We start from the raw sequence: 72,089 nt of genomic DNA, 5'->3' as shown, positions 1-72,089 counted from the left end.
ATTGCTCTGTTTTTCACATATCTCTTTTGGTCTAAAATAAGATTAGACTAGTTTACAAGAAAATGAAGTTACGAGAAAAAGTGCTTTCTAGATTAATTTTGGGTCGCTGAATACGAAAATAATACACTAATTCTCTTTCAAAGAAGTTCGAGTTTAAAAAAAAAATCTTTTGTTTCCGCTTTTTTGTTTTTGCTCTATTTTTTATAACAGAAAAATAATTTTTCATATTTTCAGAATCTAATGTGACAGATTTTAACAATTTTAAGGTAATCGCGATAAACTAAGAAGAAAGGTGTTTCCTCAGTTAATTTTTGATCGCTGAATACGAAAACCAAGTCCATTTTTTTCAAAGAAGCATTTTCAAGATTTCTTTGAAAAAGGTGTTTTTGGGCACTACTTTAGGTATTTGTCAATATCTTGTTCAACTAGGATCCGATCGAAACAGTTCGAAAGGTATTGATGTGCCCTTTCCGAACATGTATAATATGCGTAGATCAAATCTCGACAAACATCTGATTACGGCTTAAAAGCCAACTGTCAAAATTCTCTTTATAGTAAACAAAAGAAAAACGTTTTCTCTTGCATTATAAGACTATCAGCACCGGGCGTGGGTATAAGCAATTTACTAACCGTCATCATAACACGACACCGCACCGGCGGTTGGTAAACAGGTTGGGAAATGGAAACTTATCGTTTCGGTTTACAGCGAGTGTCTATATTTGGTAACTTCTTCCAACCGACGCCAACGTTGCTATTCGCAGAAAGGAGGCACAACAAAGGAAAATGTAAAAAATAGGATCTCGCGATAAATGTTATGCAGAAGTGTTCTGCGTGAATTTTGATTCGACTCGTGAAAGATTTTTATTTTAAATAAAATTATGGATTGAGCCCAATAAATAAAACTATCGGTTGTGAGACAATAAATTATTTGATTGAATTCAATAACATTTTTTTAAAGTTTACAGAAATTAAAACAATTATTTAAATTAAAAGTTTATTGTAACTTTAATGATAATATACTTTCAAACCTCGATTCACACCGATTATTTTGTCGTTTGATACAATGAACAGTATTTGTTTGTATTCAATTACCCACAGTTTTGATTATGCTGTATGTTTTCTGCGTGGAAGCAAAAATGAGTGCATCTAAGCAGCTTGGATTGAACTGGAAGATGTAGCATTATGTCAAGCTGGGCATGATGTGTCCCAGGATCCGATTGATGGGATGCTAGCAAGAAGCGGAATTTCATTGGCTTTGAAGCTTGTAAAAGCCCGAAAATTTTTATATGTGGAGGCCAATACGAAAGCTAATGATAGTGTCCAACGAAAATCGAAAATCGCTGCGAACAAATGGTGATGATTGTGGGGACTGTGGAAACTAAGATTCGAGAAGAAAGAAAATGCGTGTATTTTTCTAGCGCAAAGTTTTTAATTCAGGACCAGTAGTAAAAAGAAGATCACGACGATAATGGTTTATCACACACTCTGCAGCGCTTAGTTCAAAAACGCTGGATTTAATTGCAAATAGGTACGCATGGCAGGACACAGATCACACCTGTTACATCATCACCATCTCATTTCATCCGGTGGTTCATCATATTTTCGAGTGATAATATTGTGTTGTGGTATACAGTCGTGATTCGCTGGTTGGACACTTTGTAACTGGACCGCTTTTTAGTTGGACCTCCGCTAGTTGGACAATTGTCCAACTAAAAAGCATCTGAACGTCAAAATCTCGTGCCAAATTTACTTTGACAATCAATCTGACAATATTTAGAGATAAGAACAGATGCATTTACACTGCCAACATCTCCTTTGGAGAGTTTTTGACATTTGTCAGTCGGTCCAACTAGCGAATCAAATTCGTTAGTTGGACAAGGCTGTGGCCGAATCAGCGAATCACGACTGTATACTACCCAAGATCGCTTATTTGCCCCGTTTTCTATGGGATTTCCTATCTTCATGGGACTGACTTGCGATCATAGGCAGTATAGTGAAATGCATGTGAATGCACTTGGAATTCAATAAGGATCTTTAATTTGGAAAAAATGTGCCAGTTTTTCCTATTTATTGATAGAAGGTGGTCTTACGAGTGCACTGATATCATTCTTAAATCTTAATTATTCTTTTCTGATTTTTTAATTTAAAAAAATCAAATTAAATTCAACCAACAAACTGACAGTTGTCCGATTAAATGACGTATCTGCAAATATCTCGTTCGCCTCATTGTTAACCGGGATAGCACCCCACACAGCATGATCTGGTACTTTGTCAATCCGCTAACAGCCTGCCATTGTAATCCCAACCCAGTTAAGCTCAACCGATTCTAGTTATAAACGGTTGTGTCACTGGAGCCAGTATACGAACTGGAACCAGCCGGAATTCCAGTTCATTTCCGGCTGAACTTTACTGGAAAGTTTCATCTGCAAACTATGGTAGATCTGATAAGGCAACCTATAGAGTCGTGCAAGTCGCATGGGTTTGGATGTGTTATTGTCCTAAAAGGAAACAAACTAAAAATGTTTTTTTTCCAATAGTTTCGGGCCTAAAAATTGGAAAAGGACTGAGATATTAACTCACGGTACTAATATGCATCAGAATATGGCTTAACCCGCACACCCCTAAAGATCCCTATTCACTTAGTCTGAAAATAAGGGGAGGGCGGGAGTAGACGGGGTTGGGTGGTTGTACTTAACTTACAAAAATGATATTTTTAATACATTTTAACATTTCTAATATTGTTCTTATAAACAGTAACACGAAATGTTAATTAACTTTATAATTTATTGTTGGACAATGAAATTGCTTGTTTCAAGACCTTTATTATAAATTTACTAGAAGTATTCCGCGTCGAACAATGTGGAAATGTCCTATAATTCTAGGATAGCCACTTTTGTTAATTCGTTGCAATAGTTTTTGACTTACTCCGACAATTTTATGCAAACTGTGGATACATGGATGTGGATTTGATGACCAATTTGGTAAGCAGCGAACGTCACGTTCAAAAATTTTCGAACGTTCCACTGTTTAACCTACCTATGATTAAGACCCGTGTCAGGCCATGGCAAACACCTGATGATGCTTTGGCTCGTTCTAAGCACAGACAAACAAATATAACAATTCGAAGACTGATTTGGGAAATACATCGATGATATTCAAAAGAGCACATCTGAACATTACATTACATTATTGTCGCTTCAGCTCATCGCATCGATGCTAATGCATTTGACAGGCGAAGATCTAATAGAATTTCAAATTGTTTGAGTTAAAAGTTGGAGACACAGTACGCTACTTCGAATTATGAAAAAATTCTTAGCGCTGACGCTAGGAATTTTGCACTACCCCGCAGGACCGTTGTTTGAAAGCAAGATTCCGTGTTATGTCATTTGCCATACTGATAAATTGGAATCAAATTTATAAGTTTTGAGCAATTCATCATTATTTGATTCCAGCTTTGGAATTATCGTATCGACGACAAAATGTTGAATTCAATTAATATATATCTGTATTAACTTGCCACAAATTCGTGTGTACCAATTTGCTCCAGGGTACGCACTTAATGTTTATTTCTTATAGTAGATGTAGTTGTAGTTAGTATTTCAGCTCCAGCGATACAACCGATTGTAATTAGAATTAGTTGTGTTATTGGCGCCGGAATACTACACAGTTAAGCTTTTTCGGGAAATCAGCCAGAATACGAATTACGAATACGAATTAGAACCAACCAGAATTTCCGATTGAACTTTACTTTACCCATAGGTGCACGCAAAGTTCATATATCGATTACCTATTGGCCGATAGTAGCGCCGGCTAGTGGCTACTTATTGCCAAAGGCTCGCACAGAGTGAACCCAAATCTACCTATCGAACAGTCAGATGGCTACCTATCGTGCAAAGTAAACAAATATTCTTCTTTCGGAGAACATGCAAGAAATGTATTAGTTAGTTAATATCATGGCGAAATATTTCAATCGTCGAAACAAGACACTGTATTCAGTTTATTATGCTTTTTTGTAACAATGTAAAATAAATTACATGGAATAGTATCAAGAATAAAGTGCTATAAGCCACGAAACAGCGGTTTTCAATTCACTCCATATTAATTTATTGTGTAACTCGGTTGAAATCACTCAAAGTTACAGCAAAAATTATGGGTGCCAGAAACAAAGAAAATGGCATCATTTTAGGCAGCGTTGCGCATTCCTCTGTACGGGACTCTATAATACCACAGACACTAATTGTTGTTTGCTTAAAAATGATAGTTATATGTTTTACCCATGCAATCTGAATTGGATGTCATTTATTAATAGCAAAAGTAAAATTACTTTTGGTATGGGTAATCCACATTGAGGGGAAATTCCGGAGAAACTATTGTTGGTTCAGCGCAATTCACAGCTGTCACGAGAGAGTTGACGATACTCCTTTTGTTCACGAGCACTAGATGTGTTTGGTGAATATTGGTTTGGAACTTCCTCTCAACGTGAATTTTGATAATTGTCTTTTAAGCACAAATCTCCGATCAACATGGGGAACGTGCTATTTGAACCAGTCGCTACTGATTCCTGATTCTAGTCCTAGGTTAGTTAGATGAGATATGATTACTATAACAACGTGCTCCGTGTATCAACCTAGGAAAACAACGCATTTTACGCAACTTAATATTATTGAAGCCACACATAAAGTACTATCACTTAATTATTTTTGTTTTACTGTATACTGTTCTGTCCAAGTTGTACAGTAATGTTTTCATTTCGAATGGTTACAGTCCAGCGTACCAAGTATTCATGAATAAGCCCACTATTCTGCGATTCAAAATTGCCTTTGAATATACTTAAAACCCAGATATGTTTACCCGGCTATGCTGTCTACAATATGACCACAGCTGATGGACATTTGGGCTATAAAATTTATGTAAAAATCAGTGTAAACGTCTATTACCTGGGGTATGGCAGTATTCTCACATACATTAACGCGCAATTTTTCTCCCATCTGAATATATTTAACTGCAACGTCTGAAGGACGTACATCAGATGGCTTCCGTATAATTTGGTAAAACCCAACTTTCTCTGGCTTTTCAATATAGTATTAGCTCCTCTTCAAAGGCTTCGAAATACATAAAAACGAAAGCGTATTCGAAACTGATCGTTCGCATAAACTGTTTCCGCAAAACAATCATTGAATGGTCGTAAAGGTTCCTTCTCCGCAAGTTTGTTTGTAATATCTAGCATGAGATCCTTTTCATTACACTCCTGATTCAGAGCGGCCGTAGTATGTGCTGCAGACAATAACTTCTGGGTAAACATTAGTTATTAGAATTCGTTGTCCGTTCCGAACCCATAACATTTCTTAGAATTTTTATTACATAGAGAATTTTAGCATATTTGAACAAAAAATGTCTTATTCAATTCAATAATACAATGTTTATTGCTTCAAACGGCAAAATTAATGTTATGAGCATTTTTTTTTCATTGAAACAATAATTAACTTTTAATCTCAATAAACATTTCCAGTTTGAATAATTTTACAATCATTGCAATAAAATATTTTTAGAAAAGAGAACGATGTTTGTTACTGAAATGGTTTTATTGAATTCAATAAATAAATGTATTTTCTTTCTAGCAATATGTTTTTCACTGAATAAAGTCCATATCATTAAAAAAACGATTATTTTATTGCATGATTGCAAAAAATGTAACGTAACTATAATAACAACTACCGGTGTAAAAACAGATTATTATTTTGGCAACCTATTTACCAACGACCGGTGCGAAAACGGGTGTCTAAATAAAATATTATCGTTTAGCGTAATCAAAATACACACGCATTTGCTTACGCACCGGTGCTGATAGTCTAACTGCTATGAACTGCGTTTAGCGAGTAACGGTTTGTCCGGAATTTCCTTTCAAAGAGACAGTTGACAGTTGGCTTTTAAGCCGTAATCGTATGTTTGTCGAGAAATGTACGTTTATTATGATTACAATAGACCAAAGTAAAAAATAGTCTAATGTTCGACCTTTTTTAAAAAAATGCACATTTCTAGTAAATTTTTAATAATAAATCAAGGACAGAAGAAAATTCTTTTAGAATCTAATGAGATAAATAAGCTTTTTGCATAAATTTTAATTCAATGGTAGATATGAAAGTATGTAGGTATGAAGCACTGAGTGAAAATTGTAACTTTTTATTTTTCGCACAATCATACTTTCAGCTGAAATAAACTTCTATACTTGATAGTTATTGTTTGTGTTTGGTACTGTCTTCTCGAGCTTGCATTCATCTATCCTGCGGCATTTGAATGTTTTTGGATATTTCATTGTACAACTAAGTGCTCTTTTGAAAATGTGGAAATATCGTTGGAAAAGTTTTATTTTGTCTGTGGTGAGTACGTATTTTACGAATTAAAGGAATTTTAGCCTTCTGCTTCAACAGACTTCACAGCAGATTCTCAGTTCACAGAAAATTACGTGGCTAGTGCTACGATCCCACTGAGACTCCTTCCCGATAGGGACTCGAATATTTGACGACTGGCTTATGAAACCAGTGCTACACCCTCTAAACCGCCGCACCAGGGCAGGTCCGCTAAAATCATAAAATTTCTATTTCGCTCAATGTGCCATAGCATCAACATTTTTCATCCGATGTTAGTTATATTAGGCTTAAAATTAACGTAATGATATTATTTGTTATCTTAGATTCTAAAAGGTCCGAAAAAAAAATTTGTTTTTCGGTAAAAAAATCATTTAAAAATGAGTAACTTTTAAAAATGGTCAAAAATGCACTTTTTTTAAACTTTGGTCGCTTGCAGCACTAAAAAATTTACATATGATCGACACATATTATATGTTTTTGGAAAGGGCATCTCGGCACCTTTCAACCTGCATATTAAGTAAATTAATTGAATGATTTTGACACGAAATATTGACTAAAAACTACAAAAAGTGCTCAAAAACGAGTTTTTTGAGAAAATCACAAAATCGCTTCTTTGAACAAAAAAATAAATATTGTTTTCGTGTTCAGCGACCCAAAATTAGTCTAAAAAATACTTTTTCTTGAAACTTCATTTTTCTTGTAAACTAGTGTAATCAAACAGGTAAAATGAGTACACACGTATACTGCGCACGGACTAAAGCGACTCACAGATTAAACAGCGTCACTGTGTGTGCAGATAGAAAATCGAACACACATCAATGAGGAATGATTGTATCAAATATAGCTTGGTGGGAAAAGGCTTAATCAACTAATACTTTTACAAGCAAGTGTAGCGTTTATTCTAACTCAAGTGGTGTTGATATAAGGCAGTAACCCCGAGTCCGGCACAGACCACGAATCCAGACCATAAATCCGAACTAATTCAGACTAGACCAATACCAGTTCCCGGATCTGGGCCATCCCAAGTAACTTTTCTAGTTTTATAGCATACTACAAGTGCATTCTAAGTTTTAAGAAGGGCTTCAAGAGTGCCATAAAACCTCAATTATTACTAGGGTTACCGGGTCTGGACCAGTTCGTGGATCCGCACTAGTTCCCGGATCCTGAGCGGGTCCCAGATCTAGTCCATCCCCTTGGTGCTTAAATCCAAAAAAGTGTCTGGATCCGAACCCTCGGTTGGAACACGTGTATCCAAACCATGGTTCTTGCTTCCCATACATGACGGGAAGGACAGTTCATGTTTTGTGCAGTTGATACCTTGCTGTAGACGTCCGGGACAGAAAGGAATTTAACACCGACTGAAGTACCCCACCACTACGTCGAGTCAGTGTTTTCTGACTGTGCTTTGAAGCTGACCGAATGTGAGCCGATCTTCAAATACGAACTGTATCGTTTAGAGAGAATCGAAGCCCATCTTTATCCACATTGTGTTCGCTTTGCTTGATGCGCAATACAATGACAACCGAAATGCTACACACTTATAAAAAATCCGACGCGGTTAAAAATAAATAAATCGTTCGCAGGAGCATCCGCATATCGTGATGTTCAAGATTAATAGTCGGCTACCAAAATCAACTTTGTAAGAGTCGGATATACTTTTCCGGTTTGTAATACTGAAGGTTTTTTTTATTCGACTCTTACAAAGGAAAGTGCAAATCCGATTTTTATGCTAGAAGTTTATATTCGGTTTTCATATTCTAATATATTTGAAGCGGGGTTTTACGAAGCATGTTCTGTCCTTGCGACTTTTATTTTCGGTCGCTCAATTGTTAGTACTATCAGTAGGACTGCAGTTATTGTAAACTAATTAATTGGATTCCGTTGAAGTACTGCTGCCCACGACTGTTTCGTTAAAGGTTATAAATACACATTTGATATAAATTCGACTATCTTTTACACGCAAATGTAAATATTCTAGGAGATTGTATTGAGCATTGGAATTGAACAACTTGTAGCACATGATCAAAACAGGTTTTTCGTATTTCATGACCCCAACAATTTTAAGAAAAAATAATTTTAAAGCACTATACACGGTAGAAACAAGTTTTCAAGAGAGTGTTAAAATGTTATCCAGAAATATATGCACCTGGATAAAAGAATGACGATTACCAACGTATTAGAGAATACATTACGCGATAAACGGAGGCCATATAGCATTCCGTAATAACAGATTTCGTTCGTGTTTTAAACGAATACAACTATTTTATTTACATCGAATGAGGTTTAAGAACCTCACGACTCCACAATATATGTGTAAGTAGTGAAAATATCGTTAAAAGCGCCAAAATTTATTTGTATTTTTACGGTCCACACTGTACTACTGTAGATGTTTCTCTCCCATAAGGAACATGTTTACTAGGAAATTCTTGTGAGTTCGTCAAAAGCAACGTTTTGAATTCATACTCCACGAAAATGTTATCGAGTTCTTATTTTCGGTTGACGGTCTATTGAGTATGTCTAATATGGCACTCCAGTTCCTACTACTGTATTCTACGCATCTCATGCTGTCCATGTTCATCTGATGATTGCTGGAAAGTTTTCTGGACATCAGATTAAGGCATTAATGAATTACTCTTGTGTTAAGCTATTTTCTCAGTCAAAAAACAGTTTTAACTCAGGCAACAAGCATATTTTAAAAAAATTTTCATAAATTTTGGAAGAGTAACACAGAAAAATCTTTTTTCAAGTTAATTTAAACACTCCGAATGAAAAATCAAATTTAAATAAAATATCATACAAAAATAAAAGTGTTTGCAACAGTCATTAAGATGTATTTCCAGCAACATCTTGAACGATGAATTCGCCTTCCTCGCAATCAATACCTCAAACCGACCTGTTCTCTTAATCTACTTGTTATTCCTACTTCCTAAAACCCAACAATTCTAACAGCCTAACGATTTCTAAGTACACAGAGAAATTCCACTAGAACTAACATTGAAACTAACAGCTGCACTAAACATATCGTTCAACATGTTATTCCGTATAACGTCCGACATCCGGGAGGGGCGGGTGGTTTTGGCATCGCGGAAATTATAACAGTTAATATAAGTTGCCTCTATTTTTTTTACTATATTCTACTTGGATAGAGCTTTCCAAGCCACGTGTCAGTTTCAGTTCGCTCTACAGTCTGTGATTATCACACTATAAATCGGTTAAAATAGTCTTACATCAAGTTTTTTTTTTCAACCATTTCCCTTCTTATCCTAAAAAATAGGCCTCCTCGTTTACTCTGTGGTGGGACCAGTTCGACACTCTCTATTCAACTTAATTCAACGATACGATAGCCATTTATGAAATGTACAGTCATTGAACATAATCTTTGGTATGTTGTCACAAAAGTTCCCTTCGTTCTTAATATGAAAATAGTATGCTTGATTGGAAGAGTTCGATTGCTGTTCGATACACGACAATTTCTATGCAAAAATCAACTTTGAGCTCGGTTTCCACTGTGTTGATGTTATAAAATGTGACGTTTGATTTTTGCAGAAGTATAGGCACTTTCAAAAATGAGACTCGTACGTTTGAACATATGGTTTATGGTTGGCAGGGGGCTACTCTCGAAGTATTAACCCTATGGGGAAGCCGCAACTTGCTTAAAATACTATGTAACACTTACATCACCAAACAGTCGTCGCATTCAGCCCCGGCATCATCCTCGCAGTTGCAATCACACAGTCCGCACTCACCGTCACCCTCGGTTCCCTCGAACTCACAGCAAGCACAGCACGGTTCCTCCACTTGATCGATCATCACTTCCGGTGTGGAAACCTACAAAACAGGATATTTAGCATTTATCAGGAACGAAAATGTCAACATCAAATAACTGACCGGTTCACTGGTTATTACTGTTTCTAAATTATCCGGAACTGAACTGGATGGCGCTCCGGGGAAGAGTATTTCCGGTGGAAACAGATAGGTATCGCAAAAGTATGCACTGTGTGTATTCTTGGTGTGCTGTTTCAGCTTCTCCAGCGATACCATTGGCATATCACAGAGCGGACATTTGAAGTCCATTGTTGTCGACTTCCTTCGCAACTGGCTGCTGCTTTTGTAATGTCGTCCGGCGGATGTCACTCTTTCTATGGTTGCAGTCTACTGATAGCGTTCCACACGAGATAACATCGTGCTTTGCAAACTTTTTCCTTCCCTTTCGCAATTAAACATCCATTGAATCAGCTGTGCGTGATAAAGGCGTACAGTTCGTACAATATTAAAGCGAAGGACATCCATTTGATTCCGGATGAAATTGAATTTAGTGAGATGTTACGCGTGTGAACTATTTACATATTAAACCAGGACAACATATTATGCTACTTACCAGGAACAGTGTTTAGATTAATTCCAACATTTTACGCCCAAAGCTATACTTCCGTCCGAGTACTGTGTGTGCAGCAAGATGGTATGCGAAAATATACGACCAGACGCAGCAGCCGTTCGAATGTTATTTACCACCCAACATGCCACCCACAACCAGGCACATGGTAGTAGCTTTTTCGAACAAAAGCTCTTTCCGATGTGTGCGATGTTTTCAGTTAGGAAAGCTTTTAGCAAGATACATGTTAGTTACGCAGTCATCTGGTGTCAAATAGATGCAACAAATCTGCAATTTTGTTCCCGATTCCCGATTAATATTTATTTAAAAAGTATGGTGTTTTTGCATCCTAGATTGCATGATTCGATGATCGAAACTCAATGCTTATTGTGCAAGAAACGACTCAGTTAAGATATAGACTTCAATATTATTCGCTTATTTCTTCACCCTAGCTAAACTTTAAAGAACACATCGGTAAACCTGGTTTCAAAATTAGCGAAGACGAAGAAATCGATAGTTCATACTAGCAAGCTTCTAAATTGGAAAGAAAAATTGATAACTGCCATTTTCAAACCCGATTTTTAAGATAAAAAGCTCGTTAGATACAGAACAGAATTTATCTCTATCTTTCTAATAAAACAAATGCACTTCCTTGTAAGAATGTTGAACAATTTTCATAAATTTAATGAAAAAATCGGAAAATGTTGGTTGTTTTTACATTGCTGTCCCAACACCGTATAGTATTTTTAACAAAAGAACACAGCATAACATACCGCTGAAAATGTGATTTTTTCTACTTCCGAGAACACTAAAAAAATTGAAAATCGACAGAGATAACAGTGTAGCTGAACTCCCGAAAAATAGTTTTTTACTGCACGGAAATTTTTCTTTTCCAAAATCGTGAATTAAGTTCCATGAATTCTTGAACAACCACGTTTCGTGAATTAAGTTCCATGAATTCTTGAACAACCACGTACGTTTCGAAAACAGAACCATGAACAAAACTGATGACATTTATAATTATGTTCAATTTCTCTTCAGTAACGCCCGCGTAACGCTTGGTGTACCTCGATTTAACATACTCACGATTTAACATACCCTCGATTTATCATACTTCGATTTAACATAATTTTTACCTCGATTTAACATACATGTATTTTTTTTAATTTTTTCTTTATAAATGTTACTAAAGCGAAATGTTGAGAACCAATACTAATTTATTGCATGATCCGCTTCAGTAAGGGAATATGTGCATCGTTTCTAATGCTTAAAGCAACATTATCTTCGTTTTTTAGCTAGATTATGTTCAAGATCCAAAAACTTTCTTATGTTTATTTTTGGTACGCACAACAAGGTGAATAAACGAATAATTTTCGTGGTACAAGTTAATTTCTAATAATAATTTAATAATGTAAGCTAAAAAAAGATAACTGGAAAGATATGACTAATCAAAGAAATAGGGCGGTGACGAGACATTGACGCTCGGTGAGTCCCACTAATAGGTATTGGGGCTATAGCGGTGATTACGAAACTATTGGAAATTTGTTATAAGATGATGATAGTTTCTCGATGGTGGAATGGTGAACGTATCCAACTCGAGCTTTGCAGAAAAAAAAAACTTCGTTGTGGATCGACACCTCCTGGAATCGCACAGAAAATCAAGACTATAACGATGAAAGACACAAGTCATCCTTCAATGCACGACTCCTAGTAAGCTCACGTTGTTTATTTATCAATATTGTTAAACAAACATTGCGGGCTTACCAGGAGCCGGATATGACTTAATATAAATAAAGGAAGGACACAGAAGCGATATTAGTCCGACACATGTTCTGATTAGATTTTTTATATATTAGTGCGTACTCAACAAATGGAGAAGAGATAGGGGTTTAAAAAATTGTACTGGCATTTGCGTGTGATTCAAGATGTTCAAAGACTCTGGGTACTAGTACCCCAGGAGTTATATTATTTACCATAATAAATCTTCGTGTTTACATAGAAAGCTAGGTGGTAAATCCCAAAAATGAATAAAAGACTACCATTTTTGCCACCGAAGGGCAGGGGATCAATTTTTGGCTTCAACCATCAAATGCTACGCGGTCTCTAGAGCGGTGTTGTCAGCAAATTTGCAAAATGATATTTAAGCAAAATGACATCAGTTTATAGATTTGCAGCAAAATATTTTCCGAGTGTCAGCTGTCAAATGTCACTTTCACTAAGATTTCAGCAAAAACCGATTTAATCCACCTATCAGTGAGATGAGACATTTCTTACACATATCACTGTTGTATTATTCATTAGCTTGCCGATCACACGCTAAATTTACAAGCAACTAGATGTGAGATGTGCATGAATAACGCTTCGAATAAACTGAATAAATTAAAGAAAAATAATAAAACAAAACAAAATTTAAAATAAAAAAGTTATTCATAAAATGGATAGAATGATTAACATAAATCAAATTAATAAAATAAATAAATCAAATTAGCTCAAATTAAAATTAGACGATTTTAAAACGTAATGAAATTAAGAGAGAAAATTAAATTGTTTCAGGATAACAAGCTATCATACAATAACATAAAGGACTGGCAAAACCGAATTGATAAAATTAAGAAACTGAATAAAATATGTGAACTGGGAAAAACTAACCATTTAATAAAATGATTGAAATAAATAATATGAATAAAACCATAAAAAATTGGAATAATAAAATAAATAGGGTAAGGTGGGGCAAATCCGACCTAGTAAATGGTTTTGGCTGTAAAATGCTCATTTTACATCGGATCAAGTCGTTTTATATACCAAATTAAAGGTTAGACTTCTGGACAACGTTCAATGTATAGTGTTTTATTCCTATCTTGGGAAAACTTTGAGATACCAGTGTTTTACGAAAACGTTCATTCTTGCAGTTTTCAAAAATGGTGGGGTAAACCCGACCGCCTATGTTTTTGGTTGATTTAGTATAGTAATGAATGTTATGTTATTGAATTGTAGCATGAAGGAAATAGAATTCAATGTCAATCTTGGAATGTCCAAATCACGAGCAGTAGTACGTAAAGATATTCCCATTTTTCTCGGAGCAATTACTAGACGAATACTATATTCATCACGTTTTTGTATCTTTCGTTTGTAATTATGAACCATTGTGAAAAAATAATAAAAAATAACAATAAAAATATATTCCAATTTTATAAATAATCATTTTCTTAGCAAAAAAGCAGTCGGATTTACCCTACTATTTAGAGATCGGATTTGCCCCACCGCGTCATTTTTCATTACGATGCAATTAAAAAAATGATGAAAAAGTTGAACTAAATTCATCTATGCACTTTGTAGGCCTTTAATCAAAGAATTTAAATCCACTTACACTTTTTATGCTTTCATTTTAACAATAAGAAATATCCTGTAGTCAATGATACACAAAAATCAAATCAAAAGTTGTAAAAGTTGGTTTGAGCATCTCAATGTAGACTAGTAAAATGCTGTCATACCACCATTATAATTATTTTCGATGCTCTACACGACAACATTGATATTAGTTCGCTTAGTGCTTTCGATTTTCGATAACAGAGGGGGTCGGGTTTACCCAACGGTCGGATTTGCCCCACCTTACCCTAATATGAATAATATGGATTACATTAACTCTTTCATACCTAATTATTTTGTCGCATATATAGGGTACCAAAGCCGTTTTTCTTAAAAGTGTTAGAGTAAAGAAACACGAAAAACCTGTTTTGATCAAGATAGATGCTTCTCTAGCAGTGTTAGAAGCTGCTGAATTTTTACATACTAATCCTTAATACACATCTCCTGCAAAGTTTTGAATAGTTTGGGCAGAAAAGGTAGCCGAAAGCAGTTCAAATTAATAGGATTTATCAGTTTTCAAAAATATTTGAAGAAAACGAAGATATATCAAAATATAATTTTTCACCGATAACTGAAAATGTCTCTGGCAGCACTGCTCTAGTGAAATCCAATCAAAACAATTGCAACAACTTGAGTTCTACGGATCTTTCTTGCAACTATTAGCGCTCAAATAAACGGTGAATGTCACAATTATTAGTTCTACTTTTTTGTGAAGAAACCTTGTCCAAGCCCAAAGTTATACTGCCCATGAACGCATATTTGTCCCGTTTTTTATCTTTATGGGACTGATTTGCGAACATGAGCAGGAAAGCTATTTGAAAATGTTGTTCATAAATAACAGGGTGAACAGAGAGTTAATAAAATCAATAAAATGAATGGAATGAATAATATAAACAAAATAAAGAATTTTTATCACAATAAAAATGTTTTCTATCTTTTTATCATTTTTTCATTTTGTTTGTTTTTAAGCAGTTAAATTATTAAAATAAAAAAATCAGCGATATTAAAAAGTAATAGAATTAATAGAAGAAATTATATTGTATCTAATTAATGTTCTAGATGAAATGAATAAAGTGAATGACTGAACAAAATTAGTCGGATTATTAAAATGAATAAAAGTGTGAACCGGAAAAATATCAGAAAAAAATATTAGAAAAAAGTGAATAAAATAAATTAAATGAATAATTCGAATAAGATACATAAGAAAATAAACTGATCGGAATGCATACAAAGAATTAAATGAATACAATAAATAAAATTAGGTCACATAAACAAAACAAATAAAAACAATGCAAAATGAAAAAAATCTTTAAAATGAAATGATCATATATTTATTATTAGTCAAATATTTAAAATGCAAAAAGTAAACCAATCGAATATAATACATTAAAGGAATGAGCTGGAAAAAATGAGAATATATAATAATATTTTAAGAAAGTTGTTGAAATGAAGTAAATGAATAAAACGAATTTCACGAATTCCAAAACCATTGTTTCAGAATATTCTGAAATGTTTGTGAAAATCCCATTGCAAAGAGCACGTTTTCGTTCTTCTTTTCTTGACGGAATTTTTAGGATTATCTGGTGTTTCTACTTTATTGATCGTCCTTAATTAGTCATCAGAAAATCTAGAAATCAAGAATTTGTTTTGGAATTAATCTGAAAAATGATTTTGTATAGAATGGAATTTTCAGGTCCAGTATTTTAACGCGTAATTAGAAATAGTAAACTGAGAAAAGGCCACCTGTAAATAGTATTCATTCGCATTGAAATATCTAGAAAAGAGTGTCAAGTGTCCAGGCTATGTTGGCAATTATATGATTGTCGATGGCATAAAACTCATACATGCAGTCGATTACAATGCAGTCTTTTTCCACCCATCCTTATTACATGCGAATTGTTTCGTTCGGAACTCTCGTTCTGGAGATATGGGTTAATGAGTCCTATACAAAGCAATACCATTGCAAAGAAATGGTTCAAACTACCAGAATAAGTACTTAAATTCATCGAAAAGCCAGTTAGTATTGAAAGTGCCCCTGGACTGCTTTGAGACACGAACATTCTTGAAATTACATGTCGTATTTTTTCGCAAATAAATATGCTTTTAGTCACATTAATCATGAAAAATGTATATTGGGGTTTTCAGTACAACTAAGTGTCAGTTGTGAGGAATGGTAAATGATGGTTAGAGCTGTGACATATTTTTGTTTATAGCGCGAAATTTTGATTCTTTAAATCTTTATTTTTAATAATGCAACTGATAAATTTTCACTACAATTTTGTTATTCAAAAATACAGTTGCTCTTGGTGATGCTACGAGTATAATATGAATATGAATTATATTAGAAATCTATTTTCTCACTACTAGGAGGATTACTTTATGTATTCATATACCATCCAACGTTTATCTCACGAGTGAACGCATTGCTCAATCCAACGGGTAAATTCATCAACTCTGTACAATGAGGGTGGATGTAGCGTAGTTGGTAAATCGATTGCCTTGTACGCAGCGAACCTGGGTTCGAGTCCCGACCCCGCACATAGGGTTAGAAATTTTTCATAAGAGATTTTTCTAACCCGAAGAGGCGAATGACCTTGAGGTTAAAACCTCTATAATCGAAATTAAAAAACTCTGGACAAATTTGCACATTGAAGTGAATTTACACATTATATTGTCTTTGAAATGAACTTGCTTATTAATTTTTGAGAAATAGGTAATTGATTATTAAGTAAATTCACAAAATGTTTTCGGAATCAAAATCCTTGAATCACGCAGATGTGTTTGCATACCCGGATATTCAAAATCGGTTTAGTTTTTACCCTAAAAACCAGCAAAGCAATACTCTGTATGGAACGGTCTTGGCTTTAGTTAGTGGAAATTGGTAAGCGAAGAATGAAAATACAAAATGTTTAATATCTCCGCCGCTCGTGAACGGATTTTGACAATCTATAGCTTGTTAGAAAGGTATTTTCATAAGATTTTTGTTTCTGTTTATTTCACGTGATATAATTGCCTTGTTCGAATGTTATTCGTCTCAAACCAGCCCTGTTTTGACAAAATTACCCATATCTCAGAAAGTAAACAACATATCGAAAAACAAAAATAATAGTGTCAAATGGGAGCGTAAGGCCTTTCATTTGAAACTAGTTTCATTAAGATCGGTTCAGCCATTGCTGAGATAATTACATGACATTTTGTACATACATACATACACACATACACACATACACACACACATACAGACATTGTCTCAATTTGTCGAGCTGAGTCGATTGGTATATGAAACTCGGCCCTCCGGGCCTCGGAAAAAGTTTTCAAAGTTTGAGCGAATCCTATACATTTCTTTTGTAAGAAATGTAAAAATGTATTGGCTGAGAATTAATTTATTTAGTTATGAATATATGGGTTCTATGTCACTGTTAGGTGGATTCAATCAGTAATATCAGTCTACTTTCTACTTCTGCCCAAGTCAGACGTACAATTGAACCAAGTGAACGACAAGCAATCTCTCGATATAGTGTGCATTGTTTCGAGAACAAAGGAAAGATTTAATTTATTCTTGCCATCATGAGCAAAGTTGACGAAAAAAGTCTACTTCGACCCAACACAGCGGTCGTTGACTTTAAATTCTGTTCAATACGATTGAGTTTTCGTGTAGTGGAATACCTGCTGAAGGTGAAGATGCAGCTTAAGCTTAAGGAGGTTATGTATCTTCAGTATCATCATCTTCGCAATGTAGTACTCGTATCATTCAATACGTTATCCCAAGCCGAACGTTTCGTTTTGCAGAACAACTTGAAGCACGTGGCTGAAAGTGATAAAGTTGGAATTAAGATTCCCGTGTATATAGACAAAGACTACGTTAATGTAAAGCTACATGACCTATCACCACGTACCCCTCCTGATCTAATTGCAAAATACATGTCGCAATACGGAGAAGTAGAATCCGTTACACGTGATACGTGGAGAAATTTATTCCCAGGTACACCTAACGGTGTTCTTGTGGTGAGGATGCGGATCGAAAGACCTATCCCCTCCCACTTGACTATAAAACTGAAAACCCGCGAAGCTACTATTAACCAAACTACGTTATGCACCCATGAGGGGTAAGCTCCTACATGCAAATATTGTAATCAGACAGTGCACCACGGACAACCTTGCGCGGAAGATACAGAAGAGAATGCATCTCTACCGATTGCCAATGCATCCACGGCAAACCAACCAAAAAAAGAGCCTTCAATACCAACCCCTGAAGCACAAACGGTTGCCAAATTTGTGGCAGCTGTTCAATCCATATTGACAACAGCAAAAGCAGCATTCAGCACATCAAAAACCACTGTAAGCAACATCGGTGAAGAAGATGATAAAAATGGCGACGGATTTACATTGGTCACCCGTAAGTGTAAGAAGCAGGAAAGAGCACCTGATCGCGAGCACCAAGACACTTTTAACGATAATGACCTTGATGTGAAGGACAGGAGAGAATTAAATGATCCCCATGACGCAGCAGGCGAGCCGCGAAAGAAGGGGTCGCAATAAAAAGTTGCGCGCACGAGATCCAACGAATAATCAATAATATTTGTTTTTATTTTTATTTTTACATATTGTAATCACATAAAAGATCCACGGCTCCGTTAAGCTACCGCTATGAGCCGTGTCAAATAAACGAAATATAAAAAAAATCAATAATATCATTGCAAATATTTCGAGCGATAAATAAAATAATAATTCTGTTCGAAAATGTATGTTAAATCGAGGTACACCTGTATTAATGAAAATATTTGTTTTTGTTTTGTAAACTTAAGTCATGTTATCCGCAATGTCATTACTACATCGATTTTCTGTACGTGAACTAGTACACAACTTTAAGAACATTATTCATAAAACCAAAGGTTGACTTATGATGTTATTCATAGATTTAGGAACATTAGTTACAAAATCAAGACTAGATTTTTCTAGATTTAACGAAACTCGGAATTTTATTCATGAATTCATACAATCCTCGTGAACTAACTTATGACTCATAATATATTAGTCATGATCCGTCATCGAATATCCGTGCTCGAGAAATAGTTCACAAAATCATCAAATGTTATTCATATATTCATGAACTGGTTCATGATGCCTAGTATAATAGTCCCGACTTACCATTCGCGGTCGTGAAATAGTTCAGGAAATCATGAAATATTATTCATGTATTCGTGGTCTCTAGAATACTAGTCACGATTTAACATTTCACGAAATCACACAATATTTATTTTTTGGGTAATATTTATTTGTTAATTTGTATTTTATAATAAGAATACATAACTTATTTACTTCCATTTTACACAGTTAATCTGACTCACAGTTTTTACATGTAAAACTTGTACGCAAGCTTGTACGCATGCGTTAGGGTATGGTGTCCAAACCTACACGACTCACTTGTCCCAACGCAAACGCAAAACCCTGCTCAGTAATAACATTTGAGTTACTTCTTAACAACTAATTTACGTTGCAACCTATTCGTGAACTGGTTCATGTACAATGGTCACGACTGACCATTCGCACACGTAAAATATTTCACAAAATCATGAAATATTATTCATGGATTCGTGAACTGGTTCATTATTCCTAGTACTTGACCCACGATCTATCTTGCGATATTTAGAAGATATCCCTAATAATTTTCAATTTCATGCAACATGATCATGAAATTTTCACGGGAACTATTTCACAAAATCTAGAGTATTATTCGGAGAATCATTTTTGTTCCATGCACTATTCCATGATATGTCATGTATGTCCAGCTGCTAGCGAGCAGCAAGAGGCATGAGCAGTAAGTATAAGAACTATTAGAACATCATTTGATAAGGTTCAGTGCGATGTCTCAATAGAAAAAAACTGCGCTGAGCATCAAAAATACATTATAGAGCTACAAATCGTGTTCGTGATATAGTTCATGAAACAAGATCCCGCTTATTAGTCACACATGTGTCATGAACATCAGTCACATCACTCCACGTATCAAATTTGAAAGTAAGCTCTAGAATGAAATATCATCATAACGTGCAAATAAATAACGAAAATCGTGACTAAGATCCTAAAATCAAGAACATAAATCATACTATTAGGACAAAAATATGATATCATGAACATAAATCACTCTAAAATATCAAGATAACGTGAACAAAAATTACGAAAATTAAATAACCCCGATGATGACCCGGACATGTGCGAAGACGACAAAGATACAAATGACCCCTTGATATAGTTGACGTGAATGCAAGGATTTCCCCGACACGAAAACGGATCTCCGCGCGCAATGGCAAGTCGCGCGTACTGGATCGATCTTAGCATTAATTGTTTATGCTATATTTATAGTGAGAAATTTTGGTTTTTACCAAATTTTCTTCCTTAGGGTGAAATATAGCATAATGCTTTCGCATAGGCCTGCTAAGCCAAGACAAGTTTCGGCTTCACTGTGTCTGATCGGCATAAACAGAACTTCTGCTCGAACGGGACATCACGTTTGATCAGACGTTCGATTGAAACACATAGTGTGTTTTAGTTTTAAGGGATTTGCGTCAAGCCGGCGCTATTCTATTCATACAATAAATTAGTGTCGGTTTCTGATGAGGCGAAGCCGAAACGCAACATAGTATGATTAATTGTTTGTTATTTTTATTGTTTACATCATGTAAATATATAAAAGACCCACGGCTCCGTGAAGCTAACGCCTTGAGCCGTGCCAAATAAACGAATTAAAAAAAAAATACGAAAATAGTGACTAAGATACTGAAATTCAAGAATATAAATCACATTACTCGCGATTAAAAAATCAAGAATAATCGTAACTAAGATCCTGAATTCATGAACATAAAACACTCTACTCGTGACTAAAATATCATGATAACGTGAAAATAAATTATAAAAATCGTGAAAAAGACGCTAAAATCATGAATATAAATCACATTACTCACATAAAAATCGTGACTAGTATCCTGAAATCATGACTATGAGTCACTCCACTCACGACTAAAATACTACGAAATAGAAAATACGAAAACCGTGAGTAAGATTCGGCAATCAAGAACATCAACCACGCTACTCTGACAGAAAAATTCGATAGCCAACTCATGAACAAAATATTACGGTAACTTGATGAGAAATCACAAAAATCGCGAAAAAGGTTCTGCAATCATGAACATCGTTTAACTGTCGGCTGTGTATTTCCAAAATGTGAACAAGGATCACAACAAAAACTAAACATGCTCAGGACACAACCACAGTAACCCTACCAAACATTCGAATGTACCGCCATGTACATATTCGACGCGAACTAGTTTTTTGGAAACACAAATAGTTCCATGAATACGAGATTAATTATACATAATTTCAGGAACTTGGTCGCGGTTTTCGTAAATCTTTCAAAATACTGCTTTCTTTATTTGTTTATTTGCTGGATAAACACCCATTGGCCACAATGGTGGTTCTTAGCCTAGTTACGCTTAAGAGTAGACAAAACGCATGTTAATCGTATTTCTAGTCAAGTGGAAGTAGAAACCTTTGGCAACTCTATTGAAAACTCACTGGAGTCCGGTAACAGTGCTGTGGCAACCGTAGTTGGTTCTCGTAAAAGTTAGAACATGGGTTCAAAGATTCTGACGTTCTAAAATTGTAGAGCAAATCCACTCTGACAGAGGGTAAGTCAGAAACGAATAGGGCTCGAGAGCAGTCCCTCCGGATGCTGAGTGTATCGAGGTGTATTAACTAGCAACGGTTTTCGTAGCTCGGCAGTTGGAATCAGTTTTGTCATGGGACATGTCGTAAAGCAAAGCGTGTGAGCCGGCGATGAACAGCCTTGATTCTAGCAATCCCGTTCTGGTAGTAAGGATTCCAAACAGCAGAATAATATTCTAAGGTTGAGCGGATCAAAGCACAATAAAGCGATTTAAGATAATATAGCCCCCTGAAGTTTTGTGCTATTCGGGAGATGAACCCTGATGCCTTGTCCACAATGTATGAAGTATGTTGTTTGACGTTACCCAAGGTGCACTGGATCGGATGACGTTTCCGCGCGCAAATGTGACAGTTGGGCATTTGCTTGGGTTTAGAACCATTCTGTTCAGATCGCACCAGGTACTGAAGCTGGCAAGTTCACCTTCAAGAAATTCGATATCGTATCTGTTCGAAAAGCTTTATATCGTCGATATTGACGTTATTGGAATAGAGGAGAAATAGTACTTGACCGAAGTGACTTCCGTGCGGGATGCCGAATGTAACGAGATATGGTGAAGATAGATAGTCCTTAATGCTGATTTGGACTTGCCTTCCATCAAGATAAGAACGAACCAACGAATAAATTGACCGTCAATACTGAGTTTATCCAACTGGGCTATTGCTAAGTAAATAGAATCGGTTTGTAGTCCGTCTGTAAATCCATCGACTACATGCGTTGTGAATTAGAACAGGTTAGTCGTTGTTGACCGTTTAAGCATAAAATCATGTTGGTCATCTGCGATGCTGTGTTTCCAATGAAAGAAAATAGGGTCCAATCAACTCTCGAATAGTTTGAATACCACAAACACGAAATTCCTCGATAATTATCGATGTTCAATTTGTTTCCCTCTTCATGGAAAATTTTGGTAGCGAGAGATAGCACTCATCGAAGGGATTCAAGAAGCCCGCTGATGCACTTTTTGACAAAAATCGAAGGTACACCATCTGGACCCAGAGAGCTGGACACCTTTAGCTTAGGAATCCCTGTAAGAATAGCAGCATTATCGATTTGAAAAAAAATCAAATGATGCTTAAAGTTGAAAGAATGATCTAGAAACGATATGAAACGGAATATCGAGATTTTTAAAAAAGTGCAATTATTTGGATGAGTGAAAGTTGAAAAATCGGGTTTTGGAAAATTCCACGAAATGGGGTGAAAATTGAAATGAAAAAAATATTTCTAACCTGTAATACATTGATAACACGCAACGCCACTGTTACAGTAGTTACTGTGCGAAAATTATACTCGCGAGCCATTGTTTCGAAAAACTATAAAATATAAACAATAAGACAATAAAAATTAGCAAAAATGAGAACGTTTCTACTTCACAATTAAATTAAAATAATTGAATAAATGATAAAAAACGATTATATAATACTAATTGTTACTTAAGTAGTAAATCAACGAGTATTTAAACTGGTATTGTCACGAGTCACAATTTCACTGACAGCACAAAACCTGACGAAACGCTAACGGCACCCGTACACTGGGGTACAAATGTACCCCACGCCAACTTCGACACCTACTTCCTACTCTTATTAGATTTGAATTATGGTTAGGGTCCCAGGTCGGTAAATGCCGAATTCTCGTCTTCACGCGGCTCCAGAAGCGTGGGGTACATTTGTACCCCAGTGCAACGTTCTAGGGTTAAACTCGATGGCTGGTATATACAAGAAACCGAAAATATAAAGGTTCCACCTCTGAAAAATAATTGACTCCGGAAAGATCCCAGATCCTGAATCCAGCATATTTATGATCCTTAAAAAAATAACAGATCAACGATATGTGCGGCAGATCCCAGCTGGACACGAATATGAACACTTGATGGTCCACCTCGGACTCCTAAGCAATCTTTCGACCGGGACCTGGCACCATGACATTCTGAAGACGCCAAGTAAAGTTCAGCTGGAAATGAGCCGGAATTCTGGCAGGTTCTTGTTACTGGACCCGGAATACGAGTTAGAACCAGCCAGCATTCTGGCTCATTTTCCGAAATTAAACTGGACGCGCTTCATCAACTCGATATGAATGAGACATCGGATAGTGAAGACGAGACATCGGATATCGTAGAGTTTATAAGTGATAATGATGAATGGATATTCAATGTGGTAAACAGTCCCAAGTCGTTCGCCACGGTTTTGGGAAGTTCCGGAGGATTTTCCTAATGTTACTGGTTATGGTTTCTTATCGTTTTTATCTTTCGTGTTTGTGTGTTTGTTTGAGGAATCACTATTGTTGTTTTGAGCCGAATAGAAATAGCAATGACTTCTCAGTCGATTTTTAGTATGGGTTTGGCCTATTGTGAAATATACGGTACAGTTATTTGTGTTTTCAAGATCCTATACTGCCTATTAGGACATAGAAGTCCTGTATGGATTTTTGTCGAAGGTGAGTTGTCTGTTGGTATGTATTTTTTATGCGTTTTTCGTTTATATTATTACTAATTAACCGATTTCGCCAATTTTCTCTATTGTTTCAGAGAGCAGGTAAGGGCGCTATAACCCTAGCTCATTAGCCAGGGCAGGGCTAAATACCTCTGTCCCATCCCAGAAACCTAGGACCAAAGGAGTGACATTAACCCTCTTAGCAAAGTCACTCCCAACGATTTATCAAACCCCCATCAAATTGAAACGGTTGTGTACGGTTGTCCACGTTTTTTCTTTATTCAAGGTTCAAAATAATCCGTTGATTAAATTATTCATTGAATGAATAATTTGATTGCCATATAATTTTGAATCATCTTTATTTTGTACGCTGCACAGTTGGCCTGGCCGCTTTAATGCTTGTGTCATATTCAATATGTGCCACAAACATTAATAATAACAAGAAAAATTGTGGACAAACGTCTGCAATTTTCCAGAATCCCTACATGTATTGGCTGTGTATGTGTAGACTAGGCTAGACAAGATTAAGCTGGACGCGCTTCATCAAAAATCAGCTCGATTTCCTTCGTGGAGAATCCGATAGCCAAATTTACAACCAGAGAGACATTATATTCAAAGATGCCTTGCGAACGTTTTTGGAAATCCGTAGCTCTGTGACAGAAACCTCAGCATAATTTCCCATTTGTATCGGCGTTCATGAGTTGGCAAGATATTGATGAATGTCATTCGAGTAGAAATGGTAAAGAAGGGGGCACAAGAGCCTGGTGGGAAACCCATGTAGCCGCTCCAAGAAGTTGCCGTATCGCTATGAGAAAGGGTTATGTGTTTTTCTGCCATTAAATTGTGCGAATAAATGCTTAAAATTAACGGTGAATTTTATCCGTGACATTAATTGTTGCAGAAGCCATTTGCTTTTTCGATCGTATGCTAGTTTAACTTGAGTTAAAAGCAACGCAAAAGAACCGTTCATACCCTTTTCTTTGCAAAAAAAAACTAATTTAGTTTTGATAATAAGCCGTTTGCCTAGGAATAGTAGGATAGCAGTTGTATAAATTTAATTAGCAGTTGTATAAATTTAATTATCGACTCTTTACTGAATCTGGCAGATTCTTTAAAAAAATGAGCTTGGCTGTCTACCACAAGATCAGTATTTTTGCATGACAGTAGTGAATTGTAATTAATTGATACATGAGAATCAATTGTATAGTTCCTCGGCGGCACGTCTTGCTCAGTTTTCTGCTTAAGAACGAAGTACGGACACACCGTTCTTGAAAATTCTAAAACTCACGAATTCCTCGTTTGATCGAAAAAATCCAATCATCGTTTCGGTTGCATGACGATTTTCGCCTAAGGTTTTGCTCCAATTTTAATGAAAAAATCGCACGCGCCTGTTCCTCGAGTACGGGGTCAGCACCAAGGTCAACAACTTCATCCAGGTCCACAGCTTTAGTTGTTCTCCAAGATATATGAACTCTTCGACAACCTCGTACGTACTACATCCATTTCTACTTCGAGATCATCACCGTGCGGACGACCTGGTTCTCGATCTACTACCATATTCTTTATTTTGCCAAAGTTTATAACCAGTCCGATTTTATCAACCTCTCTGTTCAGAGACAAAAAGCCTCTTCCACTGCTCTGCGATCGACTCCAATGTGTCGGAAATCCATGTACAAGCATTATCTAGCACCACAGTTCATTTCGTGCACTGCGTTAAAATCCACAGACAGAAGATAAGTTCGCAAGTTGTATTCTTAAAATTCAGGGTTTGCCTGCTAAGGAGCAACTACAAACCATCCGGCAGTCGCGCCGTTGTATTTTGTGCAAACACTTTCAGATAATCTAGCGAAATCTTCCTTCAGCATCAGCGACTGCTGATTCGAGTGCTATATTATTGGCACTAACAAAAATATAATTTTGTATTTGACTAAACCTTCCAGAGTATCAAACACCTGATTCTGACTCTAATTTGAATGGATAACCTAATATAAATATCTCGACATCTGCTTTTAATATGCTCAAAGTTTTTGGACTCGCATTCAGAACCGCACTAGAAAATATACTTCAAAGAGACTATTTTAATTGATGGAGAAAAAATTATATCTTACAAATTTGTAGATTTTCTGGCTCCACATTAGAAGATGAATATTTATTTCGTGAGTGTACTGTCCTGTAATTCTATTTCAAACCTTTCCGATTAGAATAATCTGTTGAGTTCATCGATGATCGGTCTTACCAGCATTAAGAAAGTCAATAAAGATCAGCTATATTCAACGAGACAAAGTTCGACCGATGCTACCAGCGGCATGCGTCCTCTAGTAACTATAATCCCTTGTGATCCGACACATCTGTTTCAAAACTGACCTTGATTCCGATACACCAATATGCCACTTAAACTATCTATCTACAAGCGACTAAAATGCGTCACTGTTCTGTTGAGCATATGCTGCTGTTGTTAATCTATAGCAAATTTTGGCACCATCATGAGAACCCGCCAAAAACACCCATCAATTGAAATACTCCCTCCCATCCTAGAAGCAAATATTTATCTCTGATGCATTAAAACATACCTATTCCAAGCACAGTACCGCGTCCATGTTTTAACTAATTCCTTCCGCTGTACTTCAAAGCAGCATCTAATCCGTAATGTTTAATATTGGCATTGAGACTTTTAGTCGGTGGTGTAGCGAATATTAATACATATAAATGCATGGATGTGAAAATATACACAATTATTTGGCCTCGTCTGTTCCATTTAAACTAATGCGTCAGATACATCTCTTTCGATCTGGTATTACCGCGGTTAACAGACGACATGGGGAGATAAATATATATGTTCTAAATTAAACGTCCTACATATTTGCTTTTCTTTTGTAATTCTTTTCTCAGATACACGTATCGATATTAGAACAAACGTTTTGGGTTTGATTCATTGCTTAATTATAATCAACATACCAATTGGAATGGAAATTTAGGGATCTCTGGCGTCAACCAGCAGCCTGCGGCGGAGTTCAAATGTCAAATTAGAATCCCTTCGCAGCCCATTCTGGGATCAACGTCCTACATATTTTCTTTTCTTCTGCGAACACCCCAATTCTAATGGGAGTCTAGGATCGCTGATATCAACCAGCAACCTGCTGCGGAGTTCCCTTCCAAACACATTCTATTGGCACATTCGTTATTCGTTAGCAAATCGAAAGAAACGTAAAAAATGTGTACTACTCATGTTATAGGTTAATTGCAATGGAACATATAACTGCACACTAAATCGATAGAGAATGATGCTTATGTTGTAAATTTTCGTTTTAAAATTAATTGTTGCATGCAACTTTTAAAAATTTTCTGCGACAAAAAGAATATTTACATTCCTCACATAATAGAAGTCGAGAGCAACAAATGCTCGTGAGCCAATTAAAGATAACAACACTTGAAAACGTGTGAGCACTCAATTATACATGTGGAATTGATAACTAAAACAATCCATGTAATATAGTCACTCTAATAAACAAAAATAAACACGAGTTGTACAATTGCAATACAATTTGGTTCGTTCGTGATTGTGTATCCTCGCAAGGCCCTAAAATATTAGAACATCACTCCCAAAACACAGCATTCTCTTAATTTACAATAATGTTAGTATATTTCAAGTAAATAAATATTAAAACATAAACTTTATTGTACACGAACACATCCGATGTGAGCTTAAATACTTGTCATGAAACTATTTTGTAAAACCAATCGCATTCAAAAGAACAGCTAAACACGGCTCTGAATAAAATGCATAGCTTAAGAAAAATTGGGAGCATATTAATCCCATGTTGGCACTGGTTGGTCGAGATATATCTCATCGTTCACATAATCACACAATCACAATCACAATCGCAGTCTCCACAGTCTCCGCACGAGTCTCCTCCAGCATCACCACCACCACCACCGCCAGAACAATCGCAGCAGTCACACTCGCAACACCCGTCGTCAGCGGGAACCACTGGTTCTATCAGGACATCAGGAGATGGCACCTACAATGTAAAGCAGTCTAGATTAAACACAGCCCTCGGTGTGAAGCACTATGATTTCATACTGGTTCGGTTGTAATCACCGATCCCGGCGATTCAGTCACAATCATCGGAGATTCACTGGGAAGGAGCAGAATCGGCGGAATCAAGTACGTATCGTAGTAGTAGGAAGTATGAACGGCCTTCACGTGTTCTGTGAGGTCATCTTGCGACTCGAAGTAGCTTTCACACAGCGGACATTTGAAGTTAAGATCCATCGTTGGGACAAGTTGAATCACTAATCAAGCCAATTGTTGGAAGAGTTACTAATCACTTTCTGGACGGGTGCACCTTATCGGAAGCAATTAAGCAGCTGAAGATATCACCAACGAGTAACGCATTTCTGCCTCACTATACCGTCACTAGCTCACTGTGAATGAAATTTAGTCCACTATGTAGTACTGGTCGCCTTCGGCTGGGTTGGCACCGAACCACTGGCTTCGATGTCCAGAGAACGAGTTGTAGACGACATACACACATCACACAAACCGTAATAAAACTATTACAAACCCGTTTTTGTTTACGTTTTTGTATGACGGAATTTTTTGCATTGCTGCTTCACCCCAAAACGTGGGGATATCTGTGCTAAACGACTCTAAACATTGTAGTTCTCTCGAAGTACAAATATTATCGAGAGCTAACCAAGTTGGGCCCCGCTCAAGAGGTCTATTTAGCTCTCCCTCGCCGGTTTTGAGTATATTTCTACGACTAGTTTATAGGGATGGGGTCCTGGTCGAATGGTACTAGAAACTAGGCTCAGGTCCCAAAAAGAAACAATCGTATATTCGATGAGAATCAAGTTCCGCTTCGAAATGAAGTACATTTGCTATGATTTACTTTCGCCTGTGCGGGGAAACATGACACAATACATGGAAGCTTCGCAATGCGACTTACAGACAGGCACTCAAGTGAGTGCGCAAGCATGGCACCGGTCGTACAACCTGATTTCGTCACTGGCAAGCAAAACGATGATGTTAATAATCTTAACGCCATCCGTAGGGCGTGCAATTTATTAACAGACGTGCAAATATCAGCGAAGCCGGGCACACGGGGTTTCGGCTAGATTTGCATACCGTAAAATTAAACCAATTAGTAATGCAGTGTTGTTGGAAAATGCAATTTACAAGAAGAGGAAAATTATGTCCGCCTAACAAGACGCTGAATGTGTTTCCTTCTTACATTTGAACTTTAGAGCGGAATTGAGGCGCGATCGGCCTACATTCGAGAGTATCGAACGACACGCATAGTTAACTGGCGTATGCAATCACGTGGCGTCACATGGGATAGTCGATTGCCTACACTGAACTGAAAGATTGAAATAAGCAAAGGTCAACCACTTGTCGGCACGGTCGAACTATGTTTATGTTGATTAGCATTCTAGGTTTTGAAGCAACATAAGTCAATGCGAACCATTCAAATGACGGATTTGAATGTTAATTTAATTTGCGCGATAACAAATATCAATACTTTTTTGATGAAATGACGCTGACGGAATTATGGAATGCACAAAGGAAAGAAGAATATAGCCCGTGTAATAGAAATTTTCTTGCGGGACATCACGCTTGACTAGGGGTTTGCTCAGGAACACAAATTGTGTCTCCGTTTTTAGAGCTAGCGCCAATCCAGCGCTAGCTTAGTCCTGTCACTAACTTAATGTCAGATTCTAATGAAACGAATTCGAAACGCAAGTTCTATAACTAATATAGTTATAGGTTTTGTGCTCGTCATCCGCAAAAATAGTTTGAAAACAATTTTCTCCTTAATCTAGAAAAAATAGGTTTTACCAAAATGGTTCTCCACTAAAGAGAAATTAAGCATAGAACACTGGTACTGTTTTAGCCTGGAGTGACTCCTCGATTGTTTTTGTATTTTTAGTGAGCTTCAGTTGGTTGGTTTATTCGATTTGCATATAATCTAAATCATCTGATTGCCTGGCTAAATATAAGATACAATTAACGAAATTCCTGCTAATTTCGTGGAAATAGAATGAAGCAATCCTGTGGCGTTCTTTGCTATTGCAGCTGAAACAAAATATGTTGATGTAACGGAGTTCATTTCCATGTACAGGTAGCAGAAAAAAAATTTAACGAACACATTACACAGTGGTCCAGGGAGCGAAATTGTTCACGCTTTTATCTTTGAATCTAGAGATTTGATGTCCTAGAAACATTTATTGTGCGTAACAAACTGCTTCTTTTGACTGAAACGATTTTAGAGCGGTTCTGGTAAAATTGTAGTTATAAAAATTATTGCAATTTTCTAGAATTTCTAACTTGTTTGGTTCTAAAGTTATACGTATCCATATTGCATACGTTCAAGCAATTCTTCATTCAGTCCAGTGATTTTACAAACTTGCTGTTTTGATTTTATAACTCTTTGTATAGTTTTTCCTGACTGGCAAACAATTTGATTGGATTTTCCACGCGTTAAGTTGGCCTCTCCATCTCCAATCCTTTAAAATCAGTTCATTCGTTTTAATGTAGGCATGGAGAGGTGACAATCCACGGTTTAACTGCTCAGGATCTTAACTATTTTCAGCGTCTTAACTTCATCCCACTCTTGCCACACAAAAAGCAGTTAGGTCACTTATAACCTTAGTATCCATCATGCTTAGTACTAATATGGAATTTATGGTTATTTTCCTACCATTTCGATTAAATTCAGCTAGGTTCAAGTTTTTAATCTTTTTAATTGAAGAGGAACCAGAGCGTTTGAAAATATGTGTGAGGAATTGTAGTCAACTAATTCACCATCCTCATCTTGATCAATGAAGTTTTGCTTATACCGGCATGGTTGTTGCTGCCATCGAAGATCCACTTATAGCTTACCTCGTATTCATCACATAACCAACCGGCGATAGCTCTCTGTTGGCTCTCAATCAAACGAACGTTTGTGTGATCTGGTAAAGTTTGAAGCGGAACTTCAGCTATCGACAATGTTATCGTTATACCTGTAATTCACATTTCAAATAATATTAACTGTTCTAATAACCATAAGTCAAATACAAAGCACCTACAAGATACGCAAGTTTTTTTTCCTCCAAACCCCTTTAAAAGACTCGACATACGAATGTCTTTGTACTGGCTTTTAAAAAATCCGTTTTTACAAATGAATTGGCACCCAGTTGGTGAATATTCATCTATGTTAATGGAGATCTGTTCACCATTAGCTTTTACTGGAAAGTCCAAAAGTTTTTTGATAATCTTCCCTGCGTCTCTATGGCCCGAATTTGTAGCACTTGTTACCGCTGCTAACATTAATTCCGCATAATAAATTTTCACGCTAATATTGTGGACTTTTCGAAGATTTAGCCGCGTACTTGAGGCTTCGAAGGGTTTCAGTGGTCGTCTTCCTGTTTTACATTTCGGTTCTAACAGCACCATTGTTTTATTGTTTCCCACCCAACTGTCTTAGCGGATATAAAGGCGGTAGATTGTCCATTTTTTCCACGTGACACATTTTAAATCGGGATTCATCCTAAGTGCAGCTAACAGTGGTACTGTCATTGGTAAATTGCAGCACCACCACGACTTACAATTCCTTGTCTTAAAATACAGCAGCTACCAGCGAGATGGGAGTGAATGGTTGCTATAAGAGAAATGATCATACATGATAAAATTCACTTAACAGATCTTCCATACATAACCTTCCTGTCAGCACTTCTGAATTGTACGACACTAACAGCACATATTTTGAGGGCTTATTTCTCAGCTTTGTGGAATCGAACTTTGCTTAAAATGTCAGCATTCTCTTCTTTATATTGAATACCATCATCCGAATACCATCATCTTTTTGTTCACTCTAGATAATCCCAGGCATTGTTGAGTTTTTGCACATTATCATGCCTTAATAAACCTAAAATGTAAGTTTTGTGTAATCTTTTGCAGATTTCTTTCCCTCCGATTACTTGTCCGCTTCTCCAGAGAAAAAACAACGATAACTAAAATGAAACAGTGAGGAAAAAGATGAGTATTATGAAAAAATAAATATATTTTGGCCACTCAGTATGGTTCAACGGATATGAAACAGGAACATGCTTAGTCATTTTTTGTAATAAAACCACTTGTTTGAATATAAAATATTTTTAAATATATTAAAGTTTAGTGAGCCGAAGCATGGTTCCATTTCAACATCTCCGATTGATCCCTAACTGGGATTGCTATCGGCTCACGCACTTTTGCGCGCTATGCATTCACTGACTCAATCGAAATGTGTCTCGACCAAACTAGCACACCGCGCCCATTCCCCTTACTGTTCAAAAGGGCAGTTTTAAAGTTTTCGATGATGTGTGCAACATATTAATAGGGCAGTGCTCTTCGGCATTATTCGCCCCAGTATCACAGACTAACAGACATAACACTATAAGGGAATAGCTAACTCCACCTTTTATTCACGGTCCCAAGCACTCATTTGCTGGTGGGTTACCACTCAGGCTTGGGAACAATTTTTTACTAGTGATCTATCCCCCATATGCTTGTCATATGTCAGTGGCGCCATAATATCAAAAGCGGCCACAGTCCCAACTACAAATATATTTAAAATGACCGTTAAAGTAGGCGAAAAAATATTTTCGAGTGTTATGTCTGTTAGTCTGTGCCAGTATCGTTTGTAGCGATTCGTTTGCATGGTCCTGAAGTAGAGCAAGATGCCCCCAATGGGTGATATTAACTTTACGTCATGACGCACTACCACATTGTCACTCAAAGAGACGAGAGTGATGATGGTGTGACGATATCAATCGATTACTTCTACTTCCTTTTTTTCACATAATTTTTGGATTAAACTTATGTAAACTTATATACAATATCAAGCACGTAAACCCTATCCACAGCATAAAAAAAATCACCAGTGCATGCCATTGAGACGTTTGGAACTGGAAATGCAAAATTACTGGTACTAGTATTCCATGGGAAGAATACGCGCTCTACTCTTCTCTTAGACAACGGCTATGTTTGGGACTACATCATAAGATTCTGTAACACTGTACACTAGAGATGATGCATTTTAGGTATTACTGTCATCGTAGTTCACATTAGAAAGTATTAGGCATATTTGTCCCATATTCTACGAGATTCCCTATATACATGGGTCAATTGTGCTTATAACGGCAGTATAAGGTTGATCGTTTTTAAACCCGGCACCCGATTGAAACGATTAAGATAAGGAGAGTGGAAATGCTAACTTTCTGTTTGTTAACATTGTGTAGACAAACGGCGTGCTCTTCTCCCTACCAATTGAGAAGGCTCTACACTACACTTGGCCCCAATGGTACATATACTAGATACATTCGTGGATAGACTAAAATATCCCAATCAAACAACAAACCAGCAGACATCGATGTCCTACCAACGGAATTTCACAAAACTATATCGGTTATATTCAGTGGTTTTGTAAACGATTGTTTATGAGCATTATTGTTCTACACTTACTAAAAAAACAGTTTTTCTAGAAAGTGTATGCGATTCTTTCAAATTCCTAACTAAAAAATCATCGGTACTACCATTACTATTATCTACATTTTTTTTATTTAACAATTTCTTTAGTAATAATTTATTTCCTTAATAGTTTTTCAGGTCGTGAAAAATAATAAATAAAAAAAAGCTGAACGTAACAACGGTTAACAGCATTTAACCGCCGTCCACTGTGTTCAGTTACTGGATAAAGCAATCCTACTTAGATTCTTCAGATGACCAAACATGCAGACTTCTAATGCAATGGTGGTTACGCGTTATTGAGGCGTTATTAAGTTCAAGCATTTTTAAACCTTTTTCACCAATGGCTTCCACTCATACCAAGGACATGTTGTTTGCCCTTCTTCATTTATAGGAAAATAGAACCGAGAAAAAGCGATCACCATTGTTAAGCCTATATTTTTTTAGTTCCAATCATCATTTGCGTTTTGATCGCAACATTAATCACAATGAGAATTGTATATTATAGATGGATTTATTTTGAAAATGTTTTTCCTTTAATTGATTTCTTTAACGTTATTAGATCCTAGGCGTTAAAATTCGACAAATAAAATTTAAAAGTAAATTTCGCAATAGAAAGCGGGATGAGATCGAAGAAACGAAAAGATTTATGTTACACACATAGTGCATGAATTTCTGATGTAAACATGTAAACAATATAACACACATACACTGATGGAACACAGCAGCACATTTCAGCGCATGATGGAAATAATAAAAGAATCTAAACGAAATACACAAATCGAAATTTAATTGCATAACCAGCACAAGTTCCCGCGGTGTTTCACTGTTGCTATCAGAACTTGTGGCTGTTATACACTATATAGACGATGTGGGCGTGCCTAACGTAATGTTCGAATTAAATTAGTGTAATTTTTTTCACTAACATCTAGCGTGTGCAAGTGCAGTTTTCTGTTCATATGGTGACTGATGACAATTTATGATAGGTGTACTTTTAAAACGAATTTTTACTTGTTTTTTTGCCGTTTAAAATGCCTGTTTGTTTTTGATTATCACTGCGAAATTTCGTAACGGCCACGATCAATGTGGGAAGGAATTCAGAGCATCAGACTCCCCAGAAGGACGCTTTGCGTTGATATCCATATGTTTTTGTTTGTTTGTTTGTTTGTATTTGATGGTTCCCTGAATTTGATCAAACTCGTTTAGCCGTAGCCGTACAAATTTCTGCCGTTCCCGAAAAAAGCTAATCAATAATTTATTCGTCCGCAAATGTGTGCGACAGATCTCACTTACTAGTTTAATTCTCAAGCTAGTCGAGTTCGAGTGTGTATGAATGTTAAACAACAGAATCTTTTCGTATCCTAAAAATGTAAAAAAATGTATGAGTTATAAAAAACGAATGATGATTAGTGTGGTAGGTTCGTTTCGTTAGAAAAGTTCGTTCGCAGGATGAGACGAAAGTAGTAGTGCTCAGATATTAGGAAAAAACGACAAAAGCTTTAGCACCAGAATGACGTTTGACTAAACTGAAATGTAGTAAAATAAAATTTAGAACAAAGCGTGAAGAAAAAATAAGCGAACCAAATGAATTTATGAAAGGCAATGAGAAAAAAAGACGTTGCAAAAAGCAAAGCGTATTTACCACATATAGTTCTCGGTTTGCGGAGCCCGCATAACGCCTACACCACCGCCAAGCCGTCGGTAGTTCATGCAACCGCACAGGCGCCACTGGTTCGTCTCTGGATCGTACACTTCGATGGTTTTCAGATAGGCTGTACCGTCGAAGCCGCCCACGGCATAGAGTTGCCCGTTTACCACCGCCAGGCCGACCTAAGGGAAGAAAGTGATGGACAGTCAAGTATAATTCTGGTTTACGGCTATTCAACAAGTAGCATAGATTTTAACTAATTGATGAATTCATAATCTGCCCATAACAGCATAAGAGTCCCATATGGAAAAACAGCAAGCCGAGAAAAACGCTGTTCAAGATTTACAGTTGCATTGAGCCTTATAGGAGCCTTATGAATGGGACAACCAAATTTTGGTATTTTTTTAGATATTTTCTAAACAAACCTGGTAATCTTATTTGTGCATTGTGATACTGAATACAATCCAATAGATAACTCAATTTCGAAAAAAATCCACATGGGACTCTTATGCTTCTATGGGCAGTGATGGTATGCGATATAACACATGACGGATGTCGGACATCCCTCCCTATGTTGACATTCTCTGCTGAAGTAACTAATTATGTTCTGTACTATACTACTACTACCATTTTAGATTGACGAGGTACTTCAATCATAGTAAAAAGTAAACTTTTTGAATTCCACTTATTGTTTGATTAAAAAACGTTAAATATTATTATTGTTACTATGATGGTAATACCATTTAATCGCATGCATTTTTCAAAAATTCAACTTTTATGAGTTTATTCATTTTATATTGAATGCAATAAGGTATTTGGAAATTATTAATGGTAAGGCGAATGACCCATCGAGGTTAAAGCCCCAATAAACAATACAATACAATACAATTATTAACGGCAATTGTACACAAAATTTGGTTACAAGCCATTCTCCACTTCGCAAAGTTAGATTTGTGCTATGCACGAAAGACATTGCTTAGGATCGGCCATAATTGGCGGGCGTGGACCGGACCTTCTGCATATTTTTACATTTACATTTACATTGACTGACTTTTACGAAGACGTGACATACGATGTTTCTCATTAATTACAGTTTCGTGGTTCTGATGATAGGAGTTATGGTGATAGTGCGCGATGATCAAAGTGGTTAAGTGGTGGTTGCGAGGTAGAATAATTGGGTTCCTGGCATCTTCTGCCGCGTAGTCGCAGTATCGTGCTCTGCTCTGCATTTTCATAATTGATTTTTGTTCAAGCAAAGGCGTTCACTGGTACAGCTCGCTGTTCTTTGGTATGGGACTTGACAGATATTTCGGGAACTTTTGTGCTCCGTAGAGAATGGCTATCTCTTCTGAGTATTTTTCAGATGGCGTAAGACAAAGTAAAAAGGTGTTGAGATATGTTGTTCATCGCTGTCTGGTTGTCGCATAAATGCTTGGATATTTCGTTTCTTCCCGTGACAGTTAACAAGGAATCGGTGAACTAGCGCTTGAAAAATTGGCTAAACAAATAATCATATTGGGAACTACGCAGTGCTTTAATAAACTGGAGCGAAGCTCAGAGGTAGTTGTTCTGACCTTAACCATCGGCTAGATTCTGCTTCCACAAAGAAATAAAAAAAGCAATAAAAGGCATGCGTGTTAAAGGCATAGACGTCAGCACTTTGAACTTTATATCCTTTAAAGTTGGAATTCCCACGAAGTACCGTTATACAACTCATAACCCTGGCACATGGCCACAAGGCATGCTGTTAAAAGAGTTTGAGGATAGCTGTACCCAACACATTTATTAGCCGTACCCAACACATTTATCACATTACATCGCTAATGCATCCCAGCCCATCAACTGCCGAGGACTTCGTAATGATTGGCAATGTCACTATACCAAGTTACACCGCCATTGTGAAGGAATGTCGATGCTGAGCGCATACTGGGACGCAACGTTGATTCAGGATGCCTCGAATCTTCCAGCACAGTCGACCAAGCGACCGTCAGCCGTTTACAAACTGTTCGTGGGATTGACGAAATGACCTTACAACGCGCTCAAAACGGTATCATGGCTTCGTTTTCTGCTGAACCTGACCCGTCCTCCAACAACATCGAGGTTTACTACCAGAATGTTGGTAGCTTAAATTCATCAACAGACAGCTATTTGCTCGCAACCATGGGCTGCTGTGACGACGCCATCGTCTTGACCGAGACGTGGCTCGACAATCGTACTCTGTCTCGCCATGTGTTTGGCTCAACATTCGATGTCTACCGCTGTGACCGCAACACCCTCCACCACCATAAGATATCAGATGGAGTGTGCTTATCGCCGTTTGCCATGGTATAAAAGCCCGAATGATCAACGATGAACGGTAGGTCTGAGCAAGTCTGACTTTCAGTGAAACTTGCCAATCGCAAACTGTTCCTGTGTGTCGTGTATTTTCCACCTGATAGAATCCGTGATTACAGCCCGCTCGATGTACATCTTCCTCCATTTCTTTCACCGTCTCGATCGCCGCCCCGTCTGATGATATTGTTATAATAGACATCGTGTGGTATCGAAAAATCTACGCTTTTCAACAATGCGTATTCTGGACAGCTACAACAGCGCGATTCTTCAACAAATCAACAATATCATCAACGAGAATGGACTCTGCTTTGTCAGTGCCCGGGATTACGCTCCGTACTGCTGCACTGATCCGATTCCTGTAGTACAGCACGTGCGTCATCGAGCCATAACTAATTAAGTTATAGGTGTTGTGCTCTTCACGCGCAAAGATGGTTTCAATCAATTTTCTCCCTGATGGAGAAAAAATAGTTTTAATCAAAATTTGTTCGTCATCATTTTCGACTCCTTCGTCAGATAGAACCTTTTGTTCCCATTTATCCACTAGACGTAACAACTCTTAAAATCCTATTTCTTCGATTTGACCCAATCAAATTAATTCCGATATTTCTGGGGGAAATTTAGATTATATCGTAAGAAATAAATTCTCTTTTGTTCATTACTCGGTCGTTCCAACATTTCCTACAAGTCTTTGTATAATAGTCCAGTAAAAACCGTCGGATTTCGTTATGTACTGGAAAATTAGTGTAAAGTGTTATAGTGACTTCGTAATAATAGAAAGAGAACGTTGCTACAGTAAAATGTGTAATTGAAATGTTCAATGGAAATAATAAGAGCATATAAGCAATAATTGTGCATTGCAAGAGGGGCGCATTTGACGGTTCACTTGGAAGCTATTATTTACTTGCGAAAGATACCCCGAAGAACGAGTGATAGCAAGAAAATTGCGGGTTTCGGAAAGAGAGTGAAGAAGAATACGGTCGACCGTGGCGTGGGTCTCCGTTTTTTATTGGATGCCGGTAGAGCAGGGGGGCACTCGAAGAAAAAGCTAACAAGCTGACCGAATACAGTCGAATATAGTAACGCTCATATTTGCGTAGCCAACGTGCCGCGAAGTTTGAAAAAATCCACCGATTGCGGATGATAGAGCTGGTGCTCCTCGTTTTTGTGTGTGTGTCGGTATTGTCGCATGGTTCGATGCAAGAAAGGTGCGGTAGATGGCAGTAGTACTCGGCTCCCTCGAGTGAGACCGACGAGGATCGTGGAAAGGAACCTAGAACCGTGTCATAGCAGCCTTTACAATAAATGCCGCAACGAACGTAGCGGTTGACGTCGGTGCTCAAAGTGGACCAATTAGTGCACGAATTCGAGAACGAGGGGGACACGAGAATTGCGGAATCGAACAGTATTTTTTCCGCAATACTAACGCTACCAGCCTAGCCAAAATCTGTCTGAAAAGCAATAATGAGGTCTCGACAGCGGAAATGCCCACAGACACAACCCCAACCAAATCCTCTGACCTCAAAACAGTGGCGGGGAACAACGACAGATGCCTGACTGTAAGAGCGACAGTGCTACCAGCAACAGAAGCACGGATGTCCGAATCTCGTCGATCGACCCAGCTAAGCCTCCGCCCGTGGTGCTCCACCAACAGCAGGCATGGATCGAATATGAAGGAAGCGACTGGCTTGGTCCAGAGATGACCAACGAGGAAGTGGCAGGAATTAACAAGGGTGAGTCCATTTGCTCATCTCTATCCCTATGTGATCTGAACACATATTTTTATATTGGTGAGATTTCCTTAAATATTTGGGGAACCAAAAATAATTATTAACACTGACGCTCACCTGAAATCCCACATTAATGTTTCGCAAGTTCACAAATAATCATAGCATATGGGATTACTTGGTTTGTGATCCGTAAGAATATTTTAGGATGAATTTCGCCCATCTCAACGACGAATAGATCATCAGAGTTAATATAGGTTCCGTGACTCACAGAATCAAGGAACAAAAGTTAAGAGCCGCAGTGCGCAGATGACGGAACTCGTAAGTTTTCACGACAGCTCGGATCACGTGATGAGTCCAACTGTCAATATAGAATCCTGCCAGGCAACGAATTATGAATTACAGAAAGCTGTCGGACCTGCTCTTCAGGGCTCCGACAAGCAATATTTAAGTCAAATACGGTCGCGATTTGTACATTATAATAAGAGGTTGGCATGTCTTAACCCGCTCGATTTTTTTCAGTTACGCACAGATCGCTCGAACACTACCAGCAGATGAGAAAAATCCGACTCAAGATGACGGTGGCGGAGAGATCATAGCAGAATAAGCAGTCAACATACAACGCTTCTGGCATACAGTTTGTTACTATATGCGGGTCGATGGCAAGGTACGCTCGTATCGGAATTCTCCGGCAGCGCAACAACAGCCGTAATGACGGAGGCAATACGATAGGATCGTATTATACTCCACCACCACTGGACATTCCACAGAGAAGTCACAGGAGTGAAAACCGTATACGAGACGGAACGAGCAAGCAGGAACAGCGACCGGTACGATAAGAAACCGGAATGTAGAAAGAGTACCAAACGATAGACGCATAACGAAAGCAGTACACAACCGGCCATTCAAGTTTCGGGAGAGAAGGACACGACCTCCTTGAATACTGGACCGAATTGAAACATTCACCAGATCGGAAGGGATGAACGACGAAACCTTATTGGCATCTATCAAGCATCTGCTACAGGAAGATACCCTGGATTGTTCCGCTTAAGCCATGGCACAGCACAACTTATTTTCCTGGGAGACATTCAAACGGGAAGTACGAAAGAAGTTCTTACCTAGTGCATGTGCACAGATTCTACGCCTTGAAAGCTGCTTCCAATTTCGAGAACAGAACGAGGCATTTTACAAATATTGCCGGGACATAGCAGCACACTAGAAGTTTTTTATCGTAAAGAAGAACTTGAACGCAGACTATGCAGCGATCGTTACCACAGCCAGACAATATACCATACAGAAAATGATGAAGATCTGCGATAAAATGAAGATACTTCTAAACAGGCAACGAAGGATACCAATCCCGTACAGTGCACTTTCAGAGTCCAGCTTCACAGCACCGGCAATTCAGCATCAATCATGGATCAGCAGCGTGCATGCAGTAAAGCTGGAGGAAAACTCGGCTAATAGATTGGTCGAGGAGTAAACCTCGTCACATAATGAAGATGGAGCCTATGCACAAGACGAGGAAGACTTGCAGCTGAAAATTGATCAACTCGCAGAGCAGGTTAGTGCGCTGAAGATGCGGTTGACGATGAGGAACGCGAGACTAGCATTTACGTCATCACAACAGATAGAAAGGCCAAACGCGCCACAGTACACGCAACAACAACTCACGCAAGAGACACGACAGCAGCAGCCTCAACCCACCCAGAACCACTCTCGAGAGCTGCAGGCTCTGCGACCCAACAAGACGTGCTCAACCGAGTTCGGGAACACAGACAAGAACCGCTAGACCAGAGACGCACGGTGATGATTTGCTGGAGCGGTGATGATTTGTGGGACACATCACCGCGGGAAATCTACAATAGAGGGTAATGAATCTCCACAACTAATAGATAGTCCCTTCGACATCACCGAACTTGGGTTACTAAACACAATAATCATCAATCCCGGACACGTCAACCGCCCGCATGCAGTCGGATGACTGTGTTTTTCAAAGAAATGACAGCGCTTCAGGATAGCGGAGCGAACTGCTCGCTGATAGGTGGTAAGAATGTGAAGAGCGTCGAGCTGCTTTCCCTGCTCAAAGGAAATGTGGTAGGAAGTATCAGTACACCAGACGGCACGCAGCACAAGATTTCACACTTCGTTAGGGTTCCGATACTTTTCAACAACCGGAATGAGACCATTTCACTACTATTAGTTCCGACAATCTCGAATTGCCTGATTCTGAGCATGAACTTTGGAGCCAATAAACAAGTTCGCAGTCAAAGCAACATGCTGCACTATGGAAACGGAGTTGGAGTTGAAAATCCTGAGCAAAGAACAACACACGCAGCTTAACCGTCATTTGTCCGACGCGGTACCCGGGTACCTTTTCAGGTTTCAATTAATGAAATTCCAATGTTTTATCCATTGCTGGAAATTGAAACTTTCTGACACCTTGAACTTCACTTTTGGGGTAATAATATTGTTGATATAGTAAGGGAGGTAGTAAGAAGGGGCTCCTAATTTTTTACTACGTAACAGGCCGACGAGGGTACCCGGGTACCCACAAAGCTGAAATGCCAATAACAAAGACAACCGATTTTGATACTTTTGGGTATATTGGATTCAGGAACTCATTCACTTTTAGACTTATTAAAAATGAATCGGGTATCTTCATTCGGTCCCCGGGAATCCAAATTTCCGAAAGCAAGTTCCAGTGCTGGGATACAATTTGTGAATTTCAATGGAATACTGGCAATATGGGTGTCAAAATTCTTGGAATTGTATCAGTAGGCTGCATCTTATAGTTTGGGAACCATTTGGTGATTTGACCCCAGAACGAACATTCCGGAGCAGTGTTCCGTGAGTTGCCATTCCGGGGTCGAATTGCCATATGGTCCCGTAACGATAAATAACAGATTTCCGAGACAATTTGAAGAGTTTTGATACTCATATTGATAGGACATTATCAAAATAGTACTGGAACATTGCACCGGAAAATCTGGATTACCAAGAACCAGATTCATTTATCCGATTTACTTTCACAGAATCAAAAAGCGGACTAGTTCCTGAATCTAAAACATCTAAAAGTGCTATGCTATATTTTACCCTACGAAGAAGAAAAATTGGATAAACACCAAAATTTCTCACCAAGGCGAAATTTTTTGGTAAAACAGTCTTTGTGCAGGAAGGACACAAATCCTAACTTATTAGTCATGGGTACGTTTCGACTTCGTCTTCGGACGGGAGACATCACGTTTGACAAGTCGTTCGATTGAAACACAATGTGTGTTTTAGTTTTAGGGATTTAGCGTCAAGCCGGCGCTATTCTATTCCGACAAAAAGTTAGTGTCGGTTTCTGATGAGACGAAGTCGAAACGCACCCATGACTTATCTAAAAGAATCCAAATCGGCTACAGAAAGCCATAGTTATGAGTATTTCAATTTATGGGTACCTGGGCATCCTCGTCGACCTGTTAAAGATGTTTTTTTTGTTGGGCACATAACGATTAAAGATACGCTTGCGAAGTTTCCAACAGGGGAAGGCGGTTTGGGCAGGACGATGGTGTATGTACACCGAATAGACGTGGGAGATGCACCAACACGCAAGCAGCGACACTATCCAGTGTTGCCATATGTACTAGGAGAAGTAACCTGCAAAATCGACAAGATGCTCGCTCTAGATGTCATCTATTCTCTCCGTGGAACAACACACTGGTAGCGGTTAAGAAGAAAACTAGGCAATACCGGGTCTGCCTGGACGCTCGCCAGTTAAACTCGGTGACCGAAGGATATCCTATCCCACGAATCTCGGCGATCATCAACAATCTCGGCGGCTGTGAGTATATTTCGTCAGTCGATCTCAAGGTCGCATTTTGGCAGTTATCGCTGCTGGAGGCATCCAGGCCATTGACAGCAGTAATGGTTCATTCCCGTGGACACTTCCAGTTCAAAGACAGCAAGTCAAGCTCTTGCGCGACTGATGGCGCACTTGTTCGCAGACATGGAGCCATATGTGTTTCATGGTATACCTGGACATCATAATCTGTTGCAAAACGTTCGACGAACACATCAGACTCTTGGAAGAAGTATCGATGCGGTTAAGGAGAGGAAACTTGATGATATCGCGAGTAATCCAAATTCTGTCTTCGATAAATCAGATACCTGGGCCACATTTTGAGCGAGAGCGGATGAAAAGTCGACGAAGAAAAGATCGAGAGCATCGTAAAAGTCCCAGCAAACCAGAAGGAGGTACAACGGTTTCTCGGCAAGTGGAATGGGTGCCGACTTTTAATAGTAGATTTTCTACGCACCAAAAACGGAAATGACGAAAACAAGGAGCAAGCTTCAATGGACTACACAGGCGGATGAAGCGTTTCTCATTCGCGATTACTTGTGATGCCATCGATGCATATGTTGCGATTGGAGCCGTATGGACGAAGGAGGCTGAGGGAGAAGAACAGCTTCTTCTTCGAAACGGAAATGGTATAGTGAAGGAGTAAAAGTTAGTTTTTTGTGATCACGTAGAACTCAGCTATCTGCGATCGATGAAGAATCCGACAGCTCTCATTAGCCATTGGTTGCTACGTCTAAACGCATTCGCCTTCGAGATAAAAAATCGGAAGGAAAGCATCAACGTAGTGCCGGACGCGCTCTCACGGGTAGTGGTATCGGTGATATTCTGCAGTATGAAATCCAAGGATTCCTGGTACACGAAGCTAAAGTATAAAGTGCAAAACGAAGGCGACAGCGTCACGGACAACGAGGTGCATAAAAAACTGTCTAAACAAGGATGAAGACGGGAATGCCATTCACTTGTGGAAAAAGGTGGTACCATGCGAAAAATGCCGCTAGCTGGTACACAGATTCCATAACTCACCCACATCAGCACACCTGGGTTTCTATAGAACATTGCAGAAACTTCAAGTCCATTTATATATAATGCCACAGAACTTGAAGCCAGTTAAAATGCCCTGGGAACTAATGGACTTCATAGGTCCGTTCAGATGCTCGAAGCAAGGAAACAGTCATACTAGTAATCGTAGATTGAACCACGAAATACGTAGCCGACACATCCACTAAAAAGCGCAGACGCTGCAAAGATGGTCAATTTTTGGCCCAGATTTTCTTGAAATTTTCGCGTCCCAGTATAGCAGTAGCATTTGAACAGGGAGATTCGGCGTGACGTAGCACCTTCGGACTGTCGTGAATCGCAAACATGATCCCAAGTTCATTTCAGCTATAGTCAGACGTCCTGGGCGTCAACCTGTACACTCTAGAAGACGTAGCCACTTGAAAGAGAGGCAGGTATCACGCAAAACGCACGTCGAAAACCAGAAGTCTTCAGCAGGCACGCCGATGGTGAATCGGGAGACCTTGAGCCGGTGCACAGGGGTGCAGGTCGACGAAGGCGGACTCTTCCGGGCTCTTCAAACATAGACCTCCGTCAGTGGCGCAAGCGCGCGAGCTTTTTTCGGAATGAGTGAAACCATGCAGCGGGTTGATCAGAAGAAACCAGTACAACAATTAAACACAACGGACCGTGGCGAAGCCGAACCACCAATGGTCATAAACCGCTCATAGCGCGGATTTCGATAAGAACGTAGCTAAGCACCAAACCCTCATTACCACCTGCCAACTCCAGCTGCTTACACAACGTTCCAACGTTTACCGTTTTCGATACGGGAGAAATCGAAACACGAGAGTTCACGACACGCAAGCCTTCGCGGGCCAGCCGTTGTCAGAGCGAGAGAAACTCACACAGGTCACGAATCCAGACGCTAACGGAACGAGATGGATAAGTAAGTAAGCTATGAGCAAAACCAGATACAAGTGCAGAACAAACACGTGAAACAGAAGATTGGTGAATTGGTATCGACAGTCTGTTAGATCCAGTACAGTCGCAATCAGTAAATCGGAACCACTAGACAGTTGTAGTGTGGGTCGATATGAAATCAACCAAAAGAAACGCAATTCTGGGCGTGGTATAACCCTTGCACTGGACTCATCGATTTGGAGACTATTTGCCTCTTTTCCGACTCAGTTGTCAGTCTTTACAAACCAAATAAGCTACCACAATATAAGTCCTTTGTTTCAGTATTAGTCCTAAGTTTTAATTCTAACCTATTTAGACTGTTCTTATTTTAAGACAATGATCTCTTATATTAACGACGAAGGATCTCTTAGATTGATAATGTGTATAGGGAATCCCATAGCACATATGACAGTTATGCTTATAGCGGCAGTATGGCAGTCAAATCGGCTGTCATGCTAATTATATGAATCCGAAAAGGTTAAATCATTGTCTGCACCCACCCACCAACCCATCGCACTCTACTTACCCCACTTCGCCTAGACGTCATAGCCACAATCGGGCTCCATGAATTCGTGTGCGGGTTGTAGCGCTCCGCGGACGACAGTTCCATGCAGTCATCTCGGCCACCGACGGCATAGATGAAGTTGTTAAACACCGCACAGCCTAGATGCTTCCGCCTGGTCGACATCGGACTAACAGCGCACCACTTGTTCTGTCGGGGATCGTAGCGTTCCACCGTGTTCAACGGACACTGACCATCGGAGCCACCAATGGCGTATAGGTAGCCTCCCAGCACAGCAACGGCCACGCCTAGACGGCGTGTAGTCATGGGGGCTACCTTCGACCACTTGTTCTCCTTCGGATCGTACCGTTCGACATGATTCAGACACTGCACTCCATCCTGACCACCAACGGCATACAGAAATCCATCGAGAACTGCCACACCAACACTGGTCCGGCAGCTAGTTGTTGGCGCAACATCACAGCTCCACTGATTAGTCTGCGGATCGTACCTTTCAATGCTGTTCAGATAACTTTGCCCGTCATGTCCTCCGACAGCGTACAGAAGATCGTTCAGCACAGCAACACCGACACCACAGCGCCGCTTACTCATAGGGGCAACCATTTTCCAATCGGCCGTCTCCGGATCGAACCGTTCGACTGAAGCGATGGCATCTCCTGAACACCAACCACCAACGGCAAACAGTACCTCCCCTCGTCTGGTTGGCTTCCTAGGGCGCGTCCGTGGTCCCTGCATCAAAGGCCTCTCTTGTGGAAGCAACAAGTAATTTTTCGCTTCATCTACCAGATCACGACAGGCTTCGTCGGAACGTACCAAAAGGTCCGATCCTACAGTTCCAACTAAAAATTTAGGACTCAACAGAGGCATTCTAACATGCTGCAGAACTTGCGCCAAATGTTGTCGACGCTCGGCCACGTTGTATTTTAACCATGCCATCACAGCATTGAACACTTGCTCTTCCGATCGAACGTTGAGCTCGTCACTGCATATAATGTCTACTAATTGACCAACCGGAAGTAACAAAAACTCCTCACTTTCCATCACCTCTTGAAAGTTGTGCTGAGTAAATTTATCCGCGATTCGAAGCAATTCACGACACGAGTGCGTATCGGCAAATGCCCGTATACCTAAACAGTTCGTTGGATCCAGTTGACGTTTCAAAAACTCGCAGCAGATATCCTGAATTTCCGCCAATTGCAGAAGACATGCCGCTGGAAGTAATGTTTGGACGTTGGATTCCTCTACCACGATATGGGAGGTGTAGCAAAAGTCGATCAACAATTCCATCGCATTCTCGTCAATGTCCCGGATAGTCACTTCGGTTTGACGGGATTCTTCCAGCTCTCCTGTAAACATGGCCCGAAAGTACGGACTGCATGCCGACAGGATTACCCGATGAGCAAAGATTTTCCGTCCGCTGACATTGATTACCACATCGCACAGCTCTCGATGTCGACGGAGGACGTTCAGTTCGGTTAGCGTGACACGCGGATGCTTCTCCGACGTGTGGGACAGTCTGCGGATGATTGCAATTGATAAGCAAAAATATACAAAAGAACGCACTTTGCGTTACTCACCTTGCCGGAGATGGAGGACGGTCAGAAATTAATACGTCGCCCATCCTGTTGGCCGCTAGACGCAGCGGGGCAGAGGCCCAACCCCACACGGTATCTATCTGTAAACGCACAGAGAAGAAAAAAACACGAAGGTGAAAAAACTAACAAATCTAAACACATGCATACATTTTATCTGCGATCAACCGAGCACAGTCCACCAAAACAAACAGCTAACACGATTGTGTGCAAAGGAAAGTGCAAAATTGACGAGCGAAACGAGGGCAACTGAACACCCGTAACTATAAAAAAATGCTGCTCTGTGGATACGCAAAAAATAATTGCCAACACTACGCAACACAACAAAAATAAAACAATCGGGACGCAGTGCATTCCACCATCCCCCCAACACTTCAATAAAATTACAATTACAATCAATACGACAAACTGACCTTTGCAAATTTTACTGCGAACCTGGGCCGTACAAAAGAGCGAGGAAGCCTTTTTTGTCCGGCCTACGGCGCTCTTCTTCGGCGACAAACTCCCTTTAAATTGTGCTATATATCCTACTTCCTGCTTTAAGTTGTTCCCAGATCCAGTTCGACTAGTAAAAATTTTATCGATAGCTTCGGGTGGAAGAAAACGGGATTTTATGCTCTGTGGATGGCAGTGATGATAGGGCGAAAAAACTATGGATTCCGCAGTCAATTAAAACATTGACGCTCGCAACTTTCTGCCGTCGCGAAACGTAACCATTTTGCTAGCCGCAGCTGAAGCACACTCACGGGTATTCAAGTTTCACAGGAATTTTCACTTTCGACGAGATTTTGATCGTAAAAATGCAATTTTCACGACAAAATCTACGGAATGCAAATCGAGTTATTTTTACAAGATGACTGCGTTTTGACCAATCAGTGGGCGCTGTTTGGAATGCTGATTACTGACAGCAGTAACTTTTGACAGCTGTCGAAACAGAGGCGAACTGCGAAATTTAACAACTCAACAAAGTGTGTAACCCGAGCTGAAAACTAGGGATGCAATGTGATTTTTAAAAAAATTCGTAGGCTACAAAAATTTTCAATTTTTAAATAATAATTTTCAAATGTTCATGTTGATCAGCTTCAAAATATACACTTAATTTCCAAGAAAAGGGCAAAAGAAGTGTGATAGACTTGTTCTTTCGTTTTTTGGAATAGCGACAGCAAAGCAGCGAGCGCAAAAAGGATACCGTGATAAACTCATTCCCTCATTCTCCGGCGGTTTTATTTATCCGGAGAAATACCCTAACAAAAAAATTATACACGAACTTTAACCTATATAGTCCAAAGATTCCACATATTGTTTGGATTATATTCTGAACAGGTCGTTAGGCTCTTGGATCATAAGATGTTTATTAGAGTAACGCGTTGTATTAATCCGGAGAAGTTGTGTGAGTGCCAATAACTTTTCGTGTGAAAATATGTTTTTTTGTAGCAGTAGCAAATTATCCGGACGCATTTACTCATATGAGTGATAAATGCAATGCCTCATGTTGATGGAAGGGATTTATTATGTCGTAAGTCAAATGCATTGGTTAAGAATGATATTGGGATGGATTAATATTTGCAGCAAGCATTTAGAATGGCCAGATTCTTGCCTCTAACAATTGTGGCCCATAGAGGATTCGTCAATAAGGAACTCACGGTCTCTCGAAATGTCAAACTCTACCATCACGTTTTGTTGATACCAAAACCAACGACACGACCTGAAACTTCATGAAATCTTCCGATGAAAAAATGTTCGAGTAATTTACCACCAGTTACCAGAACATTGAGTCACCCCTCGATACAGCCGAAAAATAAGTTTTCCAGCAACGCTTCTTTGTTTATTTGATTTTCGGTTGCTGTCGTTGTTGTATAGCAACAACATAAACTTCTGCTACCGAGTATGATAATGGATTGGCTTATAAAGCAAACGGTAAGTAATAAATGTTAGTTATGTTATATGTCTAGTGTAATTTTGGAGAATTTTCAGGTTCACTTCAATGTTGCTGATTTGGATAAACGTGACAACTATTACTTTGCCAAATTAGTCCCGGAAGTATCAACCTAATCACTCCGGACGAAGATCGGCTGTAGAAACAAAGGTAAGCAAATAATTTTAACTTCTAGAAGAACATCTTTGTCACATGTCGAGGCAAAGCGAGGCGCACGATGAGAAATTTACAAAATCAGATATTATCCGCTATAATCATCTCTAGGCGCGTGGGTGGGCGTAGCGTATTGGTAAATCGATTGCCTTGTACGCAGCGCACCTGGGTTCGAGTCCCGAGTTAGTGTTCGAGTTAGTGAGAGAAAAACTTATAGGTATTTATCTTTTCTTTCACAGCATATCGTCCGACTATTGGAGCAATGTAGTTTTACCGATGTCTTTCACACGGTTCGGCTGATTTCACCAAATCTTAATAAAATTCTACTGGTATCTGAATGGCGTATGGTATGCTGGTGATAAACGGTTCAGTCTTGGAACCCCGCACCGCCTACGCAACCAGTTTTGGTAGAGAACTGCACGCATTATGGAACGACTCAGTTCCTTTTCCGGCGAATATAATGTATTGAACTCATCGTTGCATGAAACGTACTAACATATGCAGATCAAGAGAATTCGCAGATGAAACGCGCATTTTCATCTTAATGCTAGCATCATTAACACATCACAAAGTGTTCTTAGAAAAATGAACTCTTCGATAGTTTTGATTCCCCGATTCTACCCCGTAATAGGTTGATCTATCTTGTTCTATACAAGCTTACGTGTGCTTTGACTTGCAAAGGTTTATACAAGTCGGGTTCTTGGGACCTGCCATATGTAACCGGATACTAGACACAGCCAGAATTCCAGTTCGTTTTCCGACTGGACTTATCAACAGCCTATGCAAGAGCGTGTAAGCATGAAGATGTTTGGTTTAACGCATAGTGGCAAACTTATCAAACCCAAATGGAAAATACTGTTCAATTTCGAATGCCATGTATATAGATATTGACAAAAACCATACCGAGTTTCTCTATTCAGGATATGTTGATTTCCACCATCGGATAATTATTTCAATGAATAATTCATGTACGGGCATGGAACCAAATAAAGTAGACGAATCGCAAATTCCATATAGTTATTAAAGAATATTTTATCGGTTCCCTGAAATGTGGTGAAAAATAATTAACTTATTGCATGCATTTAATATTTGCCTTTTGTTTCAGATCAGGTTACTCTTACATCCAACTGGTGGCACAAGACAATTTACTCGGTCATGATAATTGTAATAATAAACAAGTACATGCACAAAGCGGCAGACAGTACAACCATATCTTGCCGTCAGTTTTTTATTCAGTCTGTTTCTTTGGTAAAGTACGGTATCGTGAAGCCCGTCGGGGTCAATTTTTTCCTTATGAATTCTAAATTTCTTAAAACTGGAAGGTTATCAAGTTTAATAGGATTTAAAACTAAAGAATAATTTTTAAACTATCTGAAACTAGTTCAATATACAATATGTACATGAAAGATCAATGTTTACGACTGGAGGGGAGGGGGGGTCGGTATGATTAATATAATTACTATAAATACAGTTTAGCTTTTTGTTAACTTTTTAATAAAATACAATTTAATGGAATTAAAAAAATGAAATTTATTTTTTTTTTTTGCAAGAGGCTTATTTGCTTCAGAAAGATATTTTTAGGGGGTTTGAGTTCAGCATCGAGTTAAAAACAGTATCAGATACCGAGCAGGGAGGGTGGACAATGATGACGAAGAAAAGAACATTTAGCCTGCACAGTTTATGGCCAGTAGAGAATCAACGACGTTACCGACAGCCTTTGAATACCACGATAGCACACATCGGGTTAGTCTTTCAGGTCGTTTTCGGTTTCAATTTCGAGTGATGCCATTTCCGTAGACGAATCACGTAGTTTTTCTCGCATTGCCGTCGGTTGAAAAAAATTCTTTAGATAACTGAACGGCTAACCGATCATCGGCTTCACTATGTTATTGATCATCTGCACCGAGTGGTTGAAGATCTTTATGGCATTTTCCAGGACGATTCGTTTGGGCGGAAGGTAGATAAAAGCAGAAATGTGGATCTCGCTTGTTTCAAATATCCCAAATATTGTTCAGTGGTTTAGTGACGGTAGCAAGCGAGATATTTTTGGAACTCACTAGCTGTGCTTCTCAAACAATAGGGCCCGTTCTATATTGGTGATTTCATAGGTTCAGCAAGAATTTTTTACATTAACATTCTAACAACGAATGTCCTCAGTCTTCATTTCGTTTTCTTTCTACCTTTCATCACTATTGCAGCTTACAAAACGTAAATGTCCTTTTAGCCGCTGAAGCTTAAATTTTGGTAATATCAACGGGAAAGAAATCCTCTGTGTTCGTTTTGTTGTTTCTTTATTTTTCTTTGCGTAGCCAGGGACTGCGACGGTAACTATTTGAAATAAATAACAAATTCGAAGATGTTGCCAGTTTCATGCATTTTCTCATGAAATATCAAATTTGACAGTACCAGTTACCTGAGTCACTGAGGGGTAGTCAGATTTTCGATACACTTTTTGAATGCCAGTGTCTAGTCGTGTCGTTGCCAAAACACTGGCACTCCAGTAGGAGAGAGACGAATAGTGAAAATTAGTTAAAACAGCAACACTCCCTTCATGATGATTTCTCGCGTGTTTTTTGTAAACGGCCAATAAGCATACTGTCAAATTTCACTTTGAGAGAATATTCTGGACAAACCGTAGCTCGCCAAGAGTGGACGTTGGCATTTTATAAAAGAGAAAAGCTTTCTCTTTCGTTTAATGCTATCACTAATAATCGGCGATTGATGGTTTGGCCAGAATTTCCTCTCAAAGTGAATTTTGACAGTATGCTTATTGGCCCTTTTCAAAAAACACGCGTGATTTCAACACTATAGAACTTTGGCAACAGCTATTGAAGGATATCTGCCAGCTACCAGATTTTCTCTCAAGCGGAATACTGCTCATTCGCATGTCACGTATTTACATATAAATTAATTGTTGTTTCTCTTGTCAATTTCTAGGTGAGAAAAGAAAATTGGAACGAGTAACACATACTAACAGACATAACACTCAAAAACATAACTTCGTCCGCTTTAACGGTCATTTCAAATATATTTGAATTTGGGACTGTGACCACATTTGAAATTATCGATGTTTTTTGAGGAAATTTCCTCATAGTATTATGTCTGTTAGTCTGTGCGAGTAATACCGAGGCATTATTGAGAGATTAAGGACATTATATAAGCAAGCCATAACATGGCTCCTACGTCACGATCACACCCCTCTTTCCCCTGACTAACCATGTAGCAGACATGAGCAAATATAAAAATAAATTTTTCAGCCACTAACCTTGTCGATGCGCCACGAAATTGGTACTTCAGGAAGCTGGAACATTTTTCTATATACTCTACCCGAGTTTATGGTAGAATACTGTCAGTAGTTCTTCTTTTGTGCGAAAATATCACTTCTCTTCACTTAGGGTTTTCTCCTTATAATTTTCACTGCACTTTTTCAACCACACACCAAAGCAAGAAACACCCGCGAAACATTAATCGATTACTACCAAAACTTCAAAATTACTGCCAATGTGTAGATAACCGAAGAAAAATGTCCGAAAACTATTAACTGTGCGTTTGAATTTTCACTTCGGTTTTTAATTTTTGCATTGTAAACACATGCGACGGTGCCTCCCAACACGCATGCTGTGATTTAGTATTGGTAATACTACCTAGCTCTATCGGTAGTCGTGCCAAAATTGTATTGGTAGTATCATTCATCTCTCACAAATGTCATTTCTGCATGAAAAAAATGCAGTTACACGCATACTATTACAGTTTTTGTTCCTGGGGCCCACATATCTTAGCCTTAAAATGAGACATCGGAAGAAAAAAATATGAGATTCGAGTGCATTAGGCTTTATTTGTCGTACTCTACTTTAGAGTGACTTTAGTTGCAGTTATGGTTGTGGTTGGATTAGAATGAATAAGACGCAGACCTAATGAAAAAAATATAGGACACAAATCAAGCGTTTTCCTCGATGTCTCAGGACAGATAGGACAGGTCCTGGAAAACCAGGACATAAGCCGAATAGAAAGTAATATCGAAATTGATCGTAGAAACGTTTAATTTACAACAGTTTTATTTGTTAACAACAACTTGCAGTCCTTCATGCCTCCAAAATCTACAACGGAAAAATAGTGGAAATGTAGAAACAACAAATGTGATTATTTTTCCATTGTAAAATTTCCAGAATAGCATTGTTTTTCGTTGTAATGTAACATTAAAAATGCTATAATACTGTTGTGCATTTCTATTCGGGTAGTCAACCACAAATAAGGCGATTTAAGACAACGTTCCTGTAATATTTTGCTATGCGGAAAATGCAACACAATCTCTTTGCTACCTTTTTCGCTATGTATGAAGCATTCGACATAGTAGTGGAGACTCCAAAAATATTCCGAGATCCCTGACGCTAGAGTCTCTTGGAATGCTCTAGTCGAACAAATAGTTGAACTGGATCAGCTGACGTTTCCGTATGAACGTTACAATTAAGCAATTGCTAAGGTTTAAAGCCATTCGGTATAGATCACATCACGTACCGAAGCTGTTCAGTTTATTCTGAAGAAATTCGGCATCGTTTGGATATCGTACAAGTCGCAAAATCTTCATATGATAATCACCGAAAATAAGCTACTCCATATCGAGCCTAATTTATTAAAATTTAAATAACATATTTTTTTATCGTGCTCATGCTCTAAGGAAAATCAAGTGTGTAGTAGCCTGAACCTAAAGTTGCACCCACTGCACTGGCAAATGATTGTAAAGCTGTCATTCTTCGATGATGTTTTGGAAATTTTTCGCTCAAACGTCATCGGCTTTGTGAAAAAATTGTAAGTGCTGATCTGATCAGGATTGTTTTTTGTTAAAATTTATGGTGAAAAGCATTGTGAAATCGGCTGATTCACCATGGAAGCTGTCCCTCGGATGCCGATGGTCAGCTTCGAGCTGAAAACCTGCACAGAACCGACCAGTTTTGGAGCATTGAAGCAGGTAAGTGGGTAGTGATGATGACGAATTTTGCTTGTAAATTTAATTAGCTTTTGTGAAGGAATTTTAGGGATGGTAACATTTTTGAAATTGGGATATCATTTATCATTCATAGAAAGAAAATAATACATTTTAATGAACATGCATTTACTCGTTTATGCGAATACGGATCAGTGTCCTTGAATGATCGAGAAATGGTTACTTATAACACCCCTCTTTTGCAGTACATCGCTGAGTATTATCACGAAGATCCGGATTCGTACTCAAAGGAATGCTACCAGTTGGAGCAACTGAGAGGATCTGCCACACGACCGACGCAGGATGTTGATGGAACTTCTCTGCTGAAATGCTACTACTGTCAACTGCATTCGATCCAGAATCGATTTCTGCTGAACCAGTTGCCGGAAAGTCAGCAAATGCTCAGCTTCAGCTGGAAGGATCTGTACAGTGGTGCAACGTTGCAGAAGAGTACCATAAAATTTGAGATGGCCGTCGTGTTGCATAATTTTGGAGCACTGCATACTCAACTCGGAGCGGCGGAAGGTCGTGCTGATCCGGAAAGTATGAAAAAGGCTTGCACTCATTTTCAGTGTGCTGCGTGGGCTTTTGGGTACATCAAGGATAACTACGCTCTGTTGCTACAAGGAGATTTATCAACAGAGTTGTTAATTTTTATGCAGGCGCTTTGTTTTGCTCAAGCCCAGGAATGCATCATGGAGAAGAGTTTGTGCGATAACAGAAAATCGGGGATAATTGCAAAAGTTACGGCTCAGATCGTCACGTATTACAATTCTGCTCTAGCTGCGTTGCTAACTCAGAATGGAGAGGATGGGCGCATTCAGGATATCGTGGGCAGTAAACAGTTCAAAGAGTGGCGAAAGTATGTCAAGTTTAAGATTTCCTATCTGTCGTGTATTTTACTGCTTTACCAGGGACAGCAGTCGGAGGAGCAGCAGAAAATGGGCGAAAGAGTTGTATTGTATCAGACTTCTTTCGATAAGCTGGAGGAGGCAAGGAAGGAATCGAAAGGGCTTCCTAACATTGACCAGGTCAACGACGCTCTTCAGTTCACAATGGACGTGGTTGAGGCGAAAAGGAAAGCTGCTAAAAACGAGAATGAGTTTATATACCACGAAGAAGTTCCGGAACTGAGTTCTATCGCGGCCGTACAGGGGGCGAATCTGGTGCATGGAATCGCTTTTAATGTTACAGATTCGGAGGCCATTGGAAAAGACATTTTCCATAGACTAGTACCGATGAAAGCTCACGAGAGTAGCTCGGTTTACAGCGAGGAAAAGGCAGATCTTTTGCGAAAAATAGGATCCAAAGTTGAGGATAAAGACCTGGACTTGGCATCGTTTATGAGTTCACTCAATCTGGATTCGATAAATGTTCAGAATCCAAACAGTTCTATAGAAGACCGACTGCCGCAAGGGCTTGTTGACCGGTGCGCCGATTTGAATGCTAAACCGAATGCCATTCCTGATTTGGTGCAATCGATGTCCAACTTGGCGGAAAGCTGCACGGACGTGGAACTGATGCTGAAGGAAATTAAACATCTGCTAAAGCAGGATGAAATTCAAGAGGATAGCTACCAGCAGAAGATCGGCCAACGCTCGAATGGTGGTGCTCACATTGCGGAACTGAATAGAGAATTTGCTAAGTACCAGGAGGCACACAACAAGGCGGGCGAAAGTAACGACACACTACGCAAGGCGATGGGACTGCATGTGCATAATTTAAAAATTTTGGCACAGCCGTTAAGGGACATAAAGCTGCAGATTCCGAGCAGCAGCGAGCAGTTTGACGAATCAACACTGAAGGAGCTGCAGGGTATACTGGCGAAGGTGCGTTTTTTCGAAGGTAGTTTATATAGCAATAATTATTTTGTTTTTTTTTTGCTAACAGGTTAACGAAATGAAAAAACAACGTGCCAAGTTGTATCAGGATCTGCGTACCAACGTAACAAATGACGACATAACAGCGCAGTTGATTGGCCTGGAAAGTGGACCGGACTGCAAAAAGCGTATGCAAGAACTGTTCAAGAAAGAACTTGGCAAGCATGACCAGTTGGTAGCCCTGTTGGAGGCTAATTTGACGGCTCAACCGAACATTCTGAAAGCGCTGACCGACATCTATGCTCGCTGTGCACCAACCATCAAATCAATTAGCGAGGCTAAAACGAAACGGGAGCAGTTTTTCTCCTCACTGCAAGGGTCCTATGATGTGTACGAGGATTTGCTGTCAAAAAGTGCTAAGGGATTGGAGTTCTACAAGAAACTTCAGGCGAACGTTCAGAAGCTGTACTCCCGAGTTAAGGCAGCCTGTGACGTTCAGGATGAAGAACGAAATCAAAAACTAAAATCTAGTAATGCTATGAAGAAGCAGGAACCAGTCCGAGATAGTCCCAAGATAAGTGGAGGGCCGAAGTTAAAAGATTACTTGAAATCAGGCAACATAAGTTTGGGTTCGATTAAAGCCTCTGGAGTGGATGCAAACCCTTCCGGGTACATTCCACCGGTAAGACCGGCACCGGTTGGATCCGAGAGCAATGCTCCGGTGTCTAGTGCTGCTTCAGGAAGTGGTGGCTACTACCATGATTCCTATTCAAACTATAACTATTATTCCACAGCTGCTGGTAATATCCCACCTGCAACGGGAACGGATTACACGCAATACTACCAACAGCAGCAGCAGCAGATGAACTATGGACATACAATGCCAATTTCTACATTCCAATCGACTACCAAATCGACAGTTACTTCTACTCAGACTCAGTCCCAAACAACGGGTTATGTTAATCCAATATATCAGAACCCGGTATCTAGCTACTATGGCAATCGGCAGTCTGTTGACTACAGTCAATATCCTTCTTCACAACCCTCACCACCTTTGTCTTCAAGTTCAAGCGATGTTGCATCAGTTGCAGCCATGTCACAAACTCAATATTGGAATCAACTAAATCAGCAACTTGGTTCAATGAATCTCCAATCGCCTGCAGCAAACTATCAACCGACCGTGGATCCAAATTCGGCCTATTCACAAAACCAGCCATATCAAGTTGATAGCAGTGCAGTAAGTCAACAACCGTACCCGTCTAACACTACAACAAATCATTCCTATAATGGTTACAACACTCAGTCTGCTGGTCAATACCCGGATTCCTCTGGGCAATACTACCAACCATCTCAACAGACACCGATAGCTCAGCCATACTCTCAACCCACGCATTTACAAACTGATCAACAAACAACTTCCTCCAATTCCTATCCCGCGTATCCTGACTATTCCTACAATCCACAAACAGGAGCCTATGAATACAGCGGCAGCAACCAGTACAGTTCTACCACCCAAGCGCCCTATGTAACCCAGTACAGTTCAAATCAAGTGCCCTTAGGGACCACTACAACGCCGACAGCAGCAGCATCCAGTGAGCCATATCAAGCAACAACAACGACTTTGTCCTACGACTACAATCAACCTCAGCAACTACCGACTTCATACGTGAATCAGTATGACTCTGGGCCGATGACTCAACCTGTAACATCCGATTCCACAACAGTTGCTACTTCTTACTACGGACCACCATCAACTACGTACGATTATAACCAAACTCAACAGCCTCAAACCGTTCAGGATACAAGTCAGCAGTATTACCAGCAAGGACAAGCCCAAAATTCCAACTTCAATAGCGCCACTTATCAGTACCAGCAACCTGTTCTCGATAGCGGCTCAATGGATGGACAATATTCGAACTACGCTAATCCAAGCCAATACGCTGCTTCAACCGCACCTTCAGGTTATAATTATGGAACCCCAACAGTAGAACCGAAAACCCAGTATCAATCGTCGCACTCACAACCTGCTCCCAATCAACAAGCTGTAACGACAGGACCAGCTGCTGTGGTACCACAAACCCAACCACAACCGCAAACCCAACCTCAACCACAAACACAACCACACCCACCTCAACCATCCCTAACACAACCCGCTAGCAAACAGTCCTCTAACCTAGATCTACTATCCGGGCTTGACTTCACCGCCGAACCGGTGGAAGTTCCCGTTCTTCAACCTCAACCAACCATCAGCAGCCGAGAGGACGACATAAAAAGCGAAGTTCTTACCCCGACCAAGCTAGAATCGCTACCGGACATTCCGTCAGTGCCACCAACAGCTGCCAGTCAGAAGCCCCCCGATTTGAGTTTATATCGCAAACCGAGCATGGATAATCTGTCAATCTGTTCGGACTTGAGCTCGATTGACCAAAGTTTCGACTGGGAAAGCGCATCCGTGCGGGCAGCAACCGTATCCAGGCCTTCGCTTCCCGATGCTCTGCAGAAACTGAATCAAAACAGCACCGTGAGTATCTCGGGTCGGGGTGGTGGAAGTGTTGTGAACAATAGCATTCTGGTGCAACCGGTAAGGGATCCCTTTGAGGATCAGGCCACGCTCAAGTGGTTCCACAAAGAGGTCGAGCGGTTGGAGAAGTTTATTGACACGTTGAATGTGAAAACTTTGAACGGGACCACTCCGTTGGATGGGAAATGGAAGGAGTTGCAAGATTTGTTGGTGAGTTTGTACATTGATTACTGGGAATATACTGTTTGTACTGATTGTGGGTTCGTTCTAGGTGAAGGAAGAATCGAAACGACAGGTTGGTGTGGCTCGATTGTTCCCGGAAAAGAATCGTTCTATAGATTGTGTACCGTATGACCATGCTAGGGTAATGCTACCAACGGATACCGATAACTATATCAATGCAGTGTATGTCAAGGTGAGTTCGACGGGTTTTTTTCCTTTTACAACAGGAAAACTTATTGTATTGCTTTGGCTGCAATGGTTGCTTTTTCGTATATTTTCGTTCTGCAAAGGTTCAAAATTTGCATTCTGAGTGGGACCCCACATAGATTGGTTGTTAAATTTTAAGCCTTTCATAACAAACCTTACCTTCTTGTAATGTCGAATAAGAATTGGGTTATAAGTATCGTAAAAATTCCTTTGGACTCTCTGGTTGTGTGCTGACGGAAGGATACATTTCGTCAGGACGAAGTTTTGGCATCCCAAACAGTCATATCGTCATCTATCATTAAGGGAACTAATAACGAATTAACATTTAGCAATGATTCAGCCTCGGAGAAGTATGAATAATCTTGGGCGGATCCAAACTATAACGAATAGGGAACTACGTGATGCGGTTCATTTGGCATTCAAAGTGCATGAATAGCTTGATCACGATCTACTCGGATAGTCTTCGGCGGTGAACTTTCCCTACTCTGACTGAGAGTTCTCCGACGGAGTAATTTTTTCCAAAACCGATATCCGCTTCCTTGAGCGATTTAGTTCCGAGCCCTATCGAGATTTACTCAGATATTTTCGGAGTTGAAACTACCCTACCCTTATGACGATATAGTCGGAAAGTCGACGGCAATGAATCCCTGCTGTGAATTTCCCAGCGTTGGATTTCTCCCGATACCAATGCACGTTTCCGTCAATCATTTAGCTCCCTGCTTCATCGTGATCTAGCCGGTCTAGTCCCTGGCGGCGAAACTAGCATACTCAACGGGCTAGCCATTAGGTCTGTCCTGCGATTGCGAGTGGAACATATCTTCCGGTTTGCTGGCGCCCCAACGACCCGCTGTTGGCTCAACGACGCGAACTACTCGCTCTAGCTACGCGTATTGCGGTTAAAAGGAAAATATTTTCCTTTTATATATTTATATTGATATTTCAGCATTCCATCAAGACGTTCAAAGAGAAACCATTTTCATCATCACAACGAAACCTTCGGAGCCAAATAAGTTCATCGGTTTGAAAACAACTATAGCAGCATTACACAAGGACATTGGCTTTTTTAAAAAGAGCAGAAAATACCAACCAACACCCAAGAGTCACAGGATTAAGGCCAGATCAATAATACCTGAATTACGCAATTGCACCCCAACCAGACATCGTACAGATCATCATCCACGTAGAAACAGCAATAAACACCTGTAACCTCCCCACAGCACAGAAGAACAAGGCCCTATTGATGGCGGCGAAAACCATCAAGAAATCTTCCATGAACATAAACAACACGGACATCAAGACGGTCAGAGAAATGAACGAAAAATCCGTTTACTTTGTGAAGGCGCACTAAAGAAATAAAACAGTGATATTAGACAAAGAAGACTTCGACTCACAAATACTAGAAAAACCTTACAGACCACAGAGAACGAATCCACTCCCAGATATGGTGAAACGAGTAGACAAAACTAGCTAGGAATGTAAACCAGTTCTAGGAGCATCAATCAGTAACCTTTGAGTACCAAACCCCACACTCCTCAGAAATAAAGGACTCCTGAAAGTACATGAGAATGAAAGAAATGAGATGAGAGTGTCAACCATCGGAGCATCAACTGAGAAACTAACCAAATGGGTAGTAGGCGAATTCCAAGCCATGCCAACAAAATTCCCGAGTTGAACAATAAAAAACTCGCACTTTCTTAGATCAGCTTCAGTCATCGAACAACATCAGAGACGACGAAACTATGGTTTCCTTCTATTTCACAGCATTATTTCCAAGCGTTCCAGTAAAAGAGTCCATCAACCTTCTGGAAGAATGGTTTCCTCAACAAAGCAGTGACAACGGATGGAAGAATAAGGCACCGTGCTACCTGAAACTGATGAGGCTGTGCATGGAGGGGAACTACTTCAAGTTTAGAGACAACTTCTACAAACAAACAAAAGGAGCACTGATGGGGAACAAATTGTTACTGTTTTTATGCGAGCTCTTTATGGCGAATATTGAGAAAAAATTGACAAAAACATCTGGTACCAAAACGTCGGTGGATATACGTCGACGACATATTCACCATCATCAAACGTAAGAAACTACTATTAGAATCTATCAACAACATTCACAGGGATATTCGTTTCACATGTAAATAAGAACAACAAGGAAAGCTTCCGTTCTTAAACGTTATTGTTATAAGAGTAACAAACACTTTGGAAATCGAAATCTACAGAAAACCTACAAATATCAGTCGAGTTTAAACCCAGCACGTCAAATCATTCTCCCTAGCATAAAATGGCAGCATTTCATCACACGATTCACAGAATGGAACTTTTTCAGCTTAGTGATCAAGGAAAGGCGAAAGAGTTAGGATCTTTGAAACAGCGAGACTAAATGGCTACAATGAGGACTGCATCAAAAGAATCGTCGATAAGGTGGCCAGAATCCAGCGTAAACAATCCCTGACTACACTGAATCCCATAAAGGAGGATATCAATAGAATATGACGGAGCTATAACAAAAACTCTTCGTCGGAAAATAAGAAAATTTGGTATAAACCTCGTCTTCAGCAGCAGAAATAATCGACTTAAAACAAGATTCGAATCCTCGAAAGACTCGATCGAAAAATTAAACAAAACAGGAATCTATAAAATAACTTGCTTGGGACGTCTTGACGACCCGTACTCGGCAAACAGTTCCCCGACGGTGGAATTTCTCTCGAACACGAATTGTTGTCCAACGACGGCTTTCGGCGCAATTTTGTTGATCCCTTAGCCACTTCCTCTGTAGCCGGAGAGCATACTAGACAGCTGCCATCGATGAATATTATTATTATAATATATAGTCCGTGTTTATGGTTCGTTTGTAAAGCTGGTACGTTTTCCAGGAACCCTTTGATTCGCCATGGTGTTTGACATTTTTTTCTTAACCAAGCCGAACGCCACTGTAGCATCTAGGAACACAAGGTTTTGTTTCTTGTTGTGTGAACTGTTTGGATTTATTGTCTAGCTAGCGTCAATTTTAGTGTTAGTTTGAATATATGGTCAAACTGGCAGTAAATTGGAGTCAGTTACTGACGAGTGGAACGCGAAACATTCAAATCCAGCTTTTGGGATATAGCCGTCAGTGAGTCAGATAGTACAACGACGGGACTATCTTTCAGTTTCTGAGCCAAAGCGAGAACGATAGTTGACGCCTCGGCAGAGAACACGTCCTTCCCCTATTCCTTTTATTCTTATTCCGACCTCATCACCGATCTTCGAGCCGTCGTCGAATATCCACGTGATGCTTATATCTAGAAGCCATAAGTCAGTTATGTTTAGCCATGGCCTTACTACCGACAGTGCCGAGATACTTGTGTTCAGATTGGGTCCGTGGTCGTGCCAGGCCCGGTGACGAACTCTGCGATTGGTGCCATGTCCACGTTTGTTTATTCCCGATGGATCTTGCTGACTGTCTGTAATATAAAGTGCTCTTCTAGCGATGGTGAGCGCTGTTGCTCAACGAAGAATCCACGCAGGTCGCCTCAGCACGCGTGTTGTGGAGCATGCCAAAAGCAGTGTGAATTGTCCCGTGGTATATGGGGCTTAAATATTGATGAAACCTTCCATATTGCAGGTCGTCAGCTCTACCCCGTAGAATATCATGCTGTGGACTAGCGCCTGGTTAATGTAGAGTGCAGTGTAACCATTGTAGCGCTTATGCCGGGAGCTGATTGATTTAATTAGTCGAAAGTGTGACGCGAAGGTGAGGCGACGGTCTATTGTTATCCTCAGAATCTTCGGTTTCTTGCAGTAGGGAACGATCGACCGTCCAGCAGGATCGGTGGTCTCTCTGTTGCGATATGGTTTGTGCTGCAGCAGTGCGTAATCACGCTTTTGATAAGTGACATGCAAAAGCCGATTGAAATCGCCCCTCGGCTCACCGCACTTATGGTGGCTTGAAGTTTACGACGGATTCGTCCGATGGTCCCATTGCTACCAGCATGATGTCATCGGCATAGACGAAGACGACAAGTCCCTGGGGAGGGCGTTATTCTCCCAAAAGGCGTCGGATTGGGTACCTCTGATTCCCACCCGGAAGGTACGGTTAGACAGGTGGTCGAACAAGAAGTGACCCATGTTTCCGGTGATGTTGTACTTCCAGTTTAGAGTTTTTGCAGCACTCCGTGACGCCACACGGTATTATAAGCCTTCGCCACGTCGAGTATAGCGATGTTGGCGTGCAGGCTGTCACTTACGGATTGATGCATCACCTCTCCTAAGCTTGCGAGACCCGTTCATGCTCCACGTCGGAACGCGAACTGTCGTTGATCCAAGAGTTTACGCTCCTCCAGTAAGTCCATCAGTTCTCTGTTTCTCCATTCGCTCCATCGTCTTGGCGAAGCGGGGAAGCAAACTAATTGGGTGGAAATCATCCGTGTACCGATTCCAATGCCGCACAAAGTTCACTTCCAGTGAAGGGCTGGTTGTATATTTGTCCTGAATCGGGTTCGAAACGGACGGGTCTACTCTCAGGGAGGTTGTGGGATCGATCGTTGTGCACCCGTCAACGGTATTGGCGTAGCCACTGTGTGGTAGCTTTCTGCTTGGGGCGTTGATACTTCGCTAGACCTCTGATGTCGAGGAGTCTGGGGAAATACATTCCAAGAGTCTGGTCCAGCTGGTATTTGTTACGTCTTCTATGGCTTTCCTGGCCTTGTCTCTGGCCTTTCTAAAGTCATCCACTCGTTGACGTCGGCGCATGTCGCTCACGCCAGTCTTCTTCAGTGACTGTAGCGCAGTTCATCGGGCTCTGATGGCTATCCAGACCTTTAGACACCAACAGTGCATAACTTGTCGGGGAGGGTTCCCACTTGTCCTGGGGATGAAGTATACGGCAGCCCGATTTAAGATGCTGATGAGTTCATCCGATTTGTATGATTGGTACCGATTTATCAGATCGGCGACGGTCTCCTCGTAGTGGGTGCAGCCATCTCCTTCGAAGGGTTGTTGAAGGAGGCGTCGTAATGTCGATGGTAGATTCCGTCTGTTCGTTGAGAAATGTCGAACTGCCATTGTTGAGAACAACGGTGCAGTTGTTGTCAATTCAATTTTATTTCGTCGATATCGTTTCCTCTCCTGCTGCATGATGGTGAGCGTGTTCGTTCACGTCCCCCTTGATAATGAATGGAGTTTCAACTTGCTCAATTAGCCGCTGAAGCTTGAAACCCACTGGACTGGAGCGACGGATACTAGTTCGGTATCCAGTAATGTCGCTTGCGGCACATCAACCAAGATGGTCAGACCCACCGTTATCTACTAGCGGCATCCTACGAGTATCGGTGTCCAAACCATAATGCCGGATTCGTCTGATCTTGGATGTGCGTCTCCTGCAGCGCCAATCAGATGAGTTCCATCTGAGCAATGATCCTTTGCAGATCACCCAGGAATCCTCGTAGGCCATTTATGTTCCACTGGATGGCTAGTGCTGTTGGTTTGATCATCGAATCAGTGGAGTGAAGGTAGCCGTAACGTCCGACAGCATTACTGTGAATGCCTGCGGGAGATATACAAACAACAGATGGTTCCGAACTAAGTGTACCACAGGAAGAGCTTACCCGGGGAGAGCATCGCTTAGTCTGGGAACCGGACTAAGGTCTCGTCGAACTCGTGGATGTTGGTGCTTGTAGTCGTCTCGGCTGAGAATTCTTCCTAGTGGTCCACCGGGTGCGGGGTGATCGGGAGACTTGAGCCAGACATTGCTGTTATTGAACTGATTGCTTGCTCTTCTCCTTACAGGAAGGATCGCCTGCTCTGGGGCCCAACAGGGTGCGGGGCGTTGAAGGCGGTCGTGATTCCTGTCGTTTGGGGTTGCGGTATTGGTGGATTTTCTGCTTTCTGGTCTGATTCGCCTCCAGAGGATGTTTGTGAAATAGTAAAATAAATGCTAGTTGAGGTATTCAAGATACTTCCCTGTGGAGGGTTCAATAGTCCTGTGTCGACAGCCGCCGGGGGTGCATCGAACATATCCGGAACATCGCCGATCGGGGTCGACACAGGTAGGCTTCATTTAATATTGCAGTGGAATTGTATGTTGTTTGTTGTCACACCAATAAACATTTTGTTGTTGGTTCAAAGCTATTCGGAAATATCGAGGGACACTTGGGGCGTGGAGTTTTGTAGTGCTGGGGTGTCCGAGATGTTTTAAGTTTCGACTAATGAAGAGTTGTTGTCGCGGGAGCTCGATCGGGTTATCCTTTGCGTTTTTGGTAGAGTTGGCTCTGTGCTGTTTTTATAGGACTTCGGAATTTTTCTCCGTCACCTGCTCGGCAACGATTTTTTTGCTGCTTGCGTTCCTCGCGTAGTCTGGGGTCTCGCTGATTCATGATGCTCGTACTGGCTTTGTTGACGTTTTCCTTTACTTCAGTTTGTTGTTTAACTCTGTTCGTTCTATTCGTTACCTCGAATAGATGTTGTTAGGTAATTCGGCGTTCCGACAGCTGACTTTATCTTTTCCACCTTCGGCTTAGTGATTTGCTCTTGAGACCCCACCGGAGCGGTCCCCATGGCCTGACCAGGGACTAGGGCTAATGTCGAAGTTCGTCTGATCTGAGAAGTAACAAACCACTCACAAAAATTAATTCGATAAAAAAATGTTTTTTCCTCGTAGTTACTATAATTCAGAAGAAATGGACAGTCTATGAAGAAGAACTAAACGAGCTTCGTTCCTATCTCGATGAAGGCAACTAGAGTTCAGCATTTTTTTTACAATGGAGTAGACGTTTACGTACTAACCCAGTACACGTGCTATTAGTAGGTGTCCAAGCTACCACACGGGGTGTACTGGGGGCGAGTCGGGCTCGAATGGTGACGCTGCCATTAATACCGACTAAACTCCATTGGGCTCCGCCATTGTTCCCCCCAGGGAGTACCTTAACTACCTTACCTGCACCATTCCTCGCTACATCTTGCATGTCGCAAGGAATTCACCTCGGCCCAGTAATATTTCTTCGCTATTTTAATGGCGTCAGTATGAAATTACAAGAGCCCCGCGTTCCATTCGCCATCGACATGAAGATTTTTCAATGACTATGGGATACGTCGAATTTATCCAGAGTAAACTGGACAGCTCTAGTATGTGCTGTGATCTAAACAGAGCGGTTTTAAATCCAAGCAAATGCTATATCGTTCAGTTTGCTCGATAACGTCATTTGATCCAATTCATCTACCATTTGTTCGACTGGATCATCTCAAGACAAGGATCTCGAATCATCTTGGGTCCGACGCTAAAGTTCCAACCACATGCTTCATACATAGTGGATGAGGCATTAATACAGCTGGGCTTCATCTTCTGGATAGCAAATAAAATTTCAAGACTGTTTTAAATCGCTTTATTGTATATTGGTTCACAAATAGGATTTTGTTCATTTTTTTCAAATCTGTACTACGTATCCGAAATCCGTTCTGACAGAATCGATGCTGTTAAATACTGATGGAACATAAAAATAAATACTTGATCAATACTAAATAAATACTCGATACTTGTACTTCGAACTAGTGTTCGCTTCTCTAGCTCTGGCGATTGTTTGATAACACCATCTGCTTCTCAGTAATACATTTTTCTGTGATTTGGTTTTAATTATTCCTTATTTCTTTTTATTTCATTAATCAAATTTTCTAAGTTCCGCAAGGACAAATCATCGGTAAGTCACGATGTGTAGGCCAAAATGTATCACATCACGAACCTGTTTAAAATCCTAATTGTTTAGTTTGATTCCGCTTGCAACACCGATGAACAATCTAACTCTATTTAATTATCTCAGCAATTACCAACTTTCACCTTTTTTCAGGATCTTGGCTTCGGTTGCCCACAATTGATATTAGCACAGACGCCCTTGCAAAATACCGTAAACGATTTCTGGAACATGGTTTGGTCTCAAAAAGCAAACGTGGTAGTATGCCTGCATACGCCAAATGAGGTTGGTTGTTACGACATAAATAACTTACTTTCCAATTGATTAACTCCTCTTTCGTAATCCACAATAAAGATCTTGGACACATTCTGGCCCGGCGAAATCAACCAGGAGTTGACTTATGGGGACGTTTCTGTATCTCTTATCAAACAGTTTGATTTAACGCATTGCATCGAGCGGGCGCTGCGAGTATGCATGCTGGGTTCGGATATGATTCTAAACGTATCTCTACTGCAAACAAAACTGTGGCCCAAGCAGTCTGCTGAATGTATTTTAGGAATTGCACAGAACGTAATTGGCGCTTATCGTCAGCAAAACCAGGAACTAAAGCAACTAACCCCCCTGATCGTCAACTGTCTTAATGGGTCGGATCGGTCGAGTTTGCTGGCGGTGGCGATCGCATCGATGCTGGCAACACAATCGACGAAACCTATTCTTATAAGTAAGATGAAAGGTGTTATTTTAACTACGGAATTTTATTAATCCACTATATTTTGCTTACTCGTAGATGTGGTTGATATTTGGTACCGTATATGTTGCCAACGGAGAGGTGCGCTTCGTGACCCAAATCAAATTCAGCTGTCCTACAACATCGTGCTGAACAATGGACACAGCATTCTAAACAAGCGTAAGTATTATGTTAGTTTATCCTCTGAACCAATGTTAACGTAATCTTTTATTTAAAGGTGGTATTATGACATCCTACCAGATGAAATCGGTTCAAACGAGTACCGCTGCCGAAAAGGAGGAAACTATCAATGACCCGTTCAAAGATTTAGATCCTCTCTGGAAGTTAAAATGAGCGTAGGAATTGGTTATCATACCACAACCGTACTGTGACATATGTATATCATGAAATTGTAGAAGTTTTATTATATGTAAATCCCCACAAACAATTTCTTTTATGTTTTCCTGTTTGCAAGCACAACAGGCTGGAGATATTTGCGTTTATTGTTGTTACACTACGCGCTGCTTATAAATAATACACGCGTGAAAAAGTTTACTATATTCACAATTATTATTATAGCCATTTGTAATGCAAATGCTTATTTATTATATTACACGAAAATATTCTGAAATATACTTTGTTTATATATTATGGACGAGAGCTTGGCGGGAAGCAACAATTGCCCATTGCGCAGGAAAGAACTGATGTTTTGGATATTTGATATTAGGTACTTGAATCAGTAAATAACGAATATTACGATATGTTGAGTATTATAAAAAGAGAACGTGTTTGTAATAGAAAGTTAGAGAACTTTTCTTTCAAAGCCTTCTTTGGATTCAACGTTTATGTGTGCGGTCAAGTCGGCTGTCACATACCGAGGAGATGGTATCGACATGTTGGGAGATTCGGTTATCTACTAATGTTGATTGTTTCACTCGACCAGTCACTTTCTCTGTTGGAAATGAGGAATCGTTATCCCAGATCGGTGTGGTTTATTCGTGTTGAATGCACAATGGCTTTTCGTTCGAGCAGATCGGGTCGTTCGGAAGATTGGTAGTTTCCGAGAGTAGAGGTGAGTATCTTCAGTTAAGTAGCTAGTAAGGAAAGACTTTGTAGAAAATAGGTATCACTACCAACATATTTTCAAAGTCCACATCATTACAAACTACCAATGTCGACTAGAACAGGGATTATCAAACTTTGAAACAGAAATATGGTACAGTTGTAGTGAAGGGGTGTTCGCGATTAAGGGCCATATTGTTCTATCATATTTATTAGTCACCTAGTGGTCCGATTCATACCTGGGAGACGAAAGAGGAGAACATGAACATTAGAGTGACAGGAAAAAATTACCCCTATCGGCCCATCCCTGAGTCGATTCCTAGTCCCATCGGGAGTACTTGCACCAAATTTGAAGCAAATCGGACAAGTCTAGCTACCGGACCAACGTGCCTGAAGTTTGTATGGGATTTTTCGACAATTTACATGGAGAAACCCACTAGCACGCATTTTTGCCGCTGGGTGACACTGTATGCATCGTATTATCACTGTAAGTGAAAATAAGAAAGATAATTTAATTGTCTACAACTTTGCCGAAGACTGCTAGTGAATTCGGCTTCGTTAAAAGGAGTTATTAAACTTTTAGCGAAGTGATGTCTGAGTCAGTTTTGCATGGGGCCTAGCAGTGCATGGTTGTGAAGTACTACTCGATTCGCACGAACTATACATTTTTGTGAAATAACCGTAAGATTTAGCTCAATAGTATGTTCAGAAGAATTGTAGTAAATAATGCGAGTCATGTTTTGGTTCGAACATTGTTGTTCCACATTTTACCGCATAGAGGGCGCCAACACTAACTTTTTAACGGAGAGATAGAAATTAGGTGTCTTCCACAAAGTTGTAGAACACACATTTTGCAATAATTCTTCCGAATATTTTGATATTCTATCTCTCTTCTATGAAAAGTTAGTGTTGGTGGCCTCTATGCGGTCACAGTTGGAACTAAAATTGTTTAACCAAAATATAACTCGTATTATGTGCTATATTGCTTCTGAACATACTATTGAGCTAAACCTAACGATTATTTCACAAAAATGTATAGTTCGTGCGAATCGAGTAGTACTTCACAACCATGCACTGCTAGGCCCCATGCAAAACTGACTCAGACATCACTTCGCTAAAAGTTTAATAACTTTTTTTAACAAAGCCGGATTCACTAGCAGTCTTCGACAAAGTTATAGACAATTAAATTATCTTTCTTATTTTCACTTACAGTGATAATACGATGCATACAGTGTCACCTAGCGGCAAAAATGCGAGCTAGTGAGTTTTCTCCATGTAAACTGTCGAAAAATCCCATGCAAACTTCAGGCACGTTGGTCCGGTAGCTAGACTTGTCCGATTTGCTTCAAATTTGGTGCAAGTACTCCTGGTGGGACTAGGAATCGAATCAGGGGTGGGCCGATTGAGTTTTCAAAAATTCGTTGCTTTTCTGGGCAGTCTAATGAACATGACAGAAGCAGATTCAATTCGAAGTTAGTTTAGTACAGAAAACAATGACTCAGCGCAGAGAACATTTTTAAGCGTAGACAAACCAGAGGACGCAAGACAAACAAAATTTTCTAAGCTAAATTATTATTACTAACATAAATCGCCCTTTTTTCTTTTGTCACAAGTCGACGTTAGCGGAAATGGTGGCTAAAGCAACAGTTCAAATACAAGCACAAGAAGATTAAAGCAACGAACAAGGAAACAGAAAATTGAGAAGTCGTTCACTTATTACCTTATTTATTAATCACAAGAATTATGCTTTTACGTGTCTCATTTCAGCAAATCAAAACCTCTCTACTATCTCTTAATTTTTTGCCTCCGACTATCCTCTCCTCTATGTTATGTATCTGAAAATCGTGGGATTGGCTAACAGCCAGGGCATGCTTATGGACGAACTGGGGTGCTATACGGTCTAGAACATACGAACAGTTGAGCTCAGTAGGTCCTCGTCTTTACAGAGTCTGTAACCGGTCAGGATTACAATTTAGTACTGGGTGGAAATATATCTATTTTTGGGTACTCTTCCCGTAGAGTTTATTTGTTTTGATGCAAAATAACATCGCTGATCAGTATGCTCGTTCATGTTTTTGAGTTGAATTTTGTTTAAATTGTTATGCATGTGCGTTGTTATTAATTCAAATACGTGTGGTATTTTTTATTACCCATCAGGGTAACAATATAGCACTGGGTAGAAATATACCCTTTTTTGTGTATACACTCCGTAGAGTGTATTTGTTTACTTAAAGTTATGCTCACCGCTGCTCGATACTGTTCACATTTAGTTTGTAAATTTGTGTATAGTTTCGCGTTTGTGAACGGTTTTGTGCATTCAGATAGGTGTAGTAATTTTTGTTTTAAGTTAGTATAATAATAACATAGGTCTTTGGTAGGTCACCGCTCCCCTCTTGCTGTTATATTGGTTGCTGTTTATGCTGCACGGGAGATGACAGTTATGCGGCGGTGCGGTTTTGTGATGTCGGGTTTGTTTTGGTCGAGTGAGAAAGGTGGCCATCGACCCAGTAAAGTTCAGCCGGAAATGAACTGGAATTCTGGCTGCTTCCAGTTCGTATACTGGCTCCAGTGACACAACCGATTCTAACTAGAATCGGTTGTGTCACTGGAGCCGGTATGCGAGCTGAAACCAGCCAGAATTCCGGTTCATTTCCGGCTAAGCTTAAGTGGGGATTAACTTGATCACTCGAAAAGGTTTCCGCCACTCGAAAAGGTTTCAGTACGCGCGTGCGACGGCAAACTAAGACCGTCGAAAAGGGCCGGCCTGTGGTTCGGGCACCAGTGACAATAACGATGTCGGTTCGCCAACAGGAGTTAGCTAAGTGTTAAGGAGTGTACTCACTTCCTCGGCTAAACGAAAAGGAACCGTGACATCTACCGTTCTCGCTATAGAGGATAAGTCAAACGAACCAAGCTCTCCTTTATAGCTAATTGACAAGGAGAATGAAGCAGGGTGGACAAAGCTTCCCCCTGGGAAGTGCAAAGCGGTGATTTCGGAGATTGTTTACGGCGATTAGACGATCCGGTGATTCGTCGCCAACGTCGCTAGGGAGGTTCCAATAAAGGAGCCAAGCTCACCTCAGCTAAACGCCAAGGACCGCTGCCAGAGCAGCCAACGACAAATATCTCCGTTGCTGTTCCCGGCCGGTCGGAAGAAATCGCCTGCGTTTCCGTCCGCAGTAGTGACGACCCAACAGTGAAGTGGAAGAAATAAAAGTCGGTAAATTTAGTTTGTTCACTTTTTGTTGTTACGAATATCCGAAATTCTGTAGAGGCACCTAGGCCACCCTGAAAAGAAGGCTCCGCCGGGCAAATTTATATAAGAACCCGAGTAGGGGGCAAACCGCTACTTACAGCTTGCGGAGCCACAAGTTGTATTGGTGTCGAGTGCCCTCGCTTGCCTATGCCATTTTTTTAACACAATATCCCAGATTTCATT

General features: G+C 39.8%; 4 protein-coding genes across 6 annotated transcripts; 1 reads left to right on the top strand and 3 right to left on the bottom strand.

Annotated features, from left to right (window-relative positions):
* Window positions 1-5,612: 5,612 nt before the first annotated feature.
* Window positions 5,613-10,825, bottom strand: LOC131691191 (uncharacterized). The gene is made up of 3 exons (XM_058977413.1): window positions 10,747-10,825; window positions 10,257-10,604; window positions 5,613-10,196 (listed from the first exon to the last, which is right to left on the bottom strand). Exons 2-3 carry the CDS (start codon window positions 10,440-10,442, stop codon window positions 10,041-10,043), a joined length of 342 nt encoding a protein of 113 aa, XP_058833396.1. The 5' UTR covers window positions 10,443-10,604; window positions 10,747-10,825; the 3' UTR covers window positions 5,613-10,040.
* Window positions 10,826-27,802: 16,977 nt separating this feature from the next.
* Window positions 27,803-29,011, bottom strand: LOC131691190 (uncharacterized). Its single transcript, XM_058977412.1, has 2 exons — window positions 28,334-29,011; window positions 27,803-28,271 (listed from the first exon to the last, which is right to left on the bottom strand). Exons 1-2 carry the CDS (start codon window positions 28,523-28,525, stop codon window positions 28,104-28,106), a joined length of 360 nt encoding a protein of 119 aa, XP_058833395.1. The 5' UTR covers window positions 28,526-29,011; the 3' UTR covers window positions 27,803-28,103.
* Window positions 29,012-34,385: 5,374 nt separating this feature from the next.
* LOC131691189 (kelch-like protein diablo) lies at window positions 34,386-48,253 on the bottom strand. 2 transcript variants are annotated; one of them, XM_058977410.1, is made up of 5 exons: window positions 47,777-48,253; window positions 47,349-47,446; window positions 45,775-47,287; window positions 35,382-35,569; window positions 34,386-35,100 (listed from the first exon to the last, which is right to left on the bottom strand). In XM_058977410.1, the coding sequence occupies exons 2-5, from the start codon at window positions 47,390-47,392 to the stop codon at window positions 35,076-35,078; spliced, it is 1,770 nt and encodes a 589-aa protein (XP_058833393.1). In that variant the 5' UTR covers window positions 47,393-47,446; window positions 47,777-48,253; the 3' UTR covers window positions 34,386-35,075. The 2 variants fall into 2 exon arrangements, with proteins under 2 accessions (XP_058833393.1, XP_058833394.1); XM_058977411.1 differs by having other exon boundaries at window positions 48,110-48,253.
* Window positions 48,254-54,223: 5,970 nt separating this feature from the next.
* LOC131691187 (tyrosine-protein phosphatase non-receptor type 23) lies at window positions 54,224-68,024 on the top strand. 2 transcript variants are annotated; one of them, XM_058977400.1, is made up of 9 exons: window positions 54,224-54,418; window positions 54,640-56,262; window positions 56,324-58,984; window positions 59,046-59,189; window positions 66,850-66,870; window positions 67,018-67,146; window positions 67,216-67,582; window positions 67,649-67,768; window positions 67,827-68,024. In XM_058977400.1, exons 1-9 carry the CDS (start codon window positions 54,335-54,337, stop codon window positions 67,940-67,942), a joined length of 5,265 nt encoding a protein of 1,754 aa, XP_058833383.1. In that variant the 5' UTR covers window positions 54,224-54,334; the 3' UTR covers window positions 67,943-68,024. The 2 variants fall into 2 exon arrangements, with proteins under 2 accessions (XP_058833383.1, XP_058833384.1); XM_058977401.1 differs by lacking the exon at window positions 66,850-66,870.
* The last annotated feature ends 4,065 nt before the right edge of the window (window positions 68,025-72,089 follow it).

This window comes from Topomyia yanbarensis, chromosome 3, assembly GCF_030247195.1.
Source record: "Topomyia yanbarensis strain Yona2022 chromosome 3, ASM3024719v1, whole genome shotgun sequence".
Lineage (NCBI taxonomy): Eukaryota > Metazoa > Arthropoda > Insecta > Diptera > Culicidae > Topomyia > Topomyia yanbarensis.
Note: the sequence above shows the minus strand (reverse complement) of the source record. Positions and strands in the feature narration are given on the sequence as shown.

Coding starts and splice junctions, on each gene's coding strand:
- LOC131691187 (XM_058977400.1), top strand. CDS start 54,335: ATGGAAGCTGTCCCTCGGATGCCGATGGTCAGCTTCGAGCTGAAAACC. Junction 66,871..67,017: donor TCCGCAAGGACAAATCATCG/GTAAGTCACGAT, acceptor ACCTTTTTTCAG/GATCTTGGCTTCGGTTGCCC. Junction 67,583..67,648: donor GACGAAACCTATTCTTATAA/GTAAGATGAAAG, acceptor GCTTACTCGTAG/ATGTGGTTGATATTTGGTAC.
- LOC131691191 (XM_058977413.1), bottom strand. CDS start 10,442: ATGGACTTCAAATGTCCGCTCTGTGATATGCCAATGGTATCGCTGGAG. Junction 10,197..10,256: donor CAGTAATAACCAGTGAACCG/GTCAGTTATTTG, acceptor CCTGTTTTGTAG/GTTTCCACACCGGAAGTGAT.
- LOC131691189 (XM_058977410.1), bottom strand. CDS start 47,392: ATGGGCGACGTATTAATTTCTGACCGTCCTCCATCTCCGGCAAG. Junction 47,288..47,348: donor CGTCCTCCATCTCCGGCAAG/GTGAGTAACGCA, acceptor AATCATCCGCAG/ACTGTCCCACACGTCGGAGA. Junction 35,101..35,381: donor CAAACCGAGAACTATATGTG/GTAAATACGCTT, acceptor TTACATTTTTAG/GATACGAAAAGATTCTGTTG.
- LOC131691190 (XM_058977412.1), bottom strand. CDS start 28,525: ATGGATCTTAACTTCAAATGTCCGCTGTGTGAAAGCTACTTCGAGTCG. Junction 28,272..28,333: donor CGGTGATTACAACCGAACCA/GTATGAAATCAT, acceptor TTTACATTGTAG/GTGCCATCTCCTGATGTCCT.